We start from the raw sequence: 72,089 nt of genomic DNA on the forward strand, positions 1-72,089 counted from the left end.
TTACTTTTTATTCTATTGTTTGTAATTAGTGGATAAACTTTTCCCAGAAATTAGGTATTTGTTTAGACATTAAATAAAACTGAATGTACTGAAATTTCAAATCCTATTCTTTGACATTAAGAGTGCTTTAATGATATAATTTTTGTATTTCAATTACAAAACCATTTGGATAGTGTCTAAATCGATTCTACATTATATAGGCCCCATCTATAACAAATTCTCGGGTAACAATGTTTTGGTATAATTGTCAAGTACTTTATTAATCATTCTCCTGCTAAGTGTAAGGCATTGAAAACATCTGATAGTACAGTGCAAATATAATAAAAATTGGTTGCACAGTGAGGTTGCAAAGCTTGCAAAATTTCTTGAAAGCTATGTTGGAGAGCCACACAAATCTTATTGTAAAACTCCTGACAAACAAGAGTGAAACTAGGATCTGGCCAAGTTAGAAGAGAGACTCTACAAGGTTGTGACGCAGTAAGTGCTGCAAAAAGAATGTTCAAAATACTCATAGAGTTCTATGGGAAATTTTATGTAACATCAAACATTTTTGCAAGAATATATTCCTACTGATTTTTTTTTTTTTGTCTAAAAGTGAAATGCAATTAAAACCATGCTAGGTTATCAGACAATTTTGTCAGAAAAATTATAGTAAAAATAAACAAAGCCATAAACCTAATTTTGCCAAAGGAAACATTAAGTAAACTTATTTTCATGAATAAAATTTTATGTTTCATTTTCATTTTAAACTCATTTTAAAAGAACTTTAGTTTCATTTTCTATCATTCTGACACTTACCAGCTGATTGTAAACTCTGGGTATAGGGTATGTTAGAGAAAGGGGAAGTTTGAAATAGTGCTTCTACATTCCCTCAGATGAGATCACCAATTACAACCAATTTTTTTGTGAAAAGGCTAATCAGCTTTAACATCCTTCACTATGTAGTGTCATAAATGAAAAAGAATAAAGAAGCTATCACAACCCAGATATTGCTATTGAAAGAAAACCTTCTAAACTAAGTTTTCTCTGCTTTGTCAATCTTAGAACCAGATCTTAAATATATTTTCAACTCATTTCCCTCTGTATCACCCTTTAAATATGTCTACCTAAAAATGCTCATCATGTACTGTTAAATGATTTTAAAAAGACTTTATGAAGTGCAAAATCTCAGTTGATCTTAATTTGATGCTGATTTTTTTTGTGTATGTACATAAGATATTAAAAAAATCATGACTAGCCTAAAAATACAATTGCTTGTAAATATTAGTTAACTCTGGTGAAGCTATAGATTTTTATATGTTTATCGTGTTTATATTTTCATAATATTCTACAATGGACTTATTATTTTTATAAGCAGAAATAAATATTTTAATAATCTAATTAGAATGTCTCATTGAAGAAACTACAGGGATAAGATGGTTTAAATTTAGTTTATATTTATGCTTTTTATCTCTGTCATATTTGAGGGTATCAAATATGCCTCTGTGTGTGTGTGTGTGTGTGTGTGTGTGTGTGTGTGTGTGTATGTGTGTTAATGTATGGAAAGATTTCCCAATCCTCTACTTATCTGTATCTTCATTTTATTTGGAGGGGAGTGGAAAGGTAAGATAGAAGGCATCCCTTGGAATGTTTTTGAATCTTCTCAGAACTAGAAGGGCAGAGAGCCAATGAAAAGAAAATGAATATTTCCCTTCCTTTACTGTAAATAGATGAAGGAAGTAACATTTTAAAAAAAACCTCTAACTTATAGTAGGAATATTGTTTTAACCAAGATCTTTTGAGTTGACAGTTGAAATGGAGATATACCAAAGTTTTGTATGCAATAACATGAAGGGAAATTTTCTACTTGAGTGCAGTGGCATAGAATACAAGAAAAACTTGATTTTAAACAGCTCTTCTATTGTAATCATGTTACAAGATAGGCTTCTAGTTCTTTGCATTTTATAGATTGTTAAGGTATTCCTGTGTATCTCATGGAGACTAAATTTAGCTCAAGTATAATGAAGTTATCATCTTATATGTTTTATTCTGAGATTCCCCCAGGTAACTCTATAATTAGTAGGTCAGCAAGGTTATCTGTGAACATTGCTGAGTACCCAGAAGCCATTCTTTTCTTACAGCTAGTTGAGTTCCCACTAAATTCTGCTTGGAACTGGATTTTTAAATTGGATACTAAAAGAGGTAGAAATTCTGGTGAATTAATATAGAACAGAAAAAACATAATACTCAAGACTATTTCTATAAGTTTCACTACATCACTCTGATTTGGTTGTGTGGCTGCCCTCTTACTTCTCCTTACAATGTTAAGTTATTCATTGGGTGCCTAACATCACAGCATTAAGTCAGAAAAAAACACCAAGCTCTTACATTTTGGAACTCAACTTTAAAACCAAATATGGAAAACATTTCTTCTCTCTCATAAAAAAAAATATTCTCTAAATGTGAGAGTAGCAGGATGAGGGCAGACAGGAATAGGAATGAACTATTTCAAGGAGGAGCTGGTACTTGATGGATGAATGGGATTCAGCTAAGAGTAGGGAGAATAGAGAAAGGTGCTGAAAGGTTACAAAGCCAGGTCAAAAAAGAAGCAATTGGTGGAACCGAAGATATTTGGCATAGAAGAGAGACTACTCAGGAAGGGCATGATATTTGTCTTAAAATATTTTGAGATCTGTCATGTAGAAGAGGGAGTAGACTTCTTTTCCATGTCCCCTAACAATCAAGTTTAGATAAATGATGGGCATTTCAGCCAAAGAAACAGTCTACTAGGAGAAGACGGACAGAAAACAGATAAAATATATTGCTATAAATTGAAGTGTCATGAAATTAAATATATTTTGATATAAGAAAAAATAAAATAAATAACAGAGACATTTAATATATTTTAAGCAATCAGGTAAACGTCTCAAAAGAGGGTGTTTATGATGAGACCAGAAAGATGAAGCTCTAGCAATGCACAAAGGTTTGGAATGAGGTGGAAGGATAGTGTAATAGCCGGAAGGAATAGTATCTACAAAAGTCCTAAGGAGGGAAATAGTTTAGTGTATTTCTGAAACTAAAAGGTCTCTGTCGCTAGAACATAAAGAGCAAAGTAGAGAGTGGCAAGAGATAATGGCAAAGATCAGATCTGTCCATGCCTTGTAGGCCAGAATACAGAGTTTAGAATTTTTTTTCCTAGGTGTTATAGAAAGCCACTGAAGAGTTTTGAGCAGGATGATCGGAATGGCAAAAGAGTGGAATCATGAAGGCTGCATTAGAAATTGTCAGAGAAATCCAGGCATGAAGAGGAAAGGGCCTGCAGTTAGAGAAATGTCAACGATTATAACTACCATTTATGAACTTCAGCTATGTATCAGGAACTCATGTGTATGTGTGTGTGTGTGTGTGTGTGTGTGTTTCTTATAGCAACTCAGGCAGTATCATTAAACTCATGATTACGGCTAGCCAGAGTTCACAAATAGTAAATGGCATTCTTAGAATTCACAGTCTGGTGTATTTGCTCCTAAAGTCAACATATTTTCTGCTGTACCACACTGTCTTTCTTCAATAAAGAAGAGAAAAAAAAAAAGAGCGGTCACCAAAGTGCAGGAGGTATTTTAGAGGGAAATTGTAGAGATATGTTGATTGATTTGAGGTGGGGGGACATTGAGAACACTAATATTTACTGAATCCCTAAGAAGGGCAAGTTACCTAGTTAAGCTTTAACCTAAATGATATTTTGTTTAGCCCTATGACAACTGTTTGATGAATATATTATCACTGTTTTATGAATGGAAAATTAAGACTTGCAGAGCTTAAGTAAATTGCCACATCACATAGCTAATAAATGACAGAGGCTAGGATTCCAAACAAGAAATGTTTGATTCCACATCTTTCCTTTAACATGCTACCACACACATACTTATAGAATAGTCTTCCCTTTTAGCATTCTTACCCTGTCATAGGGGAGAGTAAGAAAATACACGAATTGACTGATGAACACATAAAACATCATTAATAACTGCAAAATAGAAAGCATTAAAATATGTGCATGTATGAGTCCACTTTTGAGAATATTTGCAATTCAACACATAACTACTCTCAAAATAAATTTTATTGTGCCCAAGTAGGAATAAAATTGCTTTGCAGACATTAGGATATGGTGAGAATAAGTTCTATATGCCTGCAAAGATCCCATAAACCTTATTCTCTAGCCATCTGAGGGAAGGGGGAAGGAATGTATAGGCAAAGATGTACTTGAAACACCCTCCATTAAATTTGTTCAAAAATAACTCTCCTTCACATTCTACTAATTAGAGACTCATTTGGGTTAACAATCTCCTTTTATAAAATGCAAATGGAGGGTTGCACCTCATTTATATCTTAATCAATTGTAGTACCTTGCTGAGGGCCTTGTAGCTCTGAAAAAAATGGGATCTTTGATTGGGGCAGAAAAGATGGGGCCTTTTTGGTGTGGTGGAGAGAGTATGCAAGACAAGCCTGGAGGATAGCTAGAAAGCAGCATACAGGCACTGAAATTTGGGATTGAGGAGAGCCACACAGGAAGTGGGAGCGACAAAGACAAATTTTGTCTACTTTGCAGTGTCAACAGTCAACATATCATTGAAAATCTGCTGTAGTTTGGAAAAGATCAAATTAAGAATTCTGAACAAATTATTGAAGTCTTCAAATCTCAGCTTTCTCCAGGTTAAGAAAAATCACCTATCCCCTCCTCCACAGGCTTTCCACTTTGGCTTCTCCATTTAGTCTATTACTGCTAGTGTAAACTAAGCAGACAGGTGACAGTGTTACTGTCTATATGTGCTACTACCTGCTTTGGGGGGGAAAAGAAGGTAAGAGAGAAAAAGAGATCAAAGAGAAAACTTAGACATATGCATCCCCCATCTCCTCCCTCTTTAGCTTCATCACTATGTCTCAGTACATAATTAGAGGATTTTCCTCTTCCTGGGATTTGTAACACAATCCCCACAAATATGAAGAATCATCCTATAAACTGCCTATATAAGTGTTGACTGAACATGAAGGACAAGAATGTTTAGCATGTGTGGGGGTTGGTGAAAATTTCATTGAGAGAGGGCTTTGTATAGTGTAGCTGAATTTGATAAACGTGAACTAGTTAAGTGAACATAAATTAGCAGGCATGATACCCTAAGCCAGGAGAACCATAAGAGCATATGCAAATTTGAGCCTTCTTATAAACTACTTGTGTAAGTGCCAAGGAATTCATATACCTAGATTAGAGGAATTATTTGAGTGGCAAAGAAATTTTAAAAACAGTGGAGAGACAACTGTAGCAAGATTGGAAATGGACCTTGAATGCCAGGCTATGGGATTTCTATTTTATAGTATAGGCAAGAGGGAATCACTATAAATTCTTAAATTGAGGATGAGGGAGAGTGATGTGATGTTATCAGAAGAATGTCGATGCTGGAGTTAATCCTGCTATGAAAGATAAGATTAGCATGGTACATGTTGAAATGTAAATTATGGAATGAATTTAAGAGATATTGCAAAGAAACATTAATATAAAAAAAAGGATTTGTTGTGGGTTAGGAAGAAAAGAGAAAAGTTTATAAGAGAAATCTTCCCAGATTGTGAGCCTGAGAAAGAGAAAAGCATGCAATTGCAGTAAGTGAAGAAATTAAGGTTCTTTCCTGTTTAGGGCTATACGGATACATTGCTCCAGTATCAAAGGAAAACAAAAGTAATGAGATTATTTGAGCAATAGAACATAAGGGAACAGAAAAAGGGTGGGAAATCAGGATGAGAAATGGAGATTTGAGAGTTGTGCCAGAGAGAGGGCCACTGAGAAAATAAACATGGAAATCTTCTCCCATTTCATTGCTCTATTTTCCCTCAGTACTTACATTAATCTTGCAGTGACTTCTTTGCTCTTGTGGATATATTGCTTTACTTGGTCTAATTTCATTGTGTTTGCTTCCAAAACAGTCTGTAAACTTTCTAAAACATAGGGACCATATTCTGCTTTGGGTTTGGTTTTGGTGGTTTTGGTGATGATGTTGATAATGGTGATAATAACAACTTTTTTGGCACCAGAGACCGGTTTCGTGGAAGACAATTTTACCATGGCCGGGGGTGGAGGAAGATGGTTCAGGTTGTAAGGCAAGCAATGGGGAGCGATGGAGAGCAGCAGATGAAGCTTCGCTCGATTGTCCGCAGCTCACCTCCTGCTGTGCAGCCAGATACCTAACAGGTCACAGACCAGTACCGGTCCACTGCCCGGGGGTTAGAGACCCCTGATGTATATAAACCACTCGGGATGGGGATCTGCCAAGTCAGATGCTAAATTGAAGTTTTTGATTAAAAACTTATTACTGAGTCTTCAAGATTAAAAATGACTTCAATGTACAACTGTATTGCTTTTTCACATTTATTCTTAAAATAATAAAAGTTGTTGACTGTATTTTTCAAATCATATATTACTTTATTCATTCAAATGTTTAGAAATCCCCAAAGTTTGAAGTTTTTCACCATCACAAAATAAACTCATCACCTGACCTGTAGAATTCACTCCTCTGTTGCTCAGCAGGTATCCATATTGCTACCATATGGACCCTTTAATCAGCATCTCCACCATGCTGGAATGCAACTTGTAGAAGACATGTTGGTGTCCTGCGGTAATGAATGGTGAAACAATCACAGTGGCAGTTTTGTTTTGTTTTGTGTTTTTGTTCACAGCGTTGGTCTTATTCTCTTCATTAATTACCAACATTTAACATTCTATAAACATCTGTGGCAATACTAGTCGTTCTTCTCTTTGAAATCACTCTATTTAGAACATATGAGAACATCTCATCTTAGAAATGGAGCATACTAGCTCTTTTAGGCACTAAATGGAAAAATGAAATGAGTTATCTGTTTATTCATAAAGTTTAGGAGTGTTTATGCAATATTAGTAACATTATTCTATCAGGGATTTGGATGGTACCTTTAAGGTAGATATCTGAAACTTATTTTGAAAATATATTAAAGGTAGAGGTTTGTCAGGTAATTTGTGATTGCTATAGCACCATTTTCAGAGCTAACTGGGACCTTCCCTTTTTCTTAATTCAATTACATGATCATAATTAGAAACAGGAAAATAGAATGACATTGTTGCTTCCTATTTTTCACATAATGATGGTATAAACTCCCTTCTCAAGATCCATTGGTTGAAATAATTACTTTTATTTAAGATAAGAGTTTTTGGTGTAATTCTTTCTCAAAAGTCACTACTTAGTTTTGGTTTTGTACAAAATGTAAAGAAACATTATAGTTACTAGAATGGAGTCTAACACTCCTTGGTCAAATAGCAGGCTGGTTGGTTGATTTGATTTTGGAAATTACTATCATATCCAGAGGAGAGAACTGACTTTGCTAACTCTGAATTATTATACTTAAAATCATTCGATGCAGCTAAATTAGACAATAAATTTATTATTGAAGGGTTTGCCATTTTTCTCTTAAATAGACAACTATATATCATAGTGTATATAACTACCACAGAATTGGATATGACTAAAACATTTTCTGGGTTTGATTTTTACTGAGCATTACAAAAATAAATATTTATAAGGCAGTGTTAATGTGTTTCCATTATTTTCCATGAGGCCACATAGATGAATGAGATTAAGTGGGAACACCTCTTTGGTCACATCATTTTCTGAGCATGTACTTCTTATAATATATGATTCCAGATGCACTGTCCCCTTGAAAGAAACAAATATAGCTTACCATAACCAAATAATTTTTCATTTGATGGAAAATGCTGTGTTTTGGGGGAATAAATCTATTTTTGCTTTTCCTATTTTCTGAAGTATATGACAAATATAGCAAATAGCCCTGGAATTTAGTTAGTAGGGCACAACTATTGTTTCCTCACCCACATGCATTTTCATAAGAAACATTGTGTACATCACTGTGACATTACAAAGTAATTCTCTCTGTATTAAATAATTCATTTCTCAATTCACTGCAAAATTAAAATTTGACATTTTATTTTGTAATATGCTCACAGCTTGAACAAAACAGGTGCCATGGAAGAAAGAACCTTCAAACGAAATCAAAGAATGAACAAGAATGGAATAGGAAGAAATCGACTTTTAAAAAAGTGGTTCATATAAATGCTGCTACTTGTTGTTCATTTTATCAAAATGACAAATTACAACCATTATTTCAGAATTAAAATGGTAGCTAAGAAAGAAGTATAATTTTAACTGCCTTTATCAAAGGTTACACTTCTTTATTGGTAACTAAGAAAATATTAGACTCTATCTTTTCATAATACTTATATGAGTTTTGCTTCATAGTATAGTTATTTAAAAAACAAACCTTTGCCAATTCAATAATTAAAGTATTAAGTTTGTCCATGGTCTTTACTACATTATATATTATATACCATTTCAGAATAATAATTTCACGTTATGAAGAGTAAACTCCCTTCATTTAAGTCAGGAGTAATACACTTCTTTTAGTGGGACAGAGATCATGACATTGGGCCCATAGAGAAGACAATGTAACCCTACCCCATTACTTGTCTCTCTAATGAATAACAAATATATAACTGTGATATCATAAAGGCTGTTTATGGTTTTTCAGTAAGAATCTAGATTTGGACAAGAATGAAATCTTTAATTATGACTACAAAGTAGAGTGTAAATGATATCAATATGAATATCAATATTGACAATGAAACGTAAATTAATGTTGACAGAAAATGTGAGATCTGAGGTAGGAAGGAGTGATGGGAGAGAAGATTAGGGCTCTAATATCCTTTCTACATTGTGGGAGTTACAATGTCTAAAGTGAAAATAATAATAAGCAAGTATTTATTAATAATTACCGAAGTAACCAACAGAAGAAATATAAATAATACAACTATCAGGAATTGGAAACGGGAAGAAAAAGAGATAGGAGTAGTGTTATTGATCTAAATCTCTACTGTTCATAGCATGGAGTTAACAGATAGATATTGTCAAGGACTAATTAGGTATATACATTTAGAGTATGGAGGTAACCACCAAAATAACTAAAAACAGAATTGATTGAAAAGTTTGGGGAATGAGAATTGAAGTGTGAAGTGATTTTCCATTACAATCTGATCTCTACTATGTGCCATTTTCTACATGCACTTGTAACTTTCATGAAAATAAAAAATAAAATATATTGAAAAATAAAATAGAAGTGATACTAATGATAACAATTATTGGGTATGCACTATGTGACAGATGCTTAAATAAATTATGATTTAATCTTTTCAGTAGTATTATAAGTTAGTTTCTGTTATTATCATCATCATATAAGTCAGGGAGATAAAGCCTAGAGAAACTAGCTAAGAAGTGGCATAGCCAGGACTCAAACCTGCAGAGCTTACCCTGTCAGTCATCACGTTATATTACCATCATGATATATTTGCCAGCGTCCAAATTTGTCCAGTGTGATATGTAGAATTTTGACCCCTTGATCTTCATCCCTTTATGTTACTCCCATGGTTATGGTATAATTCATAGCCCAAGGAACTTTCAAGATGTTATAAATTACTAATCAGTTGATCTTAAAATAGGGAGATTATTTTGGGTTATCCAAGTAAGCCCAATGTAATCACATGAGCCATTAAAAGAACAAGAGGAAGATAGAGATATACGAAGAATGAGAATGGCTAAATATGTCATTACTGACTTGAAGACGGAGATACCATGTGGAAAGTATGAGAAGGAAATAAATTCTTCCAAAAACCAGTAAGCTTAGAAGACTCTGAGCCCTAGATGTGAACTGCAGCTCTGTTATCTTTTATTACAATTTCAAATTACAACAAAGATCTAATTAGATCTAAACATTTATTTCAACCCTTCCACTTTTCAGCTAATATTTACCTTTATTCTCACAATACTTTTATACTGCAAGCCAAACTGTGATAAGTTTACATATTTTTTCTTTTATTTTATATTGTCTTTAAATTCTTGCTTATGGCACCACATATAATCTCTTGAGTCCTATGAGATAAAATGTTCCCCACCCTTTTGTATTTACATCATGCTTAATATGTTGGAAATGTTTTTTATTGGATGAAAGATTAGTGATCCTACCTGGAAAACCACTTTCTCTGGATAGCAGTGATGTTGTCAAAGAGAACTAATAAAAAGGAATGGAAATGGCTTAAACTGAGTTGACAATACTGTGAATTCAGTGTACATCAGTCAGTTTTGCTCTGTCAATGAATGAAAAATGGAGCGTCCCTAGGGGAGCTGAGGGGAGGAGTTACAGAATTTAAAGGACAAAACAAATGAGAACCCAGCCTTAAAACAGAAAGAGATTTGTTTCAGGCTTGATGCCATACTAGGTCTATATTACAACAATCATTAAGATTATGTTGTCATTAGAGGGGCCAAGATAGGAGGCACCAAGGTATAGCGGAGCTAAGAGTACAGACTAACTCCGTTCCAGAAGCTAGATTATCACTGTTTAGTAACTAAATAGGGCTTGATAGAGGGAAACTGTGCCAGTCTAACCCACAGTTACATTCAATTTGAATTAGAAAATAATAAACTGTAAAATATATCTCTTTACATTTTGATATTCTATAGTTTATTTTTCTTTTGAAAAAATTCAGTTGCCTTATTTGGCACAGTTCGATACATAGACTTTCTTTTTTAATCCGGTGAATTTTAATTTTAAAAGTGACACAATGTTTGTCACATGAATCTAATCATTCCCTGCTCCAATAGAGGCCATCCAGTTTTCTCACACCCTTAATGTCCCCAGTGGAAACGAAAGCTATCTTGCCTTTTTCGTTGCTATAGGTGATGTCTCCTGCCATTGGCATTGCTTCCTCATGATGCCCACGGAAAGACCCAGTATGAAAAGTTCACCATGTGCTGAAAAGCCCTACTAAAATAAGGAGAAACTCTTTAACAACACACATATCTAGGTGATTCCCTAACAGTCATAAAGTTTTTCAATATTGCATGCAAACACACCATTTCTGCTCTATTTCATCCTCCCATTTTCTGAAAAGTCAAACATTAGTTTCTAGGGGGTTGGCTAAAGGACCGATATCTAATTCTCTGTGCTGTCCTTCAAATAACGCTCTTGAAGCACACTTGTGTCGCAGCCAAACACCACCTGCCTCTGTTGCTTATACTCATGTCCTTCTAGAATCCTACAGTCAACCTGTTAGATATGACTTGGGTTCCACTTTGAAGCTTTTGCTACATGTGATGAAAATTATTGAAATTTTTAACAGCACTCATGACCTAAATTATTTCAAATAACATAGTGGCTTTCATCTAAAATACACCATGCCAATTTGAAAAAAAATAAATTAAATAAATAAAATAAAATACACCATGGACTGTATACATGGGAGAGAGACCTAGATATCAGTTTGGTATTTTTTAAACTCCCCAAGTGACTATTATGCACAGTGAACTTTGAGAATCATGCCTCTAATTAAGGCAGTGTTCTGCAAATTGAAAATCTTCTTAAAATTCATATCTTGATTCAGTAGGTCCTGGGTGAGAACTGATATTATGCATTTCTAACAACCTCCCTTATGATGTTAATACTGCTGGCTTGTTGGCCATAGTTTAAATAGTAAAGGCTGAAAGCATTTTGTCTAGATTTCAGACATCAGTATTAATTGGCAGAAACTGGAGCTCTGCTGTCATTAATTCCCCCCTTTCATGTTTCCATGGGGTAGTGTCCATTTCCAGTTTTAGAAGAATTACAGTTTTAGAAGGTCACGTTCATCCTTTCTTTCAGTCTCTTCGTGCAGACAATCCCAAGGAAGAAAGAGTAGTTGATTTGATTGATGAGACTGGAAAGAGAATCCACACACACTTGGCCTGCACTAAGATTCATTTGTCTTTCTCATTTGGAGTGGACTGCTGCCCTTGGGATGTGAGATTGTTACACATGTGTTAAGCAGTTGTGGTTTCTAGTGACAGTGGAGATAAATTTAATTCTGGCAGGAAGTCTCATTCTGGACTCATTCTCACAACCTGCTTTACCAGCTCTTGTTTGTTTAACAATTTGATCTTCCATCCAACTCTTGTGTTTATATTTCTCAATTACTTGCACGCTTTGAATATGCAAAGCATACAGGAATTCAGGTGCATTTTGTTTTACACATGAACATAAAGAAGAAATATATATCAATAGCAAGGAAGAACAAAGTGTGGTGAGTGGAAGAACACTTGTATGTGCATACACATATATACTTTCCTAGTAACCTATTTAAAATTGAAGTAATACTTTAGCTCAATCTATTTGATTTTCTTTTTTCCTTTTGTTAATATTTTGTATCAAAACTATCAACTGAAAAAAAATGCACAATGTGACAGTTGTGAGTTAAGTTTTATTTAGGGCAAGATGAGGACTATAGCCCAGGATACAGCCTCTCAGATAGCTCTGAGGAACTGCTCCAAAGAGGTAAGGAAGGAGGTCAGTATACATGTGATTTTAGTAAAAGGGGGATTTGTGGAGTTAAGCACACATTTTGGCAAAAGGTTGATGCTAGTCACAAGAAGGTTGCTGCTAGTCAAGAGGAGCAGATATCTCCGTTAATGATTTTAGTGCTTTTCGAGAAAAGCAAAGATGCAAGAATTTGGGCTCATACAATCTTCCCCTGAAAATGTCTATCTGAAGGCCTGTTCTACCAGTTTTCCCCAGAGCACAGAGTGCCTCATTCTTAATCTCCACCTTGAACTCCTTTCAGGATGTGTTGAAGGTCAGTGACTACAGCAGCTAGGGACCTAATCCTTGTAGAGGCAGATGGCAAGTGCCAATTTTGAGTTGGCAAAACTATTGATTTCCTTTTCTGTTTTTGTTTTGAGTTAGCCTGTGCTTAAAGTATAGTGTTTGAAAAGTAAAATTTGCAGATTTGAGTGCTATATAATTCAGTTACTTTTGCAGAAAACCATCTCACAACTTTTGCCCTATTGTTGACTAAGTCACAGATAAGGGCTTTGAATCAAAATTAGATCATGCTCTTTGAAAATTCTTCACCATTTCAGAAAAACAAAATATGCAGCTTATGTCCTTGAGTCATTTTGTTATATCCTATAAGACACAATACTTAGTACACTTACTTTTATTCTACCACAGTAGGTTATTTTAGTCTATCAATAGGTTAATGAAGAATTGGGGTTTATTTCTGAACACTCTTCCTAAAACATCATGTCTAAATAGCAATAGAATATGACCTTAATTCCATCAATAATTTCCCTGTGTTTTTCAGAAAATGACCAACATGGATTTTTACCCAGATGTCTTAGGGATCAGAAGACTCTATAAAAAATTGTAACTCTAGGGCTTTCCTGGTGGCGCAGTGGTTGAGAGTCCGCCTGCCGATGCAGGGGACAGGGGTTCGTGCCCCAGTCCGGGAGGATCCCACGTGCCGCGGAGCGGCTGGGCCCGTGAGCCATGGCTGCTGGGCCTGCGCGTTCAGAACCTGTGCTCCGCAGCGGGAGAGGCCACAGCAGTGAGGGGCCCGCGTACCGAAAAAAAAAAAAAAAGTTGTAACTCTAAACCTATAATTTCTGACCATAGGGATATTGACTGAAACTTTCTGATTTAAGAAATATAATGTTTTAAATTTCAGCTTGTATCATTTTATTTGGCAATCATTAATTAGCTGTTACCTCAGAATCCATATAAATGTTTTAAGCATATTGCCATATGCTACTGGGGAGACTAGCAGATAATATTTAACTTTATAAATCTAAGTGAGGCTAAGAAATATGTATACTTTTGGAAAACATTTCACTTGGCTCTTCACAAAATTTATTTATAAATTTATTAAAACCAAATTTTTTCGACATTTTTCTCCCTCCAAAGACACTTTCTGATATCTATTAGGCCTTTATTATATACATATTTTAGAAATTAAACATTATATACAAAAAGAGAAACAAGAAACAGTTACTTAAGTGAGATTTTTCTTCAGGAAAGATACTGTGATAGACCACAGGAAGGGTGATGGGAAGTGTATTATGTATATGCAGTAAAAGTTTCTTATCTGGAATTCCAAAGGGGAATTTTCAATTGCAGGATTTCCACTAAAGTAATTTTGGGTCAATTAGAACAAGTGCTCCTAAAATTAGTTCTATGATTTGTCTACATCAGATTCACTTCAGGAACCTTTATTCCTGACTTTGTGGAAAAGGGTTGTACTAGACAATGATTCTTAAAGATAAGGACAGTGTTGCAGAAGAACGGTTCACCTGGGGAGCTTTAGGTGCTACCACCGAAGGAGTTTTAGAGCATGGTAGATTAGGTGTCAAACTACAACAGCTATCTTGTGCTGAGTGTAAGGAATTACTTAAATAATTCTCATCTCCTTGAAGCCTGTAATTCGTGTTTGAATTAGAGCAAAAATATGGCATCTTCTTTGGGAACCTAGACCCCTGCATTCCTAAATTCAAAGCATCAATGCAAGCCTTGTTCTTACTCCTATATTTTCCACCCCAAATCTTGCTTTTTCATGAAATGCAGCATACATTTTGAATACAGTTGTATTTAGAAATTAGTGGATATTTTCCGGCCCATATATTTCATAATTACCATTCTTTTCTCTTCAAGTAATCACAAAAGGTGCTTTTGTAAAAGTGCATTAAGGCTAATATCATAGTTCTGGAGAACTCTGCCAGTGTTTTAAGGGGACTTATAATGAGAAACTATTATCTTACTACTAGCTAAGACCTGAGAGGTTAATATACTTGTACCTATATGTTAGCAGGAATGATATTTGTTTAAAAAGTTGCTCTTGTTTGTAGTGCAGAAGAGTGGCTGTTGCAGTGAGAGATGATAAAGAAAATGTGCCTCCTTCAGAATGATGAGAAATATAATTTTAGCTATATGAGATGAGATAATAAGAACCCATCTCTCCTATGTTTTTTTTTTTCTCTATTGGTTTGGATTGATATCCACTTTTAAAATAAATAGCACTTCACTCTTTCATAATACCTCCCACTTAGCCTTAGAATCAAATAAGAGATTCAAATGATTTCCCCAATTAACCATAAAAGATTTTCCTGGTATTTGTCAATAGTCAGCCCATGTTTTCTATAGAGCTTTATTTTTTTCTCACAACAGTGATTTAACTCTTTCCCTTGGAGACATGAATAAAAAGAATGTTTCTCTGCATAGAGATAATACATGCCTCTATGACAAGGTTTCCCAAACTTTATTCTGAGGGCTAACAATATGTGTTTCTCAAAAAGGAGAAACACTGCATGACAAAGTTAAACAGTTCTTTACACAGGACTTCATAAAGCATTTAGGGTGCTACCAAGTATTTTGGGGAGGGCCATAAAACATGGTGTGCAAACCCTCCCTTTTTTCCTTGGAAGATATGTTAAAATTTCTGGAACACTAATGTACCAGGGAGCAGTCTGCTCATTACTAACAAGGCATGAACACAATGTCTTCTTTTACTTTAATCTTGTGTTTTTTGTCTGTCTTATTTCTGATTTTGGTATGAAGTATCTGAAGATCAAAATTAACAAGGGAGAGGTCTAATTAAATCTAATTTATAAGCAGCAGTAATACCCGTTTTGTTTTGCTTAAGCACTGGTAGTTTATCTCAACACTTAACACTCTTACGTTATAAAATTATTTTTTAAAGTTTGGGAAATGTCGAGGACATATACAAAGTAACAGTAAATATACAAAAGTTAACTATTAGTTCAGTGTAGTACAAATTTGTAAGAATTACAGCTTCAAAATTTACTCAGCTTTACTTAGAACTTACTTAAAATCGAATAGACTAATAATTGTGCCAAAAGGATGAGGTTATAGGATGGTGGATTAATTAGACCCTCTGTTTAGGCAACTGGTTTCCTTAGTTTGGCTATCAAAAATGCCTCCTTCGAGTGCTTTTGTGGAACTTTCATTGATAGTCTTTTTGTATTCTCTCTTCTTTACGTCTCCAACTGGAGGAGTTCATTTTGAATAATTGCTGCTTCTACTTGCAATTTCGTTTATGTGTTTACTTCTGTTCATTTGAATCTTTCAACATCTGGGAGAGATAATTTTTTAAATCCTATAATCTTTTGGCTTTATTGCAACACTCCAAGTCACCTAATCTCACCCACAATATAGAGAGGGGTTTTTGATGAGAGAGAGATGAAATACTTGATAGGTCAAATGCCTACAACTTCCTCTATTGATGCCCTTCTTTTGTCAGACAGGTAACTGTGATTGCCATTGAATCTCTCTTTCTTGTTAACTTAAATGCATGTTCCTTTTACGAAACCCATTCTAAAACATTATGTGTTATATAAAGATGTTGTTCTAAAAAGATAACACTTGATTAGTATTGGAGCATGGTAATTCGATCTGAGGGTCTCCTACAGTACAGAAAACCTCCAACTCTTCATTAGAAAGGCATAAAAGGCATACTGCTCTCTCCACTACATACCTTTAATAGAAAGAAATAGAGCAATATAGTAATAATTTAACTTGATGCAATATTTTAAAAAAATGTTTTAACTGTCTTTATGTCCCAGCTGATCTCTTTCTAAATCAAGAATGAATATAAAGGATTAATTACAAAACTCTAAAAGACATTTTCCTTTGGAAAAACCCTTTATGATGTCTTCTGTAAGAGTAAACAAAATATTTTTTTTAGGTAAAGCAAAAGAATGATGTGAGACCTACTCTAACAGACACAAAACTATAAAAGAAAAACAAATATATGTATTATATAGATATTAGAAAATGTGGCATAGAAACAGAGAAAAATCATCTTTAAAAAAAAAAAAAAAAGAGTTCCTGGAGAGGACTTTCAAGATAGCAGAGGAGTAAAACATGCAGATCAGGTTCCACCCCACAAACACATCAAAAATACATCTACATGTGGAACAATTCCTAGAGAACACCTACTGAACGCTGGAAGAAGACCTCAGACTTCCCAAAAGGTAAGAAACTGCCCACATACCTGGCCATGTAGCTGACAGAGTCTTGGTGCTCTGGCCAGGTGTCAGGCCTGAAATTCTGAGGTGGGAGAGTGGAGTTCAGGACATTGAACCACCAGAGACCTCTTGGCCTGATGTAATATCAGTCAGTGAGAGCTCTCCTAGAGATCTCCATCTCAATGCTAAGACCCAGCTCCACTCAATGACCAGTAAGCTACAGTGCTGGACACCCCATGCCAAACAACTAGCAAGACAGGAACACAACCCCACTAATTAGCAGAGAGGCTGCCTAAAAACATACTAAGTTCAAAGATACTCCAGAACACACAACTGGACGTGGTCCTGCCCACCAGAAAGACAAGATCCAGCTTCATCCACCAGAACACAGGCACCAGTCCCCTCCACAAAGAAGCCTACACAACTCACTGAACGAAACATAACCACTGGGGACAGACACAAAAAACAAAGGGAACTATTAACCTGCAGCCTGTGAAAAGGGGACCCCAAAACAGTAAGTTAAGCAAAATGAGAAGACAGAGAAATACACAGCAGATGAAGGAGCAAGGTAAAACCTCACTAGACCAAACAAATGAAGAGGAAATAGGCAGTCCACCTGAAAAAGATTTCAGAGTAATGATAGTAAACATGATCTAACATCTTGGAAATAGAATGGAGAAAATAAAAGAAACATTTAACAAGGATCTAGAAGAACTAAAGAGAAAACAAACAATGATGAACAACAAAATTAATGAAAATAAAAATTATCTAGAAAGAATCAAGAGCAGAATAACTGAGGCAGAAGAACAGATAAGTGACCTGGAGATAAAATAGTGGAAATAACTACCTCAGATCAGAGTAAAGAAAAATGAATGAAAAGAATTGAGGACAGAGACCTCTGGGACCACATTAAATGCATCAACATTTGAATTATAGGGGTCCCAGAAGACGAAGAGTAAAAGAAAGGGACTGAGAAAATATTTGAAGATATTATAGTAGAAAACTTCTATAACATGGGAAAAGAAATAGTCAATCAAGTCCAGGAATCGCAGAGAGTCCCATACAGGATAAATACAAGGAGAAACATGCCAAGACTCATATTAATCAACCTATCAAAAATTAAAAATAAAGAAAATATATTAAAAGCAGCAAGGGAAAAGCAACAAATAACATACAATTGAATCCCCATAAGGTTAACAGCTGACCTTTCAGCAGAAACTCTGCAACCCAGAAGGGAGTGGCAGGGCATATTTAAAGTCCTGCCACTCCCTTCTGGGTTGAAAGGGAAAAACCCACAACCAAGGTTACTCCAGCCAGCAAGGATCTCCTTCAATTCAATGGAGAAAACAAAAGCTTTACAGACAAGCAAAAGCTAAGAGAATTCAGCACCACCAAACCAGCTTTACAACAAATGTTAAAGAAACTTCTCTAGGGAGAAAAACAAGAGAAGGAAAAGACCTACAATAAAAAACACAAAACAACTAAGAAAATGGTAATAGGAACACACATATCGATAATTACCTTAAATTTTAATGGATGAAATGCTGCAACGAAAAGACATAGACTGGCTGAACAGATACAAAAGCAAGACCCATATATATGTTGTCTACAAGATACCCACTTCACACCTAGGGATACATACAGACTGAAAGTGAGGGGATGGAAAAAGATATTCCATGCAAATGGAAATCAAAAGAAAGCTGGAGTAGCAAGTCCTATATCAGATAAAATAGACTTTAAAATAAAGACTATTACAGCAGACAAAGAAGGACAATACAAAATTATCTAGGGAAAAATCCAAGATGAAAATATAAAAATTATAAATATTTATGCACCCAACATAGGAACACCTCAATACATAAGGCAAATGCTAACAACCTTAAAAGGGGAAAAATACAGTAACACAAAAATAGTAGCTGAGTTTAAAACCCCACTTTCACCAATGGACAGATCAAAACCAAAGAAAATAAATAAGGAAAAACAAGCTTTAAATGACACATTAAACAATATGGACTTAATTGATATTTATAGGACATAACATCCAAAAGCAACAGAATACACATCTTCTCAAGTGTTCATGGAACATTCTCCAGGATAGACCATATTTTGGGTCACAAATCAAGTCTTGGTAATTTTAGGAAAATTGAAATCATATCAAGTATCTTTTCCAACCACAACACTAAGAGACTAGATATCAATTACAGGAAAAAAACTGTAAAAAATACAAACACATGGAGGCTAAACAATACACTACTAAATAACGAGGAGGTCACTGAAGAAATCAAAGAGGAAATCAAAAAATACCTAGAAACAAATGACAATGAAAACACGATGACCCAAATCCTATGGGATGCAGGAAAAGCAGTCTTAAGAGGGAAGTTTATAGAAATACAATCCTACCTCAAGAAACAAGAAAAATCTCAAATAAACAACCTAACTTTACACCTAAAACAATTAGAGAAAGAAGAACAAGAAACACCCAACATTAGCAGAAGGAAAGAAAACATAAAGATCAGATCAGAAATAAATGAAAAAGAAATGAAGGAAACAATAGCAAAGATCAATAAAACTAAAAGTGGTTCATTGAAAGATAAACAAAATTGATAAACCATTAGCCAGACTCATCAAGAAAAAGAGGGACAAGACACAAATCAATAGAATTAGAAGTGAAAAAGGAGAAGTAACAACTGACACTGCAGAAATACAAAGGATAATGAGACATTACTACAAGCAACTATATGCCAATAAAATGGACAACCTGGAAGAAGTGGACAATTTCTTAGGAAAGAACAACCTTCTGAGACTGAACCAGGAAGAAATAGAAATTATAAACAGACCAATCACAAGCATGCAAATTGAAACTATGATTAAAAATCTTCCAACAAACAATAGCCCAGGACCAGAGGGCTTCATTGGCAAATTTTTTCAAACATTTAGAGAAGACCTAACACGTATTATTCTCAGACTCTTTCAAAATATAGCAAAAGAAGGAACACTCCCAAACTCCTTCTATGAGGTCACCATCTCCCTGAAACCAAAATTAAACAAAGATTTTTTTTAAAAAAACAAAACTTCAGGCCAATATCACTGATGAACATAGAGGCAAAAATCCTCAACAAAATACTAGCAAACAGAATCCAACAGCCCATTAAAAGGCTCATACACCATGATCAAGTGGGGTTTATCCCAGGAATGCAAGGATTCTTCAATATACAAAAATCAATCAATGTGATACACCATATTAATAAAATTGAAGGATAAAAACCATATGATCATCTCAAGATGCAGAAAAAGTTTTTGATGAAATTCAACACCCATTTATGATAAAAACACTCCAGAAAGTAGGTATAGAAGAAACTTACCTCAACATAATAAAGGCCATATACGACAAACCCACAGCCATATTGTTCGCAATGGTGAAAAAATGAAGCCATTTCCAGTAAGAGCAGGAACACAAAAAGGTTGCCCACTCTTACCACTATTATTCTACATAGTTTTTGAAGTTTTAGCCACAGCAATCAGAGAAGAAGAAGAAATGAAAGGAATCCAATTTGGAAAAGAAGAAAAACTGTCACTGTTTGCAGATGACATGATACAATATATAAAGAAACATAAAGTTGCTACCAGAAAACTACTAGAGCTAATCAATGAATTTGCTAATGTAGCAGGATACAAAATTAATGCACAGAAATCTCTTGCATTCCTATACACTAATGATGAAAAATCTGAAAGAGAAATTAAAAAAAGACTCCAATTTACCATTGCAACACAACAAATAAAACACCCAGGAGTAAACCTTCCTAAGGATAAAAAAGACCTTTATGCAAAAAACTATAAGACACTGATGAAAGTAATCAAAGACAATACAAACAGATGGAGAGATATACCATATACTTGGATTGGAAGAATCAATATTGTGAAAATGGCTATACTACCCAAAGCAATCTACAGATTCAATGCAATCTCTATCAAACTACCACTGACATTTTTCACAGAACTAGAACAAAAAATTTCACAATTTGTATGGAAACACAAAAGACCCAGAATAGCCAAAGCAATCTTGAGAAAGAGAAACGGAGCTGGAGGAATCAGGCTCCTAGACTTCAGACTATACTACAAAGCTACAGTAATGAAGACAGTATGGTACTGGCACAGAAATAGAAATATAGATCAATGGCACAGGATAGAAAGCCCAGAGATAAACCCACCACATGTTGTCACCTTATTTTGATTAAGGGGGAAAGAATATACAATGGAGAAAAAACAGCTTCTTCAATAAATGGTGCTGGGAAAACTGGACAGCTACATGAAAAGGATGAAATTAGAAGGCTCTCTAGCATCATACCCGAAAAAAACCTCAAAATGGATTAAACGTAAGCCCAGACACTATAAAACTCTTAGAGGAAAACATAGGCAAAACACTATGACGTAAATCACAGCCAGATTCTTTTTGACCTACCTCCTAGAGAAATGGAAATAAAAACAAAAATAAATAAATAGGACCTAATGAAACTTCAAAGCTTTTGCACAACAAAGGAAACCATAAGCAAGATGAAAAGACAACCCTCAGAATGGGAGAAAATATTTGCAAATGAAGCAACTGACAAAGGACTAATCTCCAAAATATACAAACAGCTCACACAGCTCAATATCAATAAAACAAACAACCCAATCCAAAAATGGCCAGAAGACCTAACTAGACAGTTCTCCAAAGAAGATACACAGATTGCCAACAAACACTTGAAAGGATGTTCAAAATGACTAGTCATTAGAGAAATGCAAATCAAAACCACAATGAGGTATCACCTCACACAGGTCAGTATGGCCATCATCAAAAAATCTACAAACAGTAAATGCTTCAGAGTGTGTGGAGAAAAGCGAATCCTCTTGCACTGTTGGTGGGAATATAAATTGATACAGCCACTATGGAGAACAATATGGAGGTTCCTTCAAAAAACAAAATTAGAATTACCATATGACCCAGCAATCCCACTACTGGGCATATACCTTGAGAAAACCATAATTCAAAAAGAGTCATGTACCACAATGTTAATTGCAGCACTATTTACAATAGCCAGGACATGGAAACAACTGAAGTGTCCATCGACAGATGTATGGATAAAGAAGATATGGCAGATATATATAATGTAATATTACTCAGCCATAAAAAGAAACACAATTGAGTTATTTGTAATGGGGTGGATGGACCTAGAGTCTGTCATACAGAGTGAAATAAGTCCGAAAGAGAAAAACAAATACTGTATGCTAACACAGATATATGGAATCTAAAGAAAAAAATGGTTCTGAAGAACCTTGGTGCAGGACAGGAATAAAGACTCAGATGTAGAGAATGGACTTGAGGACACGGGGAGGGGAAAGGGGAATCTGGGACGAAGTGAGAGAGTGGCATGGACATATACAGTATACCAAATGTAAAATAGGTAGTTAGTGGGAAGCAGCCACCTAGCACAGGAAGATCAGCTTGTGCTTTGTGACCATATAGAGAGGTCGGATAGGGAGGATGGGATAGGGAGCGTGGGAGGGAGATGCAAGAGGGAGGGGATACGGGGATATATGCATACGTATAGCTGATTCACTTTGTTATACAGCAGCCACTAACACAGCAATGTAAAGCAATTATACTCCAATAAAGATGTTAAAAAAAAAAAGGAGTTCAAAAATAGGTCCATGTTTGTATTCAAATTTGGAAGCTTAGCATATTCAATGCATTTTGTTAATACACCCTAATATCCATTTAGAAAAATAAAATACTTGCATATATATATATATATATATATATGTAATTCCAGATACTTTAAATGTGTAATTATTTAAATGCTCTAAAATCCATATATATATATTTATATTTATGTAAAATATATAAATATCTCCTGCAAATCAATTCAGAAAAAGACCAGCAAGAAAGGAGAAAAACAGTGAGAAAAGAAGCAGGTAATTCATAAAAGAACTAAAATCTTTTGTAAACATAGGCATATATTCCCAATCTCTCTACTGATAATAGAAATGCAAGTTAAAAACAGATAAAATTTTTCTCCTATCAAAGTGAGAAAATTTTAAATCGTAATAATATTTAGTATTAGCTAAGGTGTGAGGAAAGCAGTGCTATTAATATTTTGATCAAAATGCAAAATGATATGATCTTTTTAAGGGCAATTTGACAATAACCAATCAGTATTTTTAAGAAACATTATGTTCTACTGAGCAAAGCCAATTCTATGACTTTATCCTACTCAGACCAAGTATGCAGTGACAAATTTGCAAGGATTTTTATTGTGTTTTTTTTTGTCCCTGTTACAAAATGGAGACAATCTAAATGTCCACTAATATGACAATTATGAAATCAAATATCATAGGCACAAAAGATGGCATACTATGCAGCTCTTTGAAAAGAAAGAAGTGAAATTTAATGCAGTGAAACAGAAAGTATATTAATTGTATATATATATATATATTTTTTAAGTATAGAAGAAAATTTTAGAACAGTGTGTGGAGTTGAATTCCATTTTCAGGTTGAAGACAACACAAAAATCCAGAAACACACACTCACAAACTTACACCTATAAACAAGCCTGGAAAAATATACCACATTTGATAAGTGGGAGCTGGAAGGGAGACATGAAGAGGGGGCTTTCACTTATTACATAATGGAATGTAGCGTATAGTTTTAATTAATGAACCAATGAAGTAAATTTTCCTAATTTTAAATCTAGTGAAAGTAAATGTTTGGATGTGTTAGAACTAAAATCCATATCTTCATAAAAACCACATGATTGTTTTTATTTTTTTCCCATGAGGTACATTTTTCATAAAGTAAAATGTATTGACCTTAAATGTTCAATTCAAAGAGTTTTTTTTTTTTTTTTTTTTTTTTTTTTTTTTTTGCGGTACGCGGGCCTCTCACTGCTGTGGCCTCTCCCGTTGCAGAGCACAGGCTCCGGACGCGCAGGCTCAGTGGCCATGGCCCACGGGCCCAGCCGCTCCGCGGCACATGGGATCTTCCCGGACCGGGGCACGAACCCACGTCCCCTGCATCGGCAGGTGGACTCTCAACCACTGCACCACCAGGGAAGCCCCTTTCAAAGAGTTTTGACTAAGGAATACAAGCATGTAACAAATTCACTAATCAAGATATAGAATATTTTCTATCACCCCAGGAAATCTCAGCATGCTCACTTATAGTCAGTTCTCACAAAATTCAGAATTTCTCCTGGAAAACCTCTATTCTGAATTTATTGTCAGAGGTCAGTTTTGTCTGTTCCTGAACTTCATATAAATGGAACAATGCAGTATATACTCTTTGCTGCCTTGTTTATTTCTCCCAACATAGTGTTTTGATATTCATCTAAATCATCTCTTCTTGCATGTTGGTCCACGTTGTTTTATTAATATATTATTTGTTTTTATGCTGAGTAATATTGCAATGCGTGAATATGCCACAATTTGCTTATTTTTTTCTTGTTGAAGAATATGTGTGCTGTTTCCATTGGGGATCTATTGTGAATAACATTGTGATTGACATTCTTATTCAAAGTTTTCTGTGTATATATGTTTTCATTTCTCTTGACTGAGTACCTAGAAATGGAATTGCTGGATTATAACAAATGTATGCTTAATTTCATAAGAAATCAACAAATGGTTTTACAAAGTGACTGTATTGTTTTATACTGCTAACAAAAATTCATGAGTATTCCAGTTGCTCCACATCCTCACCAGTGTTTGAGATTTGTGAAACATTTAAATTTTAGGTACTTAAGTGATTGTATGATGGTATCTCATTACGGCTTAATTTGCATTTCCCTAATAACTATTGATTTTGAACACTTTTCTATGTGTTTATTGCCATTAATATATTTTCTTTGTGAAGTATATACATTGAAGTTTTGTCTAATTTTTATTGTGTTGTCTCTGAATTATTGAATTGTAAGAATTCTATATGTATACTAGATAAAAGATTTTTGTCAGATATGTCTTTTGCAAATATTTTCTCCTACTCTGTGATTTATCCTTGCATTTTTAAAATGGTACTGTTTGAGGAACATACGTTTATTTTAATTTTAATAAAGTCTTTATCGCTTTATTTTTCACTTTACAGTTAGTATCATTCATTCCTCTATAAAATCCTTTTACTATCTCATGGTGATGAAGATATTCTCTTAGGGGTCCTTCCAGATGCTTTATAGTTTTAGCTTTTATGTTTAGATCTGCAATCCATCTTAAATTAATTTTGTGCATGGTATGAGTTAGAGGTCTGTATTATCAATAGTTTGCTAGAACTGCCAAAGCAAATTACCACAATTGGATATCTTAAAACAACAGAAATTTATTCTCTTAGCATTCTAGAGATGAGAAGTCTGAAATCAAGGTGTCGGTAGGGCCATGCTCTCTATAACGGCTCTAGTAGAGGATCCCTCCTTGCCTCCTCCTAGCTTCTGGTGGTTACCAACAATCCTTGACACTCCTTGACTGGTAGACATATCACTCCAACCTCTGCCTCCACTGTAACGTGACATTCTCCTAGTATGTCTGTACATTTCCTCCCTTCTTCCTATAAGAACACCGGTCATAATGGATTTAGGGCCCACCTTAATCCAATCCTAGTTTAGTATGACCTCATCTTAACTAATTACATCTACAAAGATTGAGTCCTAAATAAGGTCACATTCGAAGGTTCAGAGTAAACATGAATTGTTGGGGGACATGATTCACTCAATGGGTATGAAGTACTATGGTATGCCAGGCATGATCCATATATGCATTCTGTCAGCCAGAGGAGCAGAATACCGTTTTTGACAGTCTGGAGTAGGATTAGTACCCCACAAGAAGTGAGGATGGCAAAAGGCAATACACGTCCATTATTTCTTCATCTAAAAATATTTTCCTTTATAGGCTAATTTTTTAAAACTATTTAAGTCCTAGGAGATAATGTATACAAGGTTTAACATGGAAAGTTACAAACTAAGGTAATTAACTTTTAATCTGTAACAGACTGGTATCACATCTGCTCTTGACTTACTCCCCAACTACCATACAACATGGTTTCTACCATTTCCTATAATTTCATGACTCCTCTCAATACTATTGAACAAAGGTGTTATATAAACTGGTAATTTGGCCAATTTAGATCATAACACATTCATTAATCCCTAGCTGAATATACAACCAGAATTAATATGGGGTTCCTTTGGAACTCTGGATTTCTTAGTCAACCTTTAGGAGTTTTTAAGTTTTAGTTCCTGGTGAACCCTTGATTTTTGCAGCAGATATCCTATCAAGAAAATGAAAATACCAGTAACTCGTGAATTTGGATAGTAGAGCCAAGGGTATCGTCATGTTAAAGTTAAACTGTCACATATGTTTTACGGTTATTTTACCAGCATAATTTTTAGAATACTCTCCCAATTTAGTCCAATGATATAAGGTCAATTCAACAAGTATTCACTGAGTCCAAACCTTTATTGTTCTGTGGAAGATATAAGAAAGGTTTGAAACAAGGCCTTTCCTTCAGGGAGATTATTATATTGCCTTTTGACATCAAACTGAAAGAAGGTTGTAATATCTGATTAATGCTTATGAAATGGGTTTCTATTATAGAAATAAATATGGGGAACTAATTTTATCAATATTAACACACTCTAATTCGGGTTAACTAATTTTAACCCAAATATTCAAAACATCACTGACGTCACAATAAAAACCATGCAGCTTATTAAGTTACTAAATAATGCCAATGTAGTTTTATAAATAAACACATTTTTTTTTTTTTTGCGGTACTCGGGCCTCTCACTGTTGTGGCCTCTCGCGTTGAGGAGCACAGGCTCCGGACATGCAGGCTCAGCGGCCATGGCTCACAGGCCCAGCCGCTCCGCGGCATGTGGGATCCTCCCGGACCGGGGCACGAACCCACATCCCCTGCATCAGCAGGTGGACTCTCAACCGCTGCACCACCAGGGAGGCCCAAACACATTGATTTTTTAAAACATCTATAAAACACAGACATATAACTTAAGAAAAAAACAAAAACAAAACTGTGTTCAGAAAATAAGAGGTATGCAGGATTCTGCAGAATAGTGTGGATACTCAAGAATGCTGCACTGCCAACAACTCTGATTAAAATGTCAAGTGTTAAATGGGTGTAATCAGTCTTGTTTTTTTTTTCTTTCTTCTAGTTGATTTGTGTTTGTCTGAGGGCAATCATTGTGTGTATGTATGTGCGTGTCTCCACCGCTCTTTATTTTCTGTCAGAAAAGAATGAGCATTCAATCCCTAAATTCTACCTAAATGTCACAAAATGAACAAAGAAACCTACCAATGGGAAAGTTAAGCATTCTTACCTGTTGCCTGTAATTTTTTAGGAATAAATCTTCTAATCAGTCATGCTTTACAACTCTCTGCAGAGTACATAATAATTACCTAGGAGATTATTTTTAAAATGCAAAATCCTGGGAAATAACCTCCTCTCCTTCATCCTGATTCAGATATGAAGAGCTGAAGTAAGATTATAAATGTGAAGTAAGTAAGGCCTAGAAGTATGCATTTTAAAGAAGCTCTTCAGGTGATCCTAATGCTAGATGTATTGGACTACACTTGAATATACAGTGCTCTAAAGTGATTAGGTAATTACAGTCTGGTGAAAGGAATAACTGAAGTCATTTATTCCTTCTTTCAGTCAGCAGACATAGCAGATACTTTGTTGGCCATTCAGGAAATAAGGACAAGTTAGACAATGTCCTCAAGGAATTTTCATTCTAATAATGAAACTACCTTAAGTGCTGTCAGTTATTATGGTTTCTGTAGCTCCTCTCTCTGAATATGATATTCAATAATAATGTTTATTTCACTCGTTAAATACTTTATTTAAGGTAGAAGACATAGAAGACAAATGTTTCTAGCATGCTAAAGAAATCTGACCCCACACTGTTTCAAAAGATCATTTTATATAAACCCTATTTATCCAATTATAACTAACTCAGGCATCCCTAAATAACTCTCTGCATACAGACCAAAAAAAAAATGATGTTTTTATAAATGGAAAAAAAATCGTATATTAAAAACAATGCTGAGATGAATATAAATATACAAAATACACATATATTTGAATACACAGATGGCTGGGCTTTTCTTTTTGAGAAGAGAAAAGAGTCAAACTTGGTATGTAGAGGCAACCCAGTCCCAGAGCAGAGCCCAGGTGGTGTGGTAGAACCCATTTTGGTGCTTCCTCAAGCAGCTCCCCAGAAGCAGCCCAGATTTCTAACAGAAATCACTCCACCACAGCTCATGCCCGGATACAGGCAGAGTGATTATACAGGCCTCACACACCCTGTGAAACAGTTCCACAACAGGGCAGGAGCAGCAGAGGCTGGGGACAGTGATCAACTGTGAGAGACAAAGGGGTCTTTCCCCCAGGGCAGGGCAGAGAGAGGTCTTCCCTAGGAGCTGCCAGATTTCCTGCAATTGCAGGACTGGGCCTGCACAGTCCAGGCTACAGCATAGCACTGGATTTGGGGAAGCCATGAATGGGGTAAAGAATTGACTGTGGGACACAGAGGTGACTCAGTCCCGAGGGGGAGCCTGTGTGGGACAGTGGCAGCCATTGTTCGCACTTACTCAAGCACTGCCTCAGAAGCCACCAAAATCTCTGATGGCAGCGGCTATGCTGCAGCTAACCTCCTGACAAATGCCAAGAGTCCATGCAGGCCCCAGCCAGCCCAGCAGAGCGGCTCCTCAACAGGGCAAGGTGGCATAGACAGGGAGCAGTGATCAGCAAAGATGCCAGTGTGGGGAGATGGAAAAACACACACTTAAAGGGAACAGAGACAGCTTAAGCCTGACCTACAGGGCTTCTGCGCCAGCAACTTGGGATCAGACTCTCCCCTGATAGGGTGGTGATGGCCACTGAGCAGAGAGGAAGTCTCACCTCACATCCAGTATGGCTGCTAGCCCCTTCATCCCCTGCCCCATCTGCTACCAAGGTAATAGCTGCCAGTACACTCTGAGGAAAGATGTGACTTGCATCCACATCAAATTCAGCTCTCCCACCAAAGGGATCGGGCATACACAGTCTGCATAGGGACGCTCCCACATAAGAACGCAACTTCAAGACTGCAATAGGTAACTGTTTCACTCAAATTCATAGAGGCAGAGAAAGTTAAGCAAACTGAAACAGCAGAAGAACTACTCTCAATTGAAAGAATAAGACAAAACCCCTGAAAAAATAAACAGAAATAAGCAATTTACCAGATAAAGAATTCAAAACACTGATAATAAAAATATTAACTGAATTAAGGCAAAGAATTGACCTAAAAACACTGATCATTTTAAGAAGGAACTAGAAAATATAAAAAAAGACCCAATCAGAAATGAATAATTCAATAGGTGAAATAAAAAAACACATTAGAAGAAATAAATAGAAGACTAAGTGACCTACAAGAAAGAATAAGCGGACTGGATAATGGAAATCACCAAATCAGAACAGCAGAAAGAAAACCAAATCTTTAAAAAAATGAAAGCAGTTTAAGAGATTTTTGAAATAACATAAGTGTTCAAACATTTGCATTAAAGTGGTTCCAGAAGGAGTAGAGAGAGAAAGACGGGGATCAAAAATATATTTGAAGTAATTATGGCTGAAAACTTCCCAAACCTGAAGAAGGAAACAGATATGCAGGTACAGGAAGCACAAAAGATCCCAAACAAGATGAACCCAAACAGACCCACACAAGACATATCATAACTAAAATGGTAAAAGTTAAATGTAATGAGAGAATCTAAAGGCATCAAGAGAAAAGCAAAGAGTCACATAAAAAGGAACCTCCATAAGGCTATCAGCTGACTTCTCTGCAGAAACTTTCCAGGCCAGAAGGAAGCAGCATGATATATTCAAACTGCTGAAAGAGAAAAGCCTGCAACCTAGGTTAACAAGGGGTTAATATCCAAAATATATAAAGAGCTCATACAACTCAGTATCAAAAAAACAAACAACCTAATCAAAAAATGGGCAGAAGACCTTAATAGACATTTCTCCAAAGAAGACATACAGATGACTACCAGGCACATGAAAGGATGCTCAGCATCACTAATTATTAGAGAAATGCAAATCAAAACCACAATGAAATATCGCCTTACACCTGTCAGAATGGCTATCATCAAAAAGTCTACAAATAACAGGTGTTAGAGAGGATGCAGAGAAAAGGGAACCCTTGTACACTGTTGGCAGAAATGTAAATTGCTGTAGCCACTATGGAAAACATTATGCAGGTCCCTCAAAAAACTAAAAATAGAACTACCATAAGATCCAGACTTTCTACTTCTGACTACATATCCGGAAAAGACAGAAACACTCATTTGAAAAGATACATGCACCTCAGTGTTCACAGCAGCAGTATTTATGATAACCAAGACATGGAAGCAACCCAAGTGCTTATCAATAGACATATAAATAAAGAAGTGGTATATATATCCAATGGAATATTACTCAGTCATAAAAAATAATGAAATTCTTTCATTTTCAGCAACAAGTATTAACCTAGAGAACGCTATGCTTTGTAAAATAAGTCAAAGAAAGACAAATACTGTATATTACTTATATATGGAATCTAAAAAATATATACCAATGAATGTACATGTAAAGCACAAACAGCCTCACAGATGTAGAAAACAACTAGTAGTTACCAAAGGGGAGTGGGATAGGGGAGGAGCAAATTAGGGGTATGGGATTAAGAGATGCAAATTACTATGTAGAAAATAGATAAGCAACAAAGATATATTGTACAGCACAGGGGATTATATCCATTATCTTGTAATAACTTTTAATGGAGTGTAATCTCTAAATACGGAATCACTATGCTGTATAGCTCAAAGTCATAAAATATTGTAAATAAACTATACTGCAGTAAAAAAATTAAGTTGACGTGGGCTTCCCTGGTAGTGCAGTGGTTGAGAGTCCGCCTGCCGATGCAGGGGACACGGGTTCGTGCCCCGGTCGGGGAAGATCCCACATGCCGCGTAGCGGCTGGGCCCGTGAGCCATGGCCGCTGAGCCTGCGCGTCCGGAGCCTGTCCTCCACAACGGGAGAGGCCACAACAGTGAGAGGCCCGCGTACCAGAAAAAAAAAAAAAAAATTGATGTGAAACTTAACAGTCCAGTTATATATATGTTTTTAATCAAGGCCTTTCCATCAGAGAAATTACTATAATTCCTTATGGCAGAGTTAAAATGTATATGCAAGTTGATAATTGAGGCAATGAGACTAGATGAAATAAACCAGGAAGAAAATGTGGGCCCTGTATTTCAGAAACAGGTAAAAGAAGATGAACTAGTGAAGAAAAGTATATCTCAGTTATAGTATGTGCTATCAGACTAACGTCTTTGTGTTTGACTTCTTAGATTCAGATAAATGAATTATTCCAGATACAGTTATTTTTTTCCTGTTGCTTATTTATTCAATAGCTCATTCATTTAATAGATATTTTTTGAGTGTCTACCACTTGCCTGGTATTGGTAACACAGCAGCAAATAAAACCTGTGAAATATGTGCCCTCATGGAGATTACATTTTATTAGGGGAGGACAGATAATAAGCAAATATATAATATTTCAGGTGGTGATGAATGAATGCTAAAAGGAAAACAATGTTATTTTATATAGGAAGGACAGGAAATTCATCTCTGAGGTGACGTGTGTAAAGACTGGAATGGAGTGAGGGGGAAAGCCATCTTGGGGGATATGGATATAAAATGGAAAAGTTCTGAGGTATGAACATGCCTGGTGTATTTCAGAAAGACAAGATAGTTCAGAAAAGTAATGGAGATGACAGCCAGATCACAGATTTGAAGAAAAAGAGGAGTTCCAGACAGCTGCAGAGTTTTAGCCTGGGCAATGGTATAGCAGAATTACCATTTACTGAGAAGAAGGAGAGATTGAGTGTACTTTTATAGGGGAGAACTCAAGAATTCATTTGGGTATGTGCCAAATTTGAGATGCTTATCACACATTCCAAGTAGAAATATTAAATCAATAGTTGAATAAAAGTGAATTTCAGAGGATAGATAGGGCTGAAGGTAAAAATGTGTGTATCATTAACATATAGTTGGTATTTAAAGTCATATGCTGGATGAAATAACATAAGAAATGAATGTAGACAGAGAAGAGAGAAGGTTCAATGTCTCAACCCTAGGACACTCCAATATTTATGGGTCAGAAAGACAAGACAATCCAGTGAGGCAGGAAGATAACTATTTGTGTTCATGAGGCCAAAGGAGACAAGTATTTCAAGAAGAGAGGGCTCAACCTGGTCAAATGCTGCTGTAAGTCTGAATAAGATGAAGACCAAAAAAAGACTTCGATTAGGCAACATGGAGGTTATTAGTGACTATGAGGACAGTAGTTTCAGAGAAAACCTGTTTGAAACGAAGTCAAGTGAGACTGTGGAAGAAAGGTAAAGACAGCACATATATAGACAACTCTTTCTAGGAGCTTTGCTGTAAAGAAAGCAGAAAGATATGGTGGCAGCTGGCTAGAAGGAGATGTGAGGTCAAGGGAGTGCTTTTTAATGTTGAGAGAAATTATAGCGTGTTTGTATGCTGATGGAAATGATTTAATAGAGAAGAAAAAGCAGATGAATCTGCAGAGAGAAGAGACAACTGTAGGAGCTATGTTGTATGTGTAAGTAAAAATGTTGCAATCTAGAAAATAAAAGGAGTAGTTGGCATAGGGTAGGAACATCGATGATTCATCCATAGGACAGGAAGAAAGGCAGGGTGTACAGGTAGAGATATAGGAAGCTTGGTACACCTTATGGTGGAGGACTGTGGAATTCTATTATTTTCTAATTGCTTCCATTGTCTTAGAGAAATAGAAAAGAAGGTCATCAGTGGACAATGAAAAGGGAGGAAGAGATGTGAAATAGTCACCATATAGGAAAGTGGATTATCAAACAAAATATAGTAGAATTGCTGGGTATCTCTAATTTCCCACTTTAGGTGAATGGTCATTAACATAAAAGCAAGGCCGGACCTCATGATTCTGTAATTTTCTCCACTAAATCTCAGGTGCTCTCTTGTAGGTTGGCATAGAGTTGGTAGAGCTAGATTTATCCAGGGCTGAAGTTTTTCCAGGTAAGCACAATGAAAGACAAAGGGCACAGGCGTTGAGGATATTTGCAAATTAGTGATTGTATTACGTGATACTGTTTTCGAGGGTGAGAATACCTGGGTCCTTGTCTTCTTTCCGGTGAACACCAAAGCAAAACCCGCGGGGGAGGGGGGTCAAAACCACAATGCTAAAGATATTACAATGTGGCCAAGGTTACTAGAAAAGGACCTGAGGCCCCTCCTGCACATGTGTAGTGCTGGGAAAGCTTCTCGAACACAAAAATGTGGAGGCTGCAGTGGGCTGCCTCATCTTTCGCCCAATTAGGGTGCGTCCTTCCCGTTGGTAGTTTATCTCGGAAGGTCAGCTTGAAAATGGCTGCAGCAGGTTAACCCGAGACCTATCTATCTCCTACCTCAATACTAGCTGCTGTAATGGGTAAGAACTAAAAAATCATTTGGCTAGTACAATAGAAGTTTATCTCTCATTTATGGGTGGTCCACAGTAGGTGTCCTTGATCAGTGGAAATGATCTTCCACTAGACTGTATGTCTATGATAGCAGAAAACTTTTTCTTTTTTAACATTGCTCTAATCCCAGATCTTCTGGCAGTGCCTGAACAAGGCAGGTTCTCAATAAACATATGAACCCCTAACTAACTACAGATAGTCTTTATTTTTAGTAAACTAAAGGAAAACAGTCTGGATTTCCAAAAAAGATAAATTACACCATCAACTTTTCCTTTATAACAGGACTTTCCCACATTATTTTTTATCATAAATTTTTCATTGCATACTTCAGAATTTAGATGTGAAGTTTTTATGAACAGGTTCAAAAAACAATGCACTAGGAAATATATATTGAAAAACATCTCAAACCACAGTTCCCAAAGCTAGATCACAGGGCTAATTTTCAAAGTGTTGAGAGTAAGAGAGAAGAGTCAGAAATGGAAGATTAAGAATCTTGCATAATACCTGGCATGTAATTGAACATGAAAAAATAATTTTAAGTTGGCAAAAATAAAATTAGAAATAAAAGCCAATCTGTATGTAAACAAGAAGTTTTATTTGCTTTTGAAGCCATAGCAAGAATTAAATATAAACCCATTGTGAATTTTAAAGCCAGCCAGAGATGAGTCAGTGTTTAGGGGAGAGTGGATACACGGGTATTGGGAAGAAAACATGGATTCCTTGTTCTGGATCCTGCCTTTTTTTTATCAGGATTTTGTCTGCTTATGGGAAGGCACACACCTAGAATTATTTTTAATACAATTACTTACTCCTAATATCTGATGGCAAAGCTTCTGGTTCTCTTTTGTCGGGAGAATAGCAAAGATGGTTAAAGGATCTGATTAAATTGACCATTTCAGTTCCCCTTATCCAGGTGATCTCACACAGATTAAAATGGGATTTATTTCATGGAAGCTTGAAAAATCGTATGTATCAGATAGGTTTATTTGGTTGCAAGCAACAGAAGTAGAAACACCAACAGTAAAGAGAGTGAATATTTATTTTACAGCATATGGAAATAGTGCAGAGACTTGAAGGAAAACCAGGACTTGAAAAGGAAAAAACCTGTGTAGTCTTGAAGATCTAGGTAGCAGTAACTCTTTTTCCTTTTTTAAAAAAATTCTACAAGTTTAAACGTTTAGTGCACTTATATTTTACATAGTAAATGTGGTCACATACTACTCTGCTTTAACAACTACCCTTAATTACTGAAACATTTGGTTGCATTACTTTAACGGGATCTGAACAGTTTATTGCTTACCTCATACGCATCTTTATCACTGAATTATTGTCATGTAAAGATATGGATGTTTGATCTGCAAGATATTTCCCATGAACACTATGTAATGAAACTGAGTGACAACTAAGTGAGCTACCAGTAAAAGACCTAAAACAGAAAGCCACAGAACGATGCTAATTCAAGGCAATGAACGGACAGTGTTTGGAATGCCTTGCGGGAATGTGTCAGGGGATTTGAGCTGCTCATTATTTGTGTAACTTCAGAGTCTACATTGCTAAAAAGCTTATCTATCTAAAATATGCGTAACTAGTTGCTTTCCTTTGACTACTATTTAATCACTCCAGCGCTTTTAAAGTGGTACAAAAATCATTGCCAGGGACACTTTCTCATGCAGAAGAACAAGTAGCCACATTATAGCACATTCTATTTTCACAATCAAGCAACCCTTATTCCACGTTATCAAATGCAGTCACAAAGCTGATTGGCTTATACTCTATAGTATTTTGCTCTTTCTCTCAGCACACACTTCAGGCCTTGGGCAAAATGTTGTATGTGCTGTCACAGGGAAGGTTTATTGAACTGAGTCATTAACTGTATTCTCAGTTATAGCATTATCAGCCTCAAGTTTCATCTTTTCAATTAAAAGTGTTTATATAAATTTCTATGCTGTTTTCTTTCTGTGCTTGTTTTCAAAGCGAAGATTTATGTGGGTGACAAATTTATTATTTCCCTTAAGGCATTCTGTTGATTTACAGCTAAAGATTGAATGCATAAATGTACACTGAGTATCCTGCTTAAGATCATTTTGGAAACCTTATCTGACAGTCACTGAACCCTGAACAACAGATACAGGAAACAGTTACTTCCTGTTCAGTGTACATTCTTAGAGATTTGATCTGCATGATGCCTACCATGATCACTGTGTTACGGAGATTTGCTGCAAACCAATTAGTATCTAAAAAGATATTACCACAATCCCATGAATGGTTTTTGAGTACGACAACAAATTGGATAGCTAGAACCACTTATTTGCTGTTGATAAGTAATTTTATTACTCTAGAAGTTTCATTTTCAAAAGTATAACAAGAGAATTTATTTCAGTAAGGTGTTAAAGCTTAGATAAAGAAGTACATTAATATTTGTTGAAAACCAGATATTGTTTTGAAGAGGTGAGCCTAAGAGAATCTGAAAAGTGCTTTGTCTATGAATTTATTCTGCTGAGGAAGCATCCTGATGCAGCTCCTAAATATAAACCAGGATGATGTTCTCATACTCTAGATCTAAACGGTTCAGTTCCTATTCCTCCTGAGGTTGGCAGATTATAGACTCTTCCCTGCACTGCCTCTCAGTCTGAATTCCATCATGAAAACATATTAATAAACAGCATCTAGGAATAGAAACTAAAGTAAAAATACTCTCGGACTTTTCCTGTAGCACCATTTACTATCTTTACCTCTCCAATCATCTGAACTTCCCTTGGAAAACTATAGAAGGCACACAAAGAAATTGATCTCTGTGAACCTGAAAGACAGTACCATTTTTCTTTCCTTGCAGTTGGGTCATTAAAAACATGGATAACAAAACAGACTTTTTATATATCCTATCTTGAAGTTTGCTATTTGCTCTTCCTAATCTCCTAATTTTCCTAAAGGGAATTTGTACTTGAAAAGTAATTTGCATTTGGCAGAATAAGGGTCTAATTACTACCGGTGGTCTGTTTTTAAATAAGGAAACAGACACTACTTTTGAAATGGCATTTGATATGAAGATATCTCAGTCACTTCTTACCAGTTGTGGTGACTATTGAAACATTGTTAGAAAGTCTAATGGTTGTATTATACAACTTTAAAATCTTTGTTTTAGTACGTTTCAGGGTTCTATTTTTTCTCCAAAACACAGACAAAATATGTAGTTATGGTGTTTGGACTGTCAGCATCAGCAAAGTTTGTTGCTCATAGTTACAATGAATGTACAGTAGCTTTACTGACAAATTGATGCCATTTATTTTCATTCTTTTCTCCATCCACCAACCTTGTGAGGAAAATTACATTGCCCATTAAAGCATCATTGGGCATTTTCTCAGAGAAGGAAGAATTACCACGGATTAGTATTTCATGGTAGAAGTGAGTAATGTCCTCAGCACTATTCAATATCATATTCTGCAGAAAGTACTAGAAGAATTTTTGGGAGAGACAAATACTTGTGAGTACTGCAAATGCCTGGATTTCTAGAAATATCTGAAATAATCAATTAACAAAGGCTCTGTTTGAATCTTTATATATTGATACTAAAAATCCAGAATAAAATTGTGTCTGAGATCTGAAATAAAGAGTATCTGAAAATATTGCCCTTTCCCTAAATTCATACCCACATAAAAATGTGCTTAATCATTATAAACGTAGCCTGAACTTTTAAGCAAGCTAATTATAGAATAAAATAGTCTTTTATTTAAATTTATTGCTTAACGTATTTAGCCAATTTAGCACATCCAAATGTTTTAAATGTCTTGCCAGAATTTCAAAATATAGCTTCTTTGTTCCTATTTTCTTCTTTACCACGTTAGTCATCCTTTCTTTATTATCCATTTATTACCAGGAAGAACAAACTTATTCTGGGGAAAATATGCTCAGAGTTCCTTTTTTTAACAGTTTCTCTGGAACAGTCACCAATATAAAGATGAGGCAGACAGATCTTTTAGGCCTGCTGTCGAATGTCCTTCACCTTATTCATGAGAGATTTCTGATTTCTGAACATAAACTTGTTAGAATGACCACTCAGGAAAATATTTAAGAAGCAAATTACTTGCCCCTTTTTTACTGAGTTATAACATACATGGAGTAAGATACAAAAATATTAAGTGTACAGGTTGAAGATTTAGGACAAATGACCATACCCATGTAATGACCCCCCAGATCAAGATATAGAGTATTTTCAACACCCCAGGTGGTTCCTTCATGCCCCTTATCTGTCAGCTTCTCAAACAGTTAACCACTATTCTGACATCTATCACTACAGAATAGTTTTTCCTATTCTTGAACATCATAGAAAGGAAATTATGTAATATGTACTCCTTTGTGTCTGACTTCTTTCAGTGCACATAATATCTGTGAGATTCATTCATGCTGTTACATTTATTAGTAGTTCATTTCTCTTCATTACTTAGTAGTATTCCATTGTGTGGATAAGCCTCAATATGCTTATCCATCTCCCAGTTAGTGGGCATTTCAGTTGTTTCTGGTTTTTGCTATTTTGAATAAACTCTTATGGACACATGTATAAATGTCTTTTGTTAGACTTATGTACTCATTTTTCTTTGGTATATGCCTATAAGTGGAACTGCTCATCCATAGGGAAGGCATATGGTTAATTTTAGTAGAGATTGTCAAATAGTTTTCCAAAGTGTTTGTACCATTTTACGCTTCCACCAACAATGTGTGAAAATTATAGTTTCTCCATATCTTTGCCAAAACTTAGTCTTGTCAAACTTTAGTCATTCTAGAGGGTGTGAAGAGTGTGGCTTCAATTTGAAGTTCCCTGATGAAGAATGATGTTACCTTTTCAGATGCATATTAGCCATGTGGCTATCATGGAAGTGTCTGTTCAAGTCACTTGCCCATTATTAACTGAATTGTCTTTCTTTCTTAGTTCTTTATAAATTCTGGATACAGTTTTTTTTGCTGTGTGTATGTGTGTGGTATGTGTCTGTGGAGAGAGAGAGAGACAGAGAGAGAGAGAGATTTTTCCAGTCTGTGGCTCACATATTTGCATTTTTAACTTTGTCTTTTGATAAACAGAAGTTATTATTTTAGTGAAATCTAATTTTCAATTATTTTTTCATACATGGTTTGTGCTCATTGTTTCTTATTTTAAAAGTGTTTGCTTACCTTCAAATCATGAAGATATTACCCTATAGTTTGGTCAAAAAGCTTTATTATTTGATCATCCACATTTATGTCTATAATCCATTTCAAATTTATTTTTGTCCATGATGTGAGGAAAATTTAAGGTTTATTAATTTTTCATGTGGATTTTAAAATGGATATGAGTTCATTTACATTTATGGTAATGACTACTATAGTGACATTTACATGTATCATCTTATTTGTTTTCAGTTTTACCACTTCTTTTTCCTCTATTACTCTTTTCCTACCTTATTTTGTATTAATTATATATATATGTCTTATGTAAACATATTATGTGCCTGTGGAAAAATTTCTCATGGATTTGCAGAATTTCTATTGTCTGTTTCCTAAGAAACAGAAATTGATATGCTATGAAAGATGTTTGCTTTTATTTTCCCCAGAAACATTTACTTTTTATATAGCATGAGGGTTAGATCTGCAGCCATTTTGTTTCTATAATGGTAGAGCTAACTGCTTCCAACCAAAAGATAATAAGCCTTCTCTTATCTCCCTAAGAGCTAACTGGTTACATTCTAGGTGGGTACCTGAATTAACAGAAAGGGTGACTGCATAAACCAGATATTTCCAAAGAAATTTAGAGCATTGTTTTCTTACGATTTTACATTTCAGGCACAACTGATCTTTCCCCAGAGGTTGATTTATGTACCAAGTGGTTAAAATAAGAACCCAGGATGCTTCCTATAAGGAAGCTAAGGAGACTTAGAAGGAGAGAAGGGATAACTGCCTCTATTACAATTATTTTTTTAACATCTTTATTGGAGTATCGTTGCTTTACAATGTTGTGTTAGTTTCTGCTGTATAACAAAGTGAATCACATATACGTATATATATACCTCCATATCCCCTCCCTCTTGCATCTCCTCCCACGATCCCTATCCCACTCCTCTAGGTGGTAACAAAGCACCAAGCTTATCTCCCTGTGCTATGTGGCTGCTTCCCACTAGCTATCTATTTTACATTTGGTAGTGTATATGTCAATGCTACTCTCTCACTACGACCCAGATTCCCCTCTCCTCCCCGTGTCCTCAAGTCCATTCTCTACATCTGCGTCTTTATTCCTGTCCTGCCCCTAGCTTCATAAGAACAATTTTTTTTTATTTAGATTCCATAGATATGTGTTAACATACAGTATTTGTTTTTCTCTTTCTAACTTACTTCACTCTGTATGACAGACTCAGGTCCATCCACCTCATTAAAAATAACTCAATTTCATTTATTTTTATGGCTGAGTAATATTCCATTGTATATATGTGCCATGTCTTCTTTTATTTTTTTAATTTAACATCTTTATTGGAGTATAATTGTTTTACAATGGTGTGTTAGTTTCTGCTTTATAACAAAGTGAATCAGTTATACATATACATATATCCCCATATCTCTTCCCTCTTGTGTCTTGCTCCCTCCCACCCTCCCTATCCCACCCCTCTAGGTGGTCACAAAGCACCGAGCTGATCTCCCTGTGCTATGTGGCTGCTTCCCACTAGCTATCTATTTTACATTTGGTAGTGTATATATGTCCATACTACTCTCTCACTTTGTCCCAGATTACCCTTCTCCCTCCCTGTGACCTCAAGTCCATTCCCAAGTAGGTCTGCGTCTTTATTCCCATCTTGCCCCTAGGTTCTTCATGACCATTTTTTTCTTTTTTTTTTTTTTTTTTTTAGATTCCATATATATGTGTTAGCATACAGTATTTGTATTTCTCTTTCTGATTTACTTCACTCTGTATGACAGACTCTAAGTCCATCCACCTCACTACAAATAACTCAATTTCATTTCTTTTTTATGGCCAATATTCCACTGTATATATGTGCCACATCTTCTTTATCCATTCATCTATTGATGGACACCTAGGTTGTTTCCATATCCTGGCTATTGTAAATAGAGCTGCAATGAACATTGTGGTACATGACTCTTTTTGAATTATGGTTTTCTCAGGGTATATGCCCAGTAGTGGGATTGCTGGGTCATATGGAATTTCTATTTTTAGATTTTAAGGACCCTCCATACTGTTCTCCATAGTGGCTGTATAAATTTACATTCCCACCAACAGTGCAAGAGGGTTCCCTTATCTCCACACCCTCTCCAGCATTTACTGTTTGTAGATTTTTTGTTGATGACCATTCTGACCAGTGTGAGATGATATCTCATTGTAGTTTTGATTTGCATTTCTCTAATAATTAATGATGTTGAGAATTCTTTCATGTGTTTGTTGGCAATCTGTATATCTTCTTTAGAGAAATGTCTATTTAAGTCTTCTGCCCATTTTTGGATTGCATTGTTTTTTTTTTTTTTGATATTGAGCTGCATGAGCTGCTTGTAAATTTTGGAGATTAATCCTTTGTCAGTTGCTTCATTTGCAAATATTTTCTCCCGTTCTGAGGGCTGCCTTTTTGTCTTGTTCATGGTTTCCTTTGCTGTGAAAAAGCTTTTAAGTTTCATTAGGTCCCATTTGTTTATTTTTGTTTTTATTTCATTTCTCTAGGAGTTGGGTCAAAAAGGATCTTGCTTTGATTTATGTCATAGAGATTTCTGCCTATGTTTTTCTCTAAAAGTTTTATAGTGTCTGGACTTACATTTAGGTCTTTAATCCATTTGGGGTTTATTTTTGTGTATGTTGTTAGGAAGTGTTGTAATTTCATTCTTTTACATGTACCTGTCCAATTTTCTCAGCACCATTTACTGAAGAAGCTCTCTTTTCTCCATTGTATATTCTTTCCTCCTTTATCAAAGATAAGGTGACAACATGTGCATGGGTTTATCTCTGGGCTTTCTATCCTGTTCCATCGATTTATATTTCTGTTTCTGTGCCAGTACCATGCTCTCTTGATTACTGTAGCATTGTAGTATAGTCTAAAGTCAGGGAGCCTGTTTCCTCTATCTCCGTTTTTCTTTTTGAAGATTGCTTTGGCTATTTGGGGTCTTTTGTGTTTCCATACATATTGTGAAATTTTTTATTCTAGTTCTGTGAAAAATTCCATTGGTAGTTTGATAGGGATTGCATTGAATCTATAGATTGCTTTGGATATTATAGTCATTTTCACAATATTGATTCTTCCAATTCAAGAATATGGTTTATCGCTCCATCTGTTTGTATTGTTTTTAATTTCTGTCATTGGTGTCTTACAGTTTTCTGCATACAGGTCTGTTGTTTCCTTAGGTAGGTTTATACCTAGGTATTTTATTCTTTTCGTTGCAATGGTAAATGGGAATGTTTTCTTAATTACTCTTTTGGATTTTTCATCATTTGTGTATAGGAATGCAAGAGATTTCTGTGCATTGATTTCGTATCCTGCTACTTTACAAAATTAATTGATTAGCTCTAGTAGCTTTTTGGTGGCATCTTTAGGATTCTCCATGTATAGTATCGTGTCATCTGCAAACAGTGACAGCTTTACTTCTTCATTTCCAGTTTGGATTCCTTTTATTTATTTTTCTTCTCTGATTGCTCTGGCTAAAACTTCCAAAACTATGTTGAATATTAGTGGTGAGAGTGGGCAGCCATATCTTGTTCATGATCTTGGTGGAAATGGTTTCAGTTTTTCTCCATTGAGAATGATGTTGGCTGTGGGTTTGTCATATATGGCCTTTATTATGTTGAGGTATGTTCCCTCTGTGGCTACTTTCTGGAGGGTTTTTATAATAAGTGGGTGTTGAATTTTGTTGAAAGCTTTTTCTGCATCTATTGAGATGGTCATATGATTTTTCCCCTTCAATTGGTCAATATGGTGTATCACAGTGATTGATTTGCACGTATTGAAGAATCCTTACATTCCTGGGATAAAACCCACTTGATCATGGTGTATGATCCTTTTAATTTGCTGTTGGATTCTTTTTGCTAATATTTTGTTGAGGATTTTAGATCTGTGTCCATCAGTGACATTGGCCAGTAGTTTTCTTTCATTGTTACATCTTTGTCTGGTTTTGGTATCAGGGTGATGGTGGCCTCATAGAATGAGTTTGGGAGTGTTCCTCCCTCTGCTATATTTTGGAAGGGTTTGAGAAGGATAGGTGTTAGCTCGTCTCTAAATGTTTGATAGAATTCACGTCTTAAGCCATGTGGTCCTGAGCTTTTGTTTGTTGGAAGATTTTTAATCACAGTTTCAATTTTAGTGCTTGTGATTGGTCTGTTCATATTTTCTATTTCTTCCTGGCTCAGTCTTGGAAAGTTTTACTTTTCTAAGAATTTGTCCATTTCTTCCAGGTTGTCCATTTTATTGGCATATATTTGCTTGTAGTTGTCTCTCATGATCCTTTGTATTTCTGCAGTGTCATTTGTTACTTCTTTTTAATTTCTAATTCTATTGATTTGAGTCTTCCTTTTTTCTTGATAAGTCTGGCTAATGGTTTATCAATGTTGTTTATCTTCTCAAAGAACCAGCTTTTAGTTTTATTGATCTTTGCTATCATTTCCTTCATTTCTTTTTCATTTATTTCTGATCTGATCTATATGATTTCTTTCCTTCTTCTAACTTTGGTTTTTTTCTGTTCTTATTTCTCTAATTGTTTTAAGTGTAAGGTTAGGTTCTTTATATGACATTTTTCTTGTTTATTTTGGTATGACTGTATTGCTTGCCTTTTAGAACAGCTTTATACACCTGTATACACCTTTATACACCTTGTAAACCTGTATAAGCTTACCTTTTAGAACAGCTTTTTCTGAATCCCAAAGGTTTGGGGTTGTCATGTTTTCATTATCATTTGTTTCTAGGTATTTTTTGATTTCCTCTTTGATTTCTTCAGTGATCTTTTGGTTATTTAGTAGTGTATTGTTTAGCCTCCATGTGTTTGTATTTTTTCCAGGTTTTTTCCTGTAATTGATATCTCATCTGATAGCACTGTGGTCAGAAAAGATACTTGGTACAATTCCAGTTTTCTTAAATTTACCAAGGCTTGATTTGTGACCTAAGATATAATCTATCCTGGAGACTGTTCCATGTGTACTTGAGAAGAAAGTGTATTCTGTTGTTTTTGGATGGAATGTCCTATAAATATCAATTAAGTCCATTGTTTAATGTATCATTTAAAGCTTGTGTTTCCTTATTTATTTTCATTTTGGATGATCTGTCCATTGGTGAAAGTGGGGTGTTAAAGGCCCTTACTATGATTGTGTTACTGTTGATTTACCCTTTTATGGCTGTTAGCATTTGCCTTATGTATTGAAGTGCTCTTATGTTGGGTGCATAAATATTTACAATTGTTATATCATGTTCTTGGATTGATCCCTTGATCGTTATGTAGTGTCCTTCTTTGTCTCTTGAAATAGTTTTTATTTTAAAGTCTGTTTTGTCTGATATGAGAAATGCTCCTCCTGGTCTCTTTTGATTTCCATTTGCATGGAATATCTTTTTCCATCCCTTCACTTTCAGTCTATATGTGTCCCTAGGTTTGAAGTTGGTCTCTTGTATACAGCATATATATATGGGTCTTTTTTTGTTTCCATTCAGCTAGTCTTTATCTTTTGGTTAGAGCATTTAATCTATTTACATTTAAGGTAATAATCCATATGTATGTTACTGTTACCATTTTCTTAATTCTTTTGGATCTGTTTTTGTAGGTCTTTTCCTTCTCTTGTGTTTCCTGCCTAGAGAAGTTCCTGTAGCATTTTTTTAAAGCTGTTTTGGTGGTGTGAATTCTCTTAACTTTTGCTTTTTTGTAAATGTTTTAATTTCTCCATCGAATCTGAATGAGATCCTTGCTGGAAGAGTATTCTTGATTGTACGTTTTTCTCTTTCATCACTTTAAATATGTCCTGCCACTCCCTTCTGGCTTGCAGGGTTTCTGCTGAGAAATCAGCTATTAACCTTATGGGGATTACCTTGTATGTTATTTGTTACTTTTCCTTTGCTGCTTTTAATATTTTTTTGTTTGTATTTAATTTTTGATACTTTGATTAATATGTGTCTTGGTGTATTTCTCCTTGGCTTTATCCTGTATGGGACTCTCTGTGCTTCCTGGACTTGATTGACTATTTCCTTTCCCATGTTAGGGAAGTTCTGAACTATAATCTCTTCAAATATTTTCTCAGACCCTTTGTTTGCTCTTCTTCTTCTAGGACCCCTATAATTTGAATGTTGGTGCATTTCATGTTGTCCTAGAGGCCTCTGATAGTGTACTCAATTCTTTTCATTCTTTTTTCTTTATTCTGCTCTGCAGTAGTTATTTCCAATATTTTATCTTCCAGGTCACGTATCCGTTCTTCTGCCTCACTTATTCTGCTCTTGATTCCTTCTAGAGAATTTTTAGTTTTATTTATTGTATTGATCATTATTGTTTGTTTGTTCTTTAGTTCTTCTAGGTCCTAGTTAAGTGTTTCTTGTATTTTCTCCATTCTATTTCCAAGATTTTGGATCATCTTTACTATCATTACTCTGAATTCTTTTTCAGGTAGACTGCCTATTTTCACTTAATTTATTTGGTCTGGTGGGTTTTTACCTTGCTTCTACATTTGCTACGTATTTCTCTGTCGTCTCATTTTGTTTAACTTATTGTTTTGGGGTCTCCTTTACACAGGCTGCAGGTTCTTTGTTCCCCTTGTTTTTGCTGTCTGCCCCCTGTTGGTGAGGTTAGTTCAGTGGGTTGTGTAGACTTCTTTGTGGAGGGGACTGGTGCCTGTGTTCTGGTGGGTGGGGCTGGATCTTGTCTTTCTGGTGGGCAGGACCGTGTCTGGTGGTGTGTTTTTGGGTGTCTGTGAACTTAGTATGATTTTAGGCAGCCTCTTTGCTAATGGGTGGTGTTGTGTTCCTGTCTTGCCAGTTGTTTGGCATGGGGCATCCAGCACTGGAGCTTGCTGGCCGTTAGGTGGAGTTGTGTCTTAGCATTGTGATGGAGATCTCTGGGAGAGCTCTCGCCAATTGATATTATGTGGGGCCAGGAAGTCTCTGGTGGTCTAATGTCTTAAACTCGTCTCTCCCACCTCAGAGGCTCAGTCCTGACACCAGGCTGGAGCACCAAGACCCTGTCAGCCAAATGGCTCAGAAGAAAAGGGAGAAAAAAAGAAAATATATATAAAAATAAAAAATAGTAAATAAAAAAATTTAAAAATTATTAACATAAAAAATAATTTTTTTAAAAAAAGAAAAAAGTGACCAAACCAATAAACAAATCCACCAATGATACCAAGCATTAAAAACTAAACCAAGATAAAATAAATATCAGAAACAAATCAGTCACAGACAGGAAACCCCAAGGCTACAATTGTTCCTAAAATCCACCAGCTAAATTTTGGGATGATCCCTTGTCTATTCAGGTATTCCACAGATGCAGGGTACATCAAATTGATTGTGGGGATTTAATCCGCTGCTCCTGAGGCTGCATGGAGAAATTTCCCTTTCTCTTCTTTGTTCGCACAGCTCCTGGGGTTCAGCTTTTGTTTTGGCTCCACCTCTGAGTATAGGTCACTGTTAGATATCTGTTCCCTGCCCAGACAGGAGGGGTTAAGCAGCTGTGGATTAGGGGGCTCTTGCTCACTCAGGCCAGGGGGAGGGTGGGGTACAGTAGTCATAATTGGAATGTGGAGTGATCCTGCAGTGGCAGAGGTCAGCGTGATTTTGCAACAGCCTGAGGCATGCTATGTGTTCTCCCAGGGAAGTTGTCCCTGGATCATAGGACCCTGGCAGTGGGATGCTGCACAGGGTCCCAGGGGGAGGGGGTATGTGTAGTGACCTGTGCTTGTATACAGGATTCTTGGTGGCTGCAACAGCAGCCTTAGTGTTTCATGCCCGTCTCTGTTGTCTGCACTGATAGCCGTGGTTCTCACCCATCTCTGGAGCTCCTTTAGGCCGTGCTCTGTCTTCTGTGCGCACACGGGAAAGGAATTCCCTCTGCCCGCACACCTGGAAACAGTGGTCTCTTTCCTCTTAGGCAGGTCCAGATTTTTTCCCGGACTCCTTCCTGGTTAACTGTGGTGCACTAACCCCCTCAGACTGTCTTCACGCAGCCAACCCCAGTCCTCTCCTGGGGTCTGACCTCCAAAGCCCAAGCCTCTGCTCCCAGCTCCCACCTGCCCCGGCAGGTGAGCAGACAAGCCTCTCAGGCTGGGGAGTGCTGGTTGGCACCAATTCTCTGTGCAGGAATCTTTCTTCTTTGCCCTCTGCACCCCTGTTGCTGTGCTCTCCTCCTTGGCTCCAAAGCTTCCCCCCCGCCCACCCACCAACTCCATTAGTGAAGAGGCTTCCTAGTGTGTGGAAACTTTTCCTCCTTCACAGCTCCTTCCCAGAGGTGTAAGTCCCATCCCTATTATTTTGTCTCTGTTTTTTCTTTTACCTACCCAGGTACTTGGTGATTTTCTTGCCTTTTGGGAAGTCTGAGGTCTTCTGCCAGCGTTCAGTAGGTGTTCCGTAGGAGCTGTTCCACATGTAGATGAATTTTTGTTGTATTTGTGGGGAGGAAGGTGATCTCCACATCTTACTCCTCTGCCATCTTCTATTACACTTTTTAAATGGGAAAAATTATTATTTCTGGGTCCCTTGCCAATAGAGTGATGCCACCACTTGTGGAAGACTTTATCAATCAGGCTTTTGTCACATCAATTTGTGGGGTGCTATGTGTGGGAAACTGATGCTGCAATGCTTCTCTGCTGTTGATTTTCTTATTTTTGAATAACTTTTGAAATTAAATGCTGACCTCTGATTCAGATGCCTCGTGTTTTTTCAAGTATCTTTCTCTATAAAAATACATCATTGTGCACGTATGGTAACATCTGAGATGAGTCACAGTTTCTGACTTAATATGTTACTTTTTTGATGTATCTTTCAGTATGAATTTTGTGGTTACCCTAGAAATTACAATATGTACTCAAGTCATTACAGTTTAATTAGTACTTTACCACATCTCAAACAAGACAAAAGCCTGATAGTATGTAACTCTACTTACATTCCCCAACCTTTTGCCCATTGTTGTCACAAATTTTATCTCTACATATCTTATAAAGTGCACAAGATATTTGAATTATTGTTTATTTAAACATTCAAGAATCTCTTCTGTTACCTGTTTAAATGGTCCATCTACAAATCCATTTTATCCATCTTTTTCTCTATTTCTTTTACTATGTTAATGATAGCTAGTTTGAAATTCCTATTTGGATTATCTCTGAGTGCTTCTATTGCCTATTTTATCTCCTGGTTATCAATCACTTTCCTTCTTGTTCACATGTCAGAAATTTTCTTACTGTGTGCCATGAATCATGGATGGTATAATTTACAAGTTCTGGATTATGCTATCTTCCTCTAGGTGGTGTTAAATTTTCTTCTGGTAAGCAGTTATATTACTGGAAAATCACCTTGATTCTACTGAAGTCTGGTTGTAGGATTTATTTTTAGGAAATAGGTCAACTTATTTCAAATTTTCTTTACTCTTGGCTATGCCTAGAGTGTGATTCTTTCTCCAAGATGTGGCTTTTCAGGAGTCTCAACAGAATGCATTCCTAAAGCTTTCACCAATGCCTTAGCATTCTGGCTGGGGCTGACTCTACATATCCTCAGCAATATTTAGCCTCTGAAAATTCTGTATAGCTCTGAGAGTCCTCAGCACCTATTTTCTGCTAGACCTCCTAGATTTTCACCATTAAATATACAACTTGAGAACTGACCTGGACCCAAAGGGAATTTTTAAACAGATTTTTGGGACTCCATCCCTGTGGCTCTATCTTCTCAGGTACCCTGCTGCCAAATCCCATCCATCTTACCCACTATGAATCCTAATCTCTGTTTCCTCCACCTGGTGAAACTTTCATTTTCTGCTTTTAGGGTGAATGTGGGGCTTACCTCATATACTGCTCTTCTCTTATGGATCATGGCTATCCATTTATGAATGTCACTTATGTGTAAATAGTTTTGTTAATTTTTCAGTTTTAAAAAAATTTATGGTGTGAGGGTATGTTTCATACCAGCTCTCAAAGGTTAAAAGAATCAATATGATTTTAAACTACAACAGTCTTTGAGTAACATGCAGACATCTGAGTAACTAGTGAATGTCCCTTGAAGGAAAAATTATTTTGCAGCTCATAAGGCTATGTTGGAGGTTATATACTCTTAAAACATGAGTTCAAGCAATATCTATCTATATCCAGTACTGGTGGTAAGGTTCCACTTAAGTTCTTGTAGTTTGGTTGAAATTCACACACCACAATCATGGGTGAGAGGAAAGAGTTTCGTTTCTTTTCTTTTCTTTGTTTTATTTTTTTACAACTTTATTGATAAATATTTCATATATCATACAATTCACTAATTTAAAGTTTAGAGTTCAGTGTTATTATTATATTCACCAAGTTGTGCAACCATCTCAACAATTTAATTTTAGAGTATTTTCACCATTCCAAAAAGGAAACCCCATATCTATTAGCAGTCTATCCCCATTCCTATTCTCCTCTCCTAGTTCCATACCTAGGTATCTACTAATAGACTTTCTGTCACTATGGGTTTGCCTATTCTGGACATTTCACATAAATTGAATCATATAATATGTGGTCTTTTGTGACTAGCTTCTTTCGCTTTGTCTAATGTTTTAAACAGCTAAGGTTCTTCACTGTTTATTTCCTATGTTTACTTTTTATTAAGGTATAGATATATGGAGAGATATAATCTACATTAACAAAATCTTCCATTTTAAATTATACAATTCAGTGGATTTTAGTATATTCACAATGTTGTGCAACCACAACCACAGTCTAATTTCAGAATATTCCCATCATCCCACAAAGTAGCCCCAGACCTGTTAGCGGTCACTTCCAATTCCCCTATTTCCCCATCCCCTGAAAAACACCAATTTACTTTCTCTATATAGTCATATGCCTATTACGGACACTTTATAAAATAGCGTGATATATTATGTGACCTACTGTGTGTTACTTCTTTCACTTAGCATAGTGTTTCCAAATTTCATCCATACTGTAGCATGTAGCATGTGACCTCACTTTTTTAAATTGAATAATATTCCCCTGTATGGATATACCACATTGTGTTTATGAATTTATCAGGTAATAGTAGACATCTATGCTGTTTCCACTTTTTGACTATAATGAATAATATTACTATGATCATTCCTGCAGAAGTCGTTGTGAAAGTGGGTTTTCAGTTCTCTTGGGGCTATACCTATGAATGAAATTGCTGGGTCATGTGGTAATTCTATGTTTAGCGTTTTGAGTAACTGCCAAACCTTTTTTCAAAGACGCTACACAATTTACATTCCCACAAGCAACGTGTGAGTGTTCCAATTTCTATACCTCTTCACTAACACTTGTTATAGTTTATCTTTCTTCATAAATCATGTCATTTATCTACAGACTCTTATTTTACCATATACTCAAAAAAATCAGTATTTGAGATTTTTATTATTCTAAGCTGTGCCCACCTTGTTTTCCCTGAGGCAGTAAATATCATGGCTTAACATTAATGGCTAAATGATTGCAGAAAAATAATCTACCTTACCAGTAGGGGAAAAATATATCAAAAGTCATTTCAAAATAATCCTTTTTTTGCATTTTTATTGTCTGTTGCTACTGAGAAGGGATTTATGCATTTAAAGCTCCCTGTTAGATACATGAGTTATTTAAATTGGTGTGCTTAAGATTCACCTAAGGGTTTTGGGGTTGAGGGGATGCCAGCACATCAACCTTGGAAATTCTGATTGGACCAGATCCTATGTATGTTTTGAAATTTCACAGATGAGTCTGATTTGCTGTCAGTATAAGGACCCACTGATGAACATTGCAGTGATATGTGAAGCAGAGGAAATAGCTAGTATATATATTTTTAAAGTGCTTCTTATTGGAAGACAGAGAAAATCTTTAGAGAACATTACCTCTGACAATAATATAAATAGGTTTACAGATGTTGCCAGTTTGCTGTCCCTAAAAAAATAGAAAGGAGATCTTGAATACTATTATCACCTGAAATTCTTCTCTATTGACCATGGAATACAGTATAATGTCTTAGAACATTACTCTTAAACCAAACTGCCTGGTTATATCCTAGTTTTGCCACTTATTAGCTGTGTAAGTAATTTGGGAAAGCCGCCTAACCCTCTGGGTCTTATTTACTCATTTGTTTGTCATTTGTAAGGACTAGTAAATACATATGAATGCTTAGTACAGCATCTGACCTTTAAATGTTAAATAAATGATCATTTTCCCTCTTGGAAGAGAAGATATGCATTTCACATTGGATTATAGCAGAGTTGAAAATATATATTCATTATGAATAATTTTTAAAAATTTCTAGATACAGTTGAAATATGCCATATCCTTTCTTTGATAATTGTAAACTGAATCCATAGAATGTTTTCATACTTTGAGAAGATATAGATGTTTACGCTATAAGTATTCGATCTTAGCAAAGATGATGGAGGTAAAACATCATAAGAGTTTGTGAAAAAACAACATTCTTAACATAATACTTATTTTGATTGTTTAAATGTTAAAAACAGTATAAACAATAAATACTTGTTTTTTTTAACATTATTTTCTTATTGAAATATAATTGATTTAAAATACTGTGTTACTTTCAGGTGTACGGCATAGTGATTCAATATTTTCACAGATCATACTCCATTATAGGTTATTACAAAGTAATTGGTATTTTTCCTGTGCTATACCATATTTCCTTTTTGCTTATCTATTTTATATATAGCAGTATATATCTGTTAATCACATACTCCTAAATTTTCCCTTCCCCTTTCTCTCTCCCCTTTGGTAAGCACAAGTTTGTTTTCTTTATCTGAGTCTGTGTTGCATATACATTCATTTGAATTAATTTTTAGATACAACATGTAAGTATCATACAATATTTGTCTTTCTCTGACTTGTTTCACTTAGAGTAATATTCTCTAGGTCCATCCACATTGCTGCAAATAGCAATATTTCATTCTTTTCTATGGCTGAGTAATATTCCATTGTATATCTATATCACATCTTCTTAAACCCGTTGGCTGTTGATGGACACTTAGGTTGTTTCCATGTCTTGGCTATCACAAATAGTGATGCTATGAACACTGAGATGCATGTATCTTTTCCAATTAGTATTTTTGCTTTCTTTGGATATATACCCAGGAGTTGATTTGCTGGATCATATGGTAGTTCTATTTTTAGTTTTTGAAGAACCTCCATACTGTTTTCCATAGTGGCTGCACCTATGTACATTCTCACTAAGAGTGTAATAGGGTTCCTTTTTCTCCACATTCTCTCCAATATTTGTTATTTGTAGACTTTTTGATGATAGCCATTCTGACAGGTGTAGGGTGATACCTCATTTTTGTTTCAATTTGCATTTCTCTAATAATTAGCAATGTTGAGCACCTTTTCACATGTCTGTTAGTCATCTGTATGACTTCTTTGGAGAGATGTCTACTCAGGTCATCTGCCCATTTTTTGATTGGGTAGTTTTTTTGTTTATTTATTTATTTGTTTTATTGAGTTGTGTGAGCTGTTTATATATTTTGGATATTAACCCCTTTTTGGTCATATCATTTACAAACATTTTCTCCCATTCCATAGGTTGTCTTTTTATTTTGTTGATGGTTTCCTTTGATGTGCAAAAACTTTTAAGTTTATTTAGGTGCCATTTGTTTATTTTTTATTTCTTTTGCCTTAGGAGAGAGATCCAAAAAACTATTTCTACAATATCTGTCAAAAGTGTTCTGCCTACGTTCTTTTCCAAGAGTTTTACATTTTCAGCTCTTAAATATAGGTCTCTGAACCATTTTGAGTTTATTTTTGTATATGGTGTGAGAGAATAATCTAATCTCATTGTTTTACATGTGGCTATCCAGTTTTCCCAGTACAACTTGTTGAAGAGACTGTCTTTTCTCCCTTGTATATTCTTGCCTCCATTGTCATAGATTAATTTACCATACGTGTGTGGATTTATTTCTTGACTCTCTATTCTGTTCCATTGATCTTTCTCTCTCTTTTTGTACCAATACCATGCTGTTTTGATTACTGTAGCTTTGTAGTATAGTCTAATGTCTGGAAGAGTTATACTTCCATCTTTGTTCTTTTTTCTCAAGGTTGCTTTGGCTATTCAGGGTCCTTGGTGTTTCATAAGAATTTTAGGATTATATGTTTTAGTTCTGTGAAAAATGTCATGGGTATTTTGATAGGGATTGCATTAAATCTCTAGATTGCTTTGGGTAATATGGCCATCTTAAAAATATTAATTCTACCTATCCAAGAGTATGGGATATCTTTCCATTTCTTTGTATCATCCACAATTTTTTTCATCAATGTTTTATAGTTTATATGTTTTATAAATGTTTTATATGAATTCTAGCAGCTATTCTGCAATCAGAAGTCTGGGCTGCTTCTGGGACGTTGTTTGAAGTAAAAGCTAATTATGATCACTGACACCCCACTTGAACTGCACCCAAGGTCCCTGAGTCAGCTCTGCATCCCTAGACAGAGTCTTTTCCCAGGTCCTGGCTGTCCTAGATCCAGTGCCAAGCATGCAGTGGGAAGGGTCAGCTGGGACTGGGAAGTGTGGTGAGGTGGTCATGAGAATTAAGATGGCTGAAATGCCTTCAGAAGTCTGGGCTTCTTCTGTAAGCAGTAAGCACCAACAATGGCTACAACTGCCCCCATTTGGCTATGCCCTAGGCCCCCGGGTCACCTCTGTCTCTATATCTAGTCTTTTACCAGGTCCTGGCCACACTAGATCCAGTGCAATTTGTGCCATGGAGTGAATGGGACTCTTCCCTCCGCTCGAACAGGGGAGTACAGTGAAGTGGCAGCTGTGAGGAAGGACCTCTCTCTGCCCTACCAGAAGGCAAGTCAGCACCTGCACCCTCCTCAAGAGTGGTGTTTAGGCTTCTCTAGCCTTTCTATCTGTCCCAGAAGTTCTCCAAGCAGCCCAGGAGCCTTGTCTCCTATACATAGGCACTCTAGACTGGGGTGCCCAGTCTGTGGCTCTACCCACTCACTCCCCAGGACCAGTGTCCACCAATGCAATCTCCTTTTTCCTGAGTCCCCTACTAGGGACACAGGTACCTACATGTTTTTCTTCCAATACTACCCAATTACATGTGTATATGTCTTACAGCCTTGGTTATATAGGAGTCCTTCTGCCAGTTTTTAGTAAGTCTTCAATGGGAATTGTTCCACACATAGATTTTTTTTTTTTTTTTTTTTTTTTTTTTTTTTGCGGTACACGGGCCTCTCACTGTTGTGGCCTCTCTCGTTGCGGAGCACAGGTTCCAGACGCGCAGGCTCAGTGGCCATGGCTCACGGGCCCAGCCGCTCCATGGCATGTGGGATCTTCCCCGACCAGGGCATGAACCCGTGTCCCCTGCATCGGCAGGCAGGCTCTCAACCACTGCGCCACCAGGGAAGCCCCCGTAGATGTATTTTTGATGTATTCATAGTGGGAGGTGAGTGCCACATCCTCTTACTCAGCCACCTTTGATCTCTACTCCTCCCATTCAATACTTTTTTGAGTATGTTAAGCTCATTTCTCTAGCAAATATGTAGCTCATTTCAAGGAATCACAATCCAATGTAGTTTTATAGAACAAAAGTGCTACAACCTCTTTTTGTGGTAGCAAAATATATTCCAGGAAAGTGGAAAATCATTGACTTTCATTCATACAGAGAACTATATTATCTGTCAGTCTAGGTTTAGGACATTTTTAGCAAGGATAATGAAGTAATTGGGCCTTTATTCTTATTTCCCTCAATTTATGGTCTTACACAAAACTTCATTGACAAAATGACATTCATTTGTGTATAAGTATCCAGCTTAAGAAATATAGTGATATTTACTTTTCTTGATATAATATACAAAATATGGAAAAAGAAAATAATAATATAAATTAAAACTGAATTTATGATGGAGGACAATCCTTGAGATGAATATCACAAGTGCAGAGGAACAAAGAAAAATTCATTAAAGTGCTTATAGAGAAAAAAAAAGATAAGGAAAATGGACAATCATCCAACATGTGGATAATTGTTGTACAGAACTAAGAACCAAAAACATGGAAAAGAAAAATATTAAAAGATGTAATAGAATAAAATGTTTATTAAATTAAAAATGGAGTTAATATGCAAATGTGAAAGAATTTATTATGGTCTAGCAAATAGGATTGTATGGCTGATGTCAGTATACATAGTGATGAAGTTACTGAACTTCACAAATGAAGAAAGAATTATTCAGGCATTTAAGCACAAACATCAGTTCCCCCAAAAGAGGAAAATCCAGCTGATTTTAGACTTCTGTATGGCATCAAACCACTCAGGAGTAAATGGATTACTATCTACAAGTTTCAAAGGAAAGAAAAGTGTGATCTAATGATATTTTTTCCTAGCCAAGTTGTTATTCAACTATAAAAGCAAAGTACAGATGCTCTCAAATACTCAAGTGTTTAAGAAATAGCACACAAATATATTGAAAAGAAAGACTACTCCTTAAAAAATATTCTGTCGAGACTTGTGTAGTAACAAAAAAAATTTGGAGGTGATTACCAAATCTCTGACTCTATTAACATTATGAACTAATGCTAAATAAAGGTGGAAATGCATCTACAGTGTATAATTTTTATAAAAACTGACAATAAAATATTCAAATATAATAGAAATTGAGGCATAGATGAAAGTGATTAGATAAAATTCTACATATAGCATAATATAAATCATATATTTTAAAATATGAAGAATAATGAAAAAAATATAAAATTATATAGTATCCAAGTTGTTTTTACAAAATGTGAATAACTATTTTCAAAACATGATTCTGGTGGTACAAAGAAAACTAGAAATCAATCTTCCTTTGAAATATCAGTATATAAATATTAATTAAATATAGGATGTAAATCCTATAATCCATTAAGCTAGTAATTAAATATAAATATTAACAAGTGACATTCATCCAAGGGGTGTGAGGAAGCTTTTGTATTAAGAAAACCATCAGAATAATTAACAATATTAATAAATGAAAGGAAAGTCAAATAGTAATAGATTTGACTTTCACTTCACTGATATCATAATGTCATCCTTATGTTTAATGGTAAAACATGAGAAGCATTACCATTAAAGTCAAAAGAAGAAGCAAATGCACAATTGTATTTAACATTGTTCTCTAAGCAATGGCTCATACAATTAAACAAGATAAATAAACCTAAAGACTAAATACTTTAAAAAAAATAAAAAGACTCATTAAGATTCAGGTTATCAAAGTAATATGTAAATATTACTAACTTTCCTATTTGACAACAATAACCATTTAGAATAGGCAATATAAGTAAATATACCATTTCCAGTAGCAACAGGAAAAAAGTAAACTTAACAGCAAATATATTGAACCTATATGAAGAAAACTTTAAAACTCTACTGGGGTGATAGGAGCCAAATAAATGCTCCTCCAGGTGCTGTACCACTTCTCAACTTTCCTTTACAGAAAAATTTTTGAAAGGGTTGCACATGGAGACTCTGTTTATCTCATCTTGTTCTCTATTTCTTTATTGAGGTAAAATTTTTATAAAGAAAAATGCATAAATCTCAAATGTACAATTTGATGAATTTTGACAAACTCATACAACTATGTAATCAACACCCAATTCAAGAAACTGAACATTTCTATCACACTAGGACATGACCCTTCCAGTCATCCTCTCTCACTCATATGCAACCACATTTCTCATTTCTATTAATTTAAATGTATATTGCTGATTATTAAACTTTACAGAAATGGAACTCTACATTATATACATGCTATAGATTGAATGTCTTTAGCAACATCCCCCCAAATTCATATGTTGAAATTCAATTCCCAGTATGATGATATTAGGTATCAAGTTGTACATTCAAGTGTTTAATCTTGAGTTAACTTTTGTATATGGTGTAAGATAGTGGTCCAGTTTCATTCATTCAAACTCAGCAATGGCTGAACTCTGTTTCAAGACAATACAGCTATCTGACAGTAGTTTTAAATTTCTGGAACAAGTACTCATGAAATGTACTAAGATAGCTCTGAAATTATGGAACCTACATAGAACAAGGTCTACTTTCCATTTTACCAATACCCAAGCATATTAGGCCTGTGTTTGCACCTTAGGGTAGTGAAAAATCACTGAAATCAGTAGGGAGATGGATGCTTCCAACTTGGCTCATCTTGTAGAACATCAAATTATCCCTCACTCCATCCTTCCACCTCTGGTCTCCCCCCCAGAATGTCATACACATTTCAGGTTTCTCCTCCTCCCCCCCATCCTCCCCCCAACACTCCCCTCCTCCTTCTGTTCATTTCCCTCTCCCTTCTTCTCCTCTTCCTTCTTTTCTATCTTCTCATCATCTCCCTGGAAGAGAGAATGTCTCTGACTTAATTTTGCCCTAAATAAATGTTATTGCTAGTGCAATGAAATATAAACAACACTAGGAACAATAAGTCCACTACCTTCTGCGTACATTTCCTAAGTAACTTTAAAAGTGGTTGAAAATCCTGTGGAAATTATATCCTAATAGAAACCTGCCTGTGGCTCTAATGTCATTTGGCTACATTATAATTATGGCACAACCTTTTTAATAGCTTTATTACATAGGACAAAAATACTTATCATTAAAAGCATTCTTATAGTATTATTTGGAATTTGGCATTTATCTAGATAAAATATTTGGAATAAGATGATATTTTAAGAAATATAAATAAACTTTATAATAGCCTTCCTATATGGAACACTAGTCATTCTGATTCTATCTTAACTCTAATATTCAGGAAAACATTTTCTATTGCCACCTCAGTGCTTTAAAAAGCTTTCCCCTGAGCTTTCAAAGAAAAGGAATGTTATCACTGTAATTGGATAGTCTGTGACAACGTTATAATTTCTTTATTAACTATGATTCTTAATGTAGAAAAAATGAAATCTCAGTGTGTTTGAATTCAGTTGCCCTGCCAAAGTTAATTGCTCCTCAAGAGATGCCAAACTTGGGATGTGCTGGGGGTGTGAAAATGAACAACTACTGACTTTAGTATCTTATTTTCCAGTGAGTTAACATGTTTCATGTAATTAGCCCCAATGTTCTTTTTAGATTAACAGATCAACTAAAAATATGTTACGTTTTAAAAGAAGCAAACAACAGGAAAGTGGGAACGTAACAGAAGCATATTTAAAGGGCATAGACTCATTACAATAAACACATTTAAACAATAGTACCAGCTTAGCCTTTACAAAAGTGTATTTACCCTTTTTTTAAATATCCAAAATAAGTAGAGCATCAAGCTTAGCATACAGTGATTTTATTTGTTTAAGTAACTTGTAATTAATAAGAGATGGCTTATTAATAAGAGATCATTTTGTATTATCTTTCAGAATATATTTTATTAATAATGTACCCTCACATAATAAAATCATTTTAGGGCTTCCCTGGTGGCGCAGTTGTTGAGAGTCCGCCTGCCGATGCAGGGGACGCGGGTTTGTGCTCCGGTCCAGGAGGATCCCACATGCCACGGAGCGGCTGGGCCCGTGAGCCATGGCCGCTGAACCTGCGCGTCCGGAGCCTGTGCTCCGCAACGGGAGAGGCCACAGCAGTGAGAGGCCCGCGTAGCACTAAATAAATAAATAAATAAAATCATTTTAGTGAAAACAACAGCTAAAATTGCCAGACAATTGGTGTCTAGCTCCTGAATAAAGTGTGCTTAAGACAACTGATATTCTAGAAGATTAGATAGTGTAGGAGACTTTCAAAGTAATTTTTCCTCTAGCCTGACTTCTCTAATGAATCCTATTATCAAGTAAATCACCAGAAACTTACATACTTGAACCCTAATGCCATAATCCCCCATAGAAATGATTACATTGATTTGTAATTTGGTATTATTACCACAGTTCTTTATTTAGAGTCAGTAAAAGATGTGTCTATTTGATATGCTTTTCTACAGTTTTCAGAAAACAGCATGGATGACACTGACCATTATGTTATTCAGTGCTCTTATAATGTACTCATGCTATAAATATATTTTTAAGGTCAGTACCAGAAAAAAAAAGTTCTTTATCTTAGTCTAGTGTTATGCTTCATTTAACGGGTTAATAAGAGGTATGTAACCTGACACATTTCAAATTTTGGAAGTGAGCAGACCATGAATAATAATAGTAACAAAAATATACATTGAAGACATGAAACATTACATATTAAACATTTGAGTATATGGTGCATTGAATTCATATTTGGATTTGGGGAAAAAGAGAGAATGAAGGTTAGGGTGAAAGTTAAATAATAAACAACTTTCAAGTAATTAAATTAATGGCTGAAATAGCCAGATCAAGCTCATCATTTTCAGTCTTCTTAATGAGACTTAAATCTACCAATTGTTCATCTTGTTATTTCTGTGATAATTGACCTCTATTTTATACAGCACCCATTCTACCCCTACAACTCTGTAATATCCCTTTCACCTCCTAAAAAAAATGTTTCACAAAACAGAATTGCCTGCATAGATTTTGTGGTCAGAAACTATAGACACACCCAGAGAATCATGGAACTGAGAGAGAGTTCCAAAGTTGGTTCAACTCTAAGCAGTGGCGTGTTGGTAAATGTTTAACAAGAGGACTTTCTCAATATAAAGTCCTGATTTGTAGGGTTCTTTGATTTCTGTGGTGTAAATATTCCCTTCATGGCTAATTCTAAGCTATCAGTACATCAATGGTCATTGAACACAGTTGAGAAAAGATGAGTGCAATTAGCAGTTGGAAGCCCGTATTCGGCTCCAGCATACCACTAGACCAAAGTTATCACCGTTTAATCTAGGTAGTCCTAGAATGATGGCAGCCAGCAGATAGTGGTAGCTTGGCAGCTTGTTAAACTGTTAATCAATCTGTAATTGTGTTCTTTCCATTTAATCTAGCTCTTGTTACAACCTCCATGAATTTCATTTTATATTATTTGGAGATGAAATTTGACTGGTTCATAGTACTTTTTTATGTTCGGACTTTCTGTCTTTGAAGATCATTAAGTGACCTGTTAGCATTCCCTTCTAAAATGCTCACCTGAACCTGCTTTTGTTTTTCTTTAAAGCCTGTATTGTACTTTCTACCTGACATCACAAATCATATTTGGTCTATATACAGTTGACCCTTGAACAACAGGGGTTTGAACTGTGGGGGATCCACTTATAAGCAGATTTTCTTCAATTAATACATACTATGTTTATGATCTAGTGTTGGTTGAATCCATGGATGTGGGATCCATGAATTTGGAAGGCCAGCTATGGGACTTGAGCATCAGAGAATTTTGGTATCCGTGGCTAGTCCTGGAACCAATCCCCAGCAAATACCGAGGGATGACTAAAGTTTGGCTTGATTTAGGAAGTTTGTTCAAGTTGTACTGGCTCTTACATCATTCACTAGCACTTTTATCAACTGCATGAGCAGAAAACAGTTATTTTCAGTTTATTTAAATTTTCTTATTAATACCTGCCACATTTTGGTACATCTTATATATTTGGTCCTCTTCTTTGGACTCTCCAATTTTCTGCCTTTCCTTTCTTCTTTTCATTGTTCTTTAGCTTTCTTTCTTTTATATGTACCTATCTCTATCACTGTATTTTTCTCTATAAAAAAACTGATTACAATTTTTCTGACAATAAATGATGCCTCTACTTCACATACTAAGATGACACTACTGACCCACCACTGTACCAGTGGTGAAGATGATAGAATTCAAGGTAAGAGAGGCCTGAGTTCAAATATCCTGATAGCAGTGGAGTCTTGGGTAAATTGCTTAAACTCTTTGAGCCTTATTTCCCTTATTTGTAAAATGCAAGTAATATCTACCTTATGAGTTTGTTGTGAGAATGAAATAGGGTGAGTGATTCTCCTGGCATATTATAAGAGCTGAATAAATGGTAGCAGTGGTAGTATTGTAGTAATACTCACAATATATTATACTTAAGTAGTAGAAATAAATGTGCATTATATAAGCTTTCAAAATACGTCACATTCCTCTTTCTCAGTTACTTATATGAACTTTGAGGACCTGTTTGCTAGGGCACTGGCAAAGGTTCAGAGTATATTTTCTATGCAACCCCACTATCAAAAATGTTTCAAATTAATGAATTATTAAGGATCTTGAGAATTCTTTCTGAGACAAAAAGAACACTTCACAATCCTTTAATGTGGTACATGTTTGCCCCTAGCAAGTTAGACTTTCTTAATTCACTACACTACCTCTCCAGCTCTAATCACACCAAAACACTGACTCTTTCATTGTGTGCTCCCTTACAATCAGAAGATATCCTTCTACCAACATGTGTATAGTTGTGGTTTCTCCAATATATATTTCTGTAGTTTGGCTTTGGTACCCATGTGTACTATTTTGCAGGTGCCCCAATGGTGCTACACTAAACTAAGCAGGTAATTTTGGATACTACTTTTTGCCTTGCAAATTGTTTTGAGGGCCTGCCCAAATTAGAGTCACTTGCAAACTTTTTGTTTCCAGAGAATTAATAACACTTGAAATGTTGGCGCTTATTGAGCCCAATATCCCTTGACCATTTCATTGTTTCTGCTGGGGAGGAATAAATTTTCCTCTACCCTTCTAGGTCCTTCTGGCTGGTCTAAGAATTAAATTGACATGAGACAGATTAGCAGGATAAAATAAAAAAAAAATTAATAACATGTATACATGGGAGAAACCCAGGAGAACTGAGCAACTCACCAAAATAGCTGAAACCTTCACCTTAAATACCATCTCAAGCAGAAGACAAAAGAGGATGATTTGGGGGAGTGGTTTAGGACTTCAAAGGTGAGGAAAACAATCCACATAGAAATGGAAAAGCAAACGTTTGGTTTAAAAAAAAATGCTTTCTGGGCCATTCAGAGACAGGGGACGCAGAGTGGACTCTGATCTTTAAGAGTTTCCCCACACCACATCTAGCCCATATCCTTTGCAGATATGCCTGGTGATAGCTCTATTCCTGTAATAAGCCCTCTGTCTAAATTCAGGAAGTTACAGGGAAGGTCAAAGTTTCTTCCTGAGTCTTTCTTTGGGCCTCAGTTGTTTTCAGCTCAAAATAATCTGCATGCCAGATTATTTGGGGGTGGTAAATTCTGTTCTCCTACATTTCTTAAGGAATGTTTTAAAAACCCATGTCATTAGTAAAATAATAGTTACCCTTGAAGACCTGATTTTCAGCTCATGAATTGCTACAGGCCTGCCCTGCTCTCTTAACCCCTTTTTCCTGACCCCAAACATTTCTTAATAGTTTTCTTTATTGTCCACCAATTGCTACATTTGTATCAAGATTATATTTTGTGCAAACAGTACCTATTCCCTAACCTTGAATTTAGTCACTGAGATTTTGGACCTGCTGTTTGATTTGTTTTTGGTTGAACCTCCTATTTAAATTGGAGCACTTGGTGACTTAAATTTAGGAATGTTCCCCAGAGCAGCTCCCAGCACCCTTATTTTTAACCTTTGTTCTTATCATCAATATATACAGATTTGAAATAGTCATACAGAACTTTGGGGAAAGGGTATAAAACAAACTATTTAACAATAAAAAATATACCTGGCTACTTTTCCAAGTAAAATTTATAAGAAATGTAGCAAGCATAGTTTTATTAAAATCTCCAAGAAAACTGTGTTTTAGCCATAAAGGTAAATATTTTAGCTCAATATTAATATAATTATGGAAATTATTTGATAATACAGACTACCTCAAATTATGAAATTTTAAATACCTGTTCTATTGGATTAAAATGCCAAATTATTCAGATGAGCAAAGCATACATTACATTTGGCAATGTTTATCAGCAATTATCATATCTAATACAACTCTTATTAAGGAATAGTCAAATGCAAAGTAATTCAGAACAGATGGACAGTGTACTCACGGAACAGAAACATTTATTTAAGAATATGTTTAATATTTTCTTTTTTAATATTCTTTTCCAATGAACTTTCAAGTTCAATCAATATTTAGTATATTTAATATATTCATATTTTTATAAACATCCCTGAAAGTCCACTTAATGGACAAAATCCTTTACAGAGCATATTATTGTATGCTGATAAATTCCTCATTGGTTTAGATTACAGGGTAGACTTGGAAGAGCTGGCAAAAAATGCAGAGAGATTAGCCTTTTTTTTTTTTTTCAGTACGCGGGCCTCTCACTGTTGTGGCCTCTCCCGTTGCGGAGCACAGGCTCCGGACGCGCAGGCCCAGTGGCCATGGCTCATGGGCCTAGCCGCTCCATGGCATGTGGGATCTTCCTGGACCGGGGCACGAACCCGTGCCCTCTGCATCGGCAGGTGGACTCTCAACCACTGCGCCACCAGGGAAGTCCAGCCATTTTATAGGCTTGTATTGTTTACAAAGTAATCCACCACTCTCATTTTTTTCCCTGTAATGAGTTTTAACAACATACACAGAAGCTTAGCTACTCACGAATATACACTATTTGCTGAATTGACAACTGATTGGGGAAGGAAAATATAGTTTCAAGTATGTAAAGCAGTCCGTTTAAAGACATGGAGACCTAAAATCTTAAGAAAAGTTCTGTGAGGTAATACAAATAACCTGTGGATAGAATTTTTCCTAATTATTTTCTATTTCCAGATGCTGAAACAATTTTCTATTCTTTTCCTTAGTTACATATTTTATGCTACTCAGTGCAAATACATGTCAAAATGATCACTCAGAAAGCATTTAGCTGATTCAGCATTATCTTTTTTTGTTTTAACCTTATCAAGAGTTAATGCATTTTACTTTATCTTATTAAGTTTACTGTTAATGCTTTAATTATACAATCTACCTTCTTCCTCTAAAATTTTTCTCATTTTTGAAAATGGTCTGTATGCTGTTGAATTCTTCATTCTAATTTAATTTATTTTCTTGGTATGTTTTTTTGTTTTGAACAATCTACTTTGGTATGCATAACAAAGGATCCTTATTGTAAGCAGGTAGGGGGTCCCTGGAAAAAGGAAACCTGGCTTGGATTTCTTTACATGAGAAGCCATTTTACGCCTAAACCATTTTGTGATCTAAGCCTGGCATCAATGCTTGCCCTTACAGAAGGATAGATCTCAGTAGTTAATAACTTTTAGGGAACAAAAGAAGATAAAAATAAACAACTTTTACCAGGCCAGGGAGATAACTTAACCATATCAGAGACAATATATCAGTTGTAAAGACTCCCAGTTCTGTTTCAATGGTAAAGATTAGCCTGAAGCACATTCTTGAGTTGTTTTGCCGAATTCAAACCCCCTCAAGCATTCAACCACCAGATCAACTGGAAGCTAAGAAATGATGATGTTGACCTTTTCTGACCCTTGTGACTTCAATCAACTAAAGCTTGGACTCTGCCAACCTTTGCCCCAATTCTATGCTAAATTCTCCTCTGCTCCAGCCCTTTCATAAATATGCATATACCCTTAGCTTAAAATTTCCCCAATTTTGCTGTCTGGGAAGACACTGCTTTGGGAAAGATCCCCAGGGTTCTCCTTACTTGCTGCAAGTAATAATCCTTCCCTCTTGTGATCTTCGGTGTGGTTTTGTCTTTTGGCTTGACACCCAGCAAGAGGTGAACCCAGTTTTGGGGTAATATTATGAAAGTACTAAACAATTATATAAAATTAATACAATGCATTGTTTTAATTCCATATGTATTGGATAGTATTCCATAATCCCACATCTCATGTGACAATGAATTTAACAAAATTACAAATGATTAATGGGCCTATGCCTGGAAAAGTTACCAAGCACAGAACCAAAGATTCTTTAGACAAAGCAAAATAGAAAAATACTTTTTTTCCCCCACAATTTGTACATTTTTAAATCCCCTACCCCCTACTGTGCTCCTTCCCCCTTCTCTCTCCCTACTGGTAACCACTAGTTTATTCTTTATGAGTCTTTTTCTGTTTTGTTATATTCATTTGTTTTATTTTTTAGATTCCACATATAAGTGACAACATACAGTATTTGTCTTTCTCTGTCTGATTTAAGTACTTTGTACTTTTAATAAGACCACTATGTCTATTTAGATATAATGTGGTTTAATCACCAAACATCTGTAGGCATGAGTTTAAGTGACAAAATCAAAGGAAGTGCTTTAATACAGTAATGACAAATGCAATCAGAAGTTAGAGCCAAAACATCACTTTAAATTTAGTAAAGAAGATTGTAAACACTGATTGCTGTCAAATCTAAATTATAGCCATGAGAGGCTTCCAATGAATTTTAAACACCCAGGGCAGTAATTATGTTACTAGAATGAAGTTTGTTTTGTGACTTTTTAAAATAATCTAAAATGTTATTACTTATATTATGAAGAAATAATTCATTTGTCCTGACTCAAAATAGATTTGTTAACCAAACTAAAGTTTCCTTAGATAAAATTATTTCTATTGTGTCCTTTGTTTGTTTAAATATTTGTTTCTTTGGCTCATTCAAGATGGTTTCTGGGAGCATTATGTTCCTTACTCAAATACTGAAATTATTACTCTTTATCAAGTATGACAGATATCATGATTAAAAAGAAAGGAGATACACATTTCATATTATTTATGGTCTGGGCAAAGATAAAATATATTCTGCTTGGTTTCTACTACCTTAATGATAAATATGGGTCAGTTGTCACTAGCATTGTCTAAATCATAGCGAAAATGTAACTTCTCTGTGCAGAATTTTATTCATATAGAATATAGAAATCATTGACTTCTATTTTTGAAACATCTATTTTATTTTATAGTTTTATAGACAGTTAAATATTTCTTATTGATGTTCACATTAATTTTAAAATGGATTAGCTAGAGAAAAATATATGCAAGTGCCATCTAACTGAAAAAAATTTATTAGTGAAAATGAATCAGATCTCTCATGTAAAAGCTTATCTTCTCTCAAGTAGATCATCACTAATCCATAGTAATTACCTAAGTCTAACTTAATTTTATGTAACATTTTGCATAAATTCGTTGTTATATTAGTAAGCTAGAGGACAAGCTGTTTGTAAGTTTTTAAACCTATTTATAAATTTCCAAAGATTGATACAGAAGAATATAATGCCTCTTCCTATGTGCATTTTTACCAGTCTATGACTTGTGATGAAATGTAAGTATATCCTATGGTATCAGAAAGACAAAATTAAGCTGCAAATTAGGCAACAATATAGAATATGAAGCATTTGCAGTGGATTTTCTTATTTTATATTAGTTAATATTTGTTAACTATGAAAAGTTTAAGAAATTTTTCTGATATAGTATTATGATTATCTTAAGGAAAATTCAAATGGTGAAAATGGAGTGATTGTCAGACCTAGTACCTAATCAAGGACCACTCCAGCATGTCAAAGTAAAGCCATTGAAGCCCTATCTCTGAATACCTAGAAGTTCTCATAACACAAATGTCAAGTCACTAGTACACTGATAAATTCAATCCAATTCAACAAATATTTATTATGCAAAAACTATGCACCAAGCACTTTTCTAGGTACTGACCATACAATGGTGAATAAACTGGTTCATTTCTTCAAGGAAATTACAGTGTAATGGGGGAAAGAGAATCTTACATAACATACTGTATCATTAGCTCTAGTTGATGGTGGCTTTAGAGCTTGGAGATGGATGACTGCTGAAGCGATTTGTTATCAGCTTCTCTGGTAGTGGAATATAAGCAATGGCTAGCTACGTAGCTACTTGGCAACTGCTAGAGACCTTATATGTCTATAAATTACATATAAAAATGTCATATTGTGTATGCAATGAGACTATATTTACATTATATTTTACTTTTTCTGGCAATTTTTTCCTAAGTATTCAAAACTGCTTTGTAAAAAATATCTTTAATTGATTTGAATAATACCGCTCTCCCTTTTCCCTTTTGTTAAAAAAAGAAGATAGAAATAGGCCATTAAGCCATAAGAATTAAGGGGAAGAAACTGAATTGACTGAAACGTTGTTACATTTGGATATGATTATGTCTACTTACACAAACAATGAATGTTTCAAACAAGCACAGAAACTATATAAATTATGACTGTAGTCAAAGATCATTTTTCATATTCCTAGCCACATTATAATCACAAGTAATAACTTACTTATCTCAACATAAAAAACAAAAATTTCCATCAGGTTTCTCTACCTAGACATTATTGATATTTTCGGCCAGATAAGTCTTTGTGTTTGGAGTGGGTGGCTACTTAGTGCATTACAGAGTGTTAATCAGTATTCCTGGAATTTACCCACTATGTACCAGTAGCTCTTCCTCAGTTTTGACAATCATTGATGTTCCAGATATTGCCAAATATTCCCCAGTAGAGAGAGAGAGATTATCTTTATGTGAAAGCCACTGACTTAGAAAAAACAAACATGTTTCAGGGTACCATATATATTTACATTGGACTGGATGCTTTCCCCCTAAGATCAGTAACAAGACAGGCATATCCACTCTCACAATTTCAACACTGGAACAGACATCAAGTCAGTGCAACCAGGTAAGAAAAATAAATAAAATGTATCCAGATTGGACATAAGTAAGTAAAAACTGTCTTTACTTGCAGATGACATTACCATCTAATTAGTAAATCTGATGAACTATACAAAAACACTACTAGAACAAATAAGTGAATTTAGAAAAGTTACAGGAGGCCAGTCAGCATACAAAAATCAATTATATTTCTATAGCATAGCAATGAATAATATAAACATGAAATTAAGAAAACATTTCCAAGTCTGGTCTAGGATGGAGGCTTTGGAAGACCCTGAATGTATATCTTCCCATGGATTCACCAAATTTACACCTACATATAGAACCTGCTCCAGCTCCAGCCAGCCAGCTTAAGATGTCTGGCGCATGCATTCTACACAGGGGAAGCTCCTATACAAGACCACACCTTCAAGACTAGGAGAGGTAGCTGTTTCAGCTAATTCATAAGACCAAACACAGAATGCCAAACAAAATGAGGAGTCAGACGAAAATGTTCCAAACAAAAGGACAAGATAAAACCCCAGAAAAATCCCGAATGAAACAGGGGTAAATAATTTACCTGATAAAGTGTTAAAAGTCATGATCATAAAGATACTCACCAAATTGAGGAGAGGAATATAGGAGCAGAGTGAGAACTTCAAAAGAGTATAAGAAAATATAAGAAAGAACCCATCAGAGCTGAAAATTACAATAACTAAATGAAAAATACACTACAGCAAATCAACAGCAAATTATATATGAGAATGGATTAGTGATAAAATAGTGGAAATCACCCAAACAAATCAGCAAAAAAAAAAAAGAAAAGAAAAGAAATAAGGATAGCTTAAGAGACCTCTGAGACAACATCAAGCATACTCACTTCAAATTATAGAGGTCCCAGAAGGAAAAGAGAGAAAAGGGCAGAAAACTTACTTGAAGAAATAATGACTGAAAATTTCCTTAACCTGGAGAAGGAGCAGGTCCACAAAGCACAGAGAATCCCAAACAAGATGAACCCAAAGAGGTCCACACCAAGACATATCATAATTAAAATGGCAAAAGTTAAAGAGAGAATTTTAAAGGCAGCAAGAGGAAAACAATGAATCACATACAAAGGAACCCCTATAAGAATATCAGCTGGTTTGTCAGAAGAAATATTGCAGGCTGGAAGGGAGTGGAATGATATATTTTAAGTGCTGAAAGGAAAAAGTTTACAGCCAATAATAGTCTACTCAGCAATGTTATCACTAAGAATTGAAGGAGATACAGTTTTCCAGACAAGCAAAAAATAAAGGAGTACATCACCACTATAGTGGCCTTACAGGAAATGTTAAAGTCTTCATTAAGCAGAAAAGAAAAGGCCAAAACTAGAAAAAGAGAAAAGAGAAAATCCCACTGATTAAGGCAAATATATAGGAAAGGCAGTGATCAGCCGCTTAAAAATCTAGTATGAAGGTTAAAAGACAAAAGTAGTAAAATCAGGCTTCCCTGGTGGCACAGTGGTTGAGAGTCCACCTGCCGATGCAGGGGACATGGGTTCGTGCCCTGGTCCAGGAAGATCCCACATGCCATGGAGCGGCTGGGCCCGTGAGCCATGGCCACTGAGCCTGCGCATCCGGAGTCTGTGCTCCACAATGGGAGAGGCCACAACAGTGAGAGGCCCATGTAAAGCAAAAAAAAAAAAAAAAAACAATGGAAAAATTGACAATAAGTACATACCTATAAATAATCACTTTAAAAGTAAATGTACTGAATACTCCAACTAAAAGACACAGAATGACTGAATAGATACAAAAACAAGAGCCATATATATGCTGCATACTAGAGAATCACTTCAAATTTAAAGACACACACAGACTGAAACTGAAGGGATTTAAAAAAGATTCCATACAAATGGAAACAAACAAAAAATAGTATTACTTATATCACACGAAATGGACATTAAAACAAAGAGTATAACAAGAGACAAAGAAGGGCATTACTTGATGATCAAGGGATCAATTCAAGAAGAAGATATGGCAATTGCAAATATATATGCTCCTATGCTCCACACAAAGAAAATATTAACAGATAATGGTAGATATTGATAGTGACACAATAAAAGTAGAGGACTTAAACACCGCACTTACATCAATGGACAGATCATCCAGACAGAAAATCAATAAGGAAACACTGACATTAAATGACACATTAGTTCAGATGGACTTAATAGATGTATATAGAACATTCCATCCAAAAGCAGCAGAATACACATTCTTTTCAAGTGAAATAACACTACACACCCAATGGCATGACTACAATAAAAAAGACGAACAATATCAAGTACTGGTATGTATGTGAAACAAGTAAATCTCTCATACAACCCTCGTGTAGCATGTTAAATGGTACAACCACTGTTGAAAAAATTTGGTGGTTTCTTAAAAAGTTAAACATTCACTTATCATATGGTCAAGCCATACCACTCTTAAGTATTTACCTAAAATTAAAGGAAATATATGGGGCTTCCCTGGTGGCACAGTGGTTGAGAGTCTGCGTGCCAATGCAGGGAACACAGGTTTGTGTCCCGGTCCAGGAGGATCCCACATGCCGCGGAGCGGCTAGGCCCGTGAGCCATGGCCGCTGAACCTGCGCATCTGGAGCCTGTGCTCCACAGAAGGAGAGGCCACAACAGTGAGAGGCCCGCGTACTGCCAAAAAAAAAAAAAAAAGGAAATATATGTTCATTCAAAGACTTGCACATGAGTGTTTATAGCAGTTTTATTTATAAGAGCCAAAAAGTAGAAATAAACCAAGTGTTCATCAACAGGTGAATGAATGGCATATCCATAAAATGGAATGTTAATTAACAGTAAAAAGGAAGGGAATACTTATACAGGCAACAGCATGGATAAATCTCAAAATAATTATGATGAGTGAAAGAAAATAAAGAAAAAAATGGTATATGTTATGATTTCATTTATACGAAACTCTAGAAAATAGAATCTAGAGTGACAGAAGTCAATAAAGCTATTATCATATATTAAACATATCATATATTTAATACATAAGTAGATTTATGCAGGTATAATTAGCACACAATATGCTGCACATATTTAAAGGGAAATATATTTTATTTAAATTTTCAGTTACGTGTGTGTGTATATATATACACATATACATATATGATTTGTTAAGATTGCCTGAATTTCCAAGCAAAGCAATTTGGAGTAACATTTCCTATTATTATCATTATAAAGAAACTCAAATTATATGGAGTTAATTAAGCACAGACTATTTGCTGATTATAGGCTGGTGTTGTTAGACTTTTTCTATTGAAGGAGTTACAATGATGCTACAGTTGGTGAAAAGTTGATGCAGAGACATGCTATTTAATTAAACATTAGGCTTATAATTCCTTTAAAAATTTGATAGGTTGAATTCCATCAGTTTTATTTGTGATGGGCAATAACAGACATTAATGGCCCACTATTAAAGGTATTTTTAGGGAATCTGGTGCATTTTGTGAAGCCCTGAGGGCTTTTCTTATGCATTATAAATTATATGGTAATTTAACAAAGCATTTATAAAAATAACCCAGTTTTCCACTAAAGCAAAAATAAGCAATCAATTCACACAATGGGATTAGTAATTGATGTACTTTAAAATTGACATTTGAAGCATTTCTGCTTTGTTGATAATCATTTATATACTGTTCTAACTAGTGAAATTTGAAGTTTAAGACTGGAGCAATTATTTTACTCAGAGATTTTTATGGTCAACCCATTGAAGGACTTTTTCTTCCTCAGTGCAACTATTTCTAATTATGATTGCTGAAATATTGTTGGATTTAAGATACATGAATAAATAGTGAACAAACCTAAATAATAAAATCTGGACACTGAACAAAATGCATCTTTGTTGTGATTCTATTATTGTGGAAGGAAAAGGTCAGGCAGCATCCACTCTGAAGACCCTCCCTCTTTTATAGTGAGATCTTTCTTCACAATTCTCTCAATCACTACATACACACTCACACATAAAGATGTACATGCAACATGCACACTTGCATACATACTTACTGAAGAATACAGTATTAGGTTACCCAAGGATGGTAAGAAAAATTTTAAAGTTTGTTCACTGAACAAGAATCTTGTAATCAAGCAGCAAGGGCCTCTGAAAATCAAACTGTGCTCTGCTCACTTAACCCTGTGTCCTGGTTAAGGACTGCATCTGCTCTAGGGAAGATGTGGCTTTTTCTATTTCTGCACAGGAGCCCAAGTGGGCTAGCAGCAGCCCTGATGGACATGACAGACTTACAGTCATCATGATTAGAAAGAAAAGAAAATAATTCTTTATTCAGGGTAAACTGACCTCAATGATGAGCTTTACTCCTTGAAAATATGCAAACCAAAGTTAATGGAGATTTATTGGTAGGACTATACATACATATTTGGAAGAGTAGAAAATCACCATAGTAGCCACAATGGAAAACTGAAGTTAAGATATACAAAGAACCCTCAAATGAGTTATAGTGTAATTCATTGCTCCAAATTCCAGTGCTTCTCCAAAAGTGTGGTGTTTTTCTATATTTATCCTGTTTTGGGTTTGCTGAGCTTCCTGGACATTGTCCATTGTTCTTTTTGAATAAAAATTTGAAATTTTTCATCCAATATTTCCTTAAATATTTCTGATTCCATTTTACCTTTCCTCTCCTTTTGGGGTTTCAGTGACCTGTATGTTAGACTGATTTATCCTATATGTATCTGAAGCTCTGTTAATGTTATATTTCAATCTTTTTCTCTCCGTTGTATCTGTGTGAAAAATTACTATTGTCCTGTCTTTAAGTTCACTCATTCTTTATTTTGTTTTGACTAATCTGATTTTAATCCCATCCAATAAATTTTATTTCAGATCATATTTTTTAGTTCAATGATTTCTATTTATTTCTTTTTATAGTTCCTATACCTCTCCTGAAATTTTGCACCATTTTACCCACTAAACCAATCTTTTAACATATTTATCATAGTTACACTAAACTATGTCTTG

The sequence above is a fragment of the Tursiops truncatus genome, chromosome X (assembly GCF_011762595.2).
Source record: "Tursiops truncatus isolate mTurTru1 chromosome X, mTurTru1.mat.Y, whole genome shotgun sequence".
NCBI lineage: Eukaryota > Metazoa > Chordata > Mammalia > Artiodactyla > Delphinidae > Tursiops > Tursiops truncatus.